The sequence below is a fragment of the Saimiri boliviensis genome, chromosome 9 (genome assembly GCF_048565385.1).
Source record: "Saimiri boliviensis isolate mSaiBol1 chromosome 9, mSaiBol1.pri, whole genome shotgun sequence".
NCBI classification, from domain to species: Eukaryota; Metazoa; Chordata; class Mammalia; order Primates; family Cebidae; genus Saimiri; species Saimiri boliviensis.
Window position 1 is genome coordinate 116934561 of NC_133457.1, and position 67500 is coordinate 117002060.

At 44.6% G+C, this 67500-nt stretch overlaps 1 protein-coding gene and 1 long non-coding RNA gene across 6 annotated transcripts; both read right to left on the reverse strand.

The window, feature by feature from the left end:
• Positions 1 to 11162: 11162 nt before the first annotated feature.
• ZNF217 (zinc finger protein 217) lies at positions 11163 to 41626 on the reverse strand. 5 transcript variants are annotated; one of them, XM_074406667.1, is made up of 6 exons: positions 41542 to 41626; positions 25409 to 27171; positions 21779 to 21895; positions 18537 to 20081; positions 14271 to 14403; positions 13290 to 13378 (listed from the first exon to the last, which is right to left on the reverse strand). In XM_074406667.1, exons 2-5 carry the CDS (start codon positions 26820 to 26822, stop codon positions 14294 to 14296), a joined length of 3186 nt encoding a protein of 1061 aa, XP_074262768.1. In that variant the 5' UTR covers positions 26823 to 27171; positions 41542 to 41626; the 3' UTR covers positions 13290 to 13378; positions 14271 to 14293. The 5 variants fall into 5 exon arrangements, with proteins under 5 accessions (XP_074262770.1, XP_074262768.1, XP_039335698.1 ...); XM_039479764.2 differs by lacking the exon at positions 41542 to 41626 and adding an exon at positions 38062 to 38197; XM_039479763.2 differs by lacking the exon at positions 41542 to 41626 and adding an exon at positions 37711 to 37777.
• An 11175-nt stretch (positions 41627 to 52801) lies between these two features.
• LOC141585713 (uncharacterized) lies at positions 52802 to 54199 on the reverse strand. The gene is made up of 3 exons (XR_012519375.1): positions 54062 to 54199; positions 53581 to 53676; positions 52802 to 53296 (listed from the first exon to the last, which is right to left on the reverse strand). It is a non-coding gene; the product is annotated as an uncharacterized LOC141585713 (long non-coding RNA).
• Positions 54200 to 67500: the final 13301 nt, after the last annotated feature.

Here is a 67500-nt window from a genome sequence, read left to right on the forward strand (position 1 = left end):
GATGACGCGGTCCACGTCACTGTTACTTCACTCTGCTCTTGCACCAGGAAAGCAGCCGCAGACCACAGGCAAGCCAACGAGAGAGACTATGTTCACATAAAACTTTCTTTATGGACACTGAGCTTTGAATTTTAGGTAACGTTCACATGTCATGAAGTATTCTTCTTTTCCTTTTTTTTTTTTTTTTTTTTTTGAGTCAGAGCCTTGCTCTGTTGCCCAAGATGAAGTGAAGTGGCGAAATCTCGGCCCACTGCTGCAGCCTCCACCTCCCAGGTTCTTCTGACTCAGCCTCCTGAGTATCTGGGATTACAGGCATGTGCCACCAAGCCCAGCTAATTTTTGTATTTTTAGTAGAGATGAGGTTGCACCGTCTTGGCCAGGCTGGTCTTGAACTCTTGACCTCAGGTGATCCACCACCTTGGCCTCCCAAAGTGCTGGGATTATAGGAATGAGCCACCAACCCTGGCCTTCTTTTACTATTTTTTTTTTTTAGCTCTTTAAAATGTGAAAATTATTCTTAGCTCCCTGGTCTTACTAAAACTGACAGCGGGCAAGGTTTGATTCATGGGCAGTACTTTCTGGAAACCCGTTTGAGAACAACATTCTCAGTGTTTCCTGAGACAAAATCCTTCCCAGAGATGGTAACTGATGTCTCTCAAAAATAAAGACATGGCCAGGCGTGATGGCTCATGCCTGTAATCCCAGCACTTTGGGAGGCCAAGGAAAGCAGATCACGAGGTCAAGAGATCGATACCAGCCTGGCCAACATAGTGAAACCACCTCTTCTAAGAATACAAAAATTAGCTGAGCATGGTGGAGCACACCTGTAGTCCCAGCTACTTGGGAGGCTGAGTCAGGATAATCGCTTGAGCCCGGGAGGTGGAGGTTTGAGGGTTTCAGTGAGTCAAGATCGTACCACTGCACTCCACCCTGGTGACAGAGTGAGACTTTGTCTCAAAAAAAAAAAAAAAAGGGAGGAGGGGGAAGAAAAACTTAGTCCTGGGACATGGTCTTAAAAACAATTGGTACTATTCATGGCTTATGGTGTAATGAACAAAACAAGTTTTGCTATCTCTGATAAATCATCATGTCTACTCCTTGTAACACTTTCTAAGAAATTCTAAAATATTCTAGCCTTTGACCCAGTAATTCCAGTTTTCTGAAAAATCTAACCATGAGGAAATCTGAAATGTGAACAAAGGTAAATGCACGAAAATGTGAACGTAATGTTTCTATAAATAATGAACACTCCAAAGAAACCAAGACTAAGTTTAGGATAGTGATGTCAAAATATATGTTTCGTTCATGAGTAGAAGGAGTTACAATGTTCAAAAATTATGACTACAATAAATATTAATAACTGGGGGAGACGTTTTCTCTTATACCATTCAGTAAGCAATAGATGATCCAATTTTGATTATAAAGTTTAATCTTGGCCGGGCACAGTGGCTCATGCCTGTAATCCCAGCAATTTGGGAAGCCAAGCCGTGTGGATCACCTAAGGCCAGAAGTTCAAGACCAGCCTGGCCAACATGGCAAAACCTCGTCTTTGCTAAAAGTACACAAATTAGCCAGGGGTGGTGGCAGGCACCTATAATCCCAGCTATTCAGAAGGCTGAAGCACTAGAATTGCTTGAACCTGGGAAGCAGAGGTTGCAGTGAGCCCAGATCGTGCCACTGCACTCCAGCCTAGGCAACAGAGCAAAATCCTGTCTCAAAAAAAAAAAAAAAAGCAATCTCAAAACAAAGTTGTTTTTGTTGTTGTTGTTGTTGTTTTTAGAGATGGGGTCTCGCTATGTTGTCCAGGCTGGAGTGCAGTGGCTGTTCACAGGCGCCATCCCACTACTGATCAGCAAGGGAGTTTTGACCCGCTCCGTTTCTGACCTGGGCCGGTTCACCCCTTCTTAGGCAACCTGGTGGTCCCCTGCTCCCTGGAGGTCACCATATTGAGGCCAAACTTAGTGCAGACACCCGATCAGCATAGCACACTATAGCCCAGAACTCCTGGGCTCAAGTGATCCTCCCACCTCAGCCTCCCGAGTAGCTGGGACCACAGGCATGAGCCACCACACCCGGCAAAACAAAGTTTTAATGTATGAAAATAACAGGGCTCAAATGTTAATACTTCAAAACTGGGAAATTATGAGTATTTCCTTCTTCTATAGCCAGCGAGGGGTAGTTGTTAATTTGCCAAGAAACTTCTCTCTTTTCTGGAGCAACTGGAGAAACCAGGAGCAGTAAAGGTCATTGGCTGTTCCTACAGTCTGGCTCCACTCCTCAGCACTATGTCCTCACTAGCTGTGTGCAGGTGCACAGCCTGGTGTCCTTCTCTGTAAGACAGGGGTGATAAAAGGTTCCTATCTCAAACGGTAGTTGTAAGATTTATTTTTGTGTGTGTATTTATTTATTTATTTATTTATTTTTTTTTTTTTTTTTTTTTTTTTTTGAGACGGAGTTTCGCTCTTGTTACCCAGGCTGGAGTGCAATGGCACGATCTCGGCTCACCGCAACCTCCGCCTCCTGGGTTCAGGCAATTCTCCTGCCTCAGCCTCCTGACTAGCTGGGATTACAGGCAAGCGCCACCATGCCCAGCTACTTTTTTGTGTTTTTAGTAGAGACGGGGTTTCACCATGTTGACCAGGATGGTCTCGATCGCTCGACCTCGTGATCCACCCGCCTCGGCCTCCCAAAGTGCTGGGATTACAGGCTTGAGCCACCGCGCCCGGCATGTGTATTTATTCATTTTTTGAGATGGAGTTTCACTCTTGTTGCTCAAGCTGGAGTGCACTGGCACAATCTCGGCTCACCACAACCTCCACCTCCCAGGTTCAAGTGATTCTCCTGCCTCAGTTTCCCAAGTAGCTGAAACTACAGGCGTGCACCACCACACTTGGCTCATTTTTTTGTTGTTTTTTTTTGTTTGTTTTTGAGACAGAGTCTCGCTCCATCTCCAGGCGCCAGGCTGGAGTGCAGTGGTGCAATCGCCGCTCACTACAACCTCCGCCTCCTGGGTTCAGGCAATTCTCCTCCCTCAGCCTCCCGAGTAGCTGGGACTACAGGCACGCACCACCATGCCCAGCTAATTTTTGTATTTTTAGCAGAGACGGGGTTTCACCATGTTGGCCAGCATTGTCTCGATCCCTTGACCTCATGATCCACCTGCCTCGGCCTCCCAAAGTGCTGGGATTACAGGCTTGAGCCACCGCGCCCAGCCAGTTGTGAGATTTAAATGAGACAAAGCATGAAAAACGCATGGCCCATCGGACATGCTCTGTAACAGTGAACTATTTCCCAGTCTGTGGAAATGTACAATATGCTTGAGGAAATTCAGATGAGTTATTCTTTCTTTGTTATCTTGACTTCCTTAAGAATTTTTCTCAAACCAAGAGAATTAACACCTTTAAAACAATGCCTTCCAACACTGATCTTTATGCAAGTCTCAATGAAGTTTTCACTGATTTGTTTTTCATGAGGGGTTTTTTCTTTCCGTTTAAAGGACAGTCCTTCAGTCTTCAATTATGTTTTTCCAACTGTCTTGCTTTCTCTTTTGTGAAACGATGGTGAGAGTGAATGCCAGTTGGATTTTTTGAATACCCTTTCTTACCTGGCAAAATCAAAACTTGGTATCCTTACAAGGACACCAGGTTTTTCGACACTACTGGGTAATGAATTCCAAAACTCTGGGAGCGCTGGCTGTCCACCAAAATTAAAGGCCTTCCTGCATGCTTTCTATCATCTGCTTTTTTGTTGATTTTGAGACAGGTTCTCAGTTTGTTGCCCAGGCTGGAGTGCAGTGGCGCCATCACAGCTCACTGCAGCCTCAACCTCCCAGGTTCTCGCAATCCTCCCGCCTCAGCTTCCCAAGTAGGTGCGACCACAGACGCATGCCACCACATCTGGCTAATTTTTCATTTTTTACAGAGATGGGGTCTTGCTGTGTCACCCAGGCTGGTCTTGAACTCCTTGCTTCAGGCCATCCTCCTGCCTTGGCCTGCCTGCCAAAGTGTTGGGATTACATGCGTGAGCCACCAAGCTTGGCTTCATCTGCTTTTGAAATAAGCATGTCATGCAATTGCCAGCCCTACCAAAAGAAAAAAAAAAAAAAAAAAAAAAAAAACAGAAACGTCTTTAGAGGCTAAGCAGTGCCCTTTCCTTTAGGTCACCATCTGTGTATCACAACATAAGTACTGGGGGGAATAAACCTGGGATATTATGGGGCAGCTCCAGACACATTTGTCCAGTAGACAGGAGAGTACGCTGGGAGCCCTTACTCTCCAGCTAAACAGGTCGGAGTCTTCACTGCGATGGTATGAGCTGATGGCCGGTCTGGTTTACATTTGTTTACCCAGAGTTCTACAGCTGCTGATTAATTTCCTAAAGTGGGCCTAGAAATCCAGTAGCTCGTTTCTTTCCGTTTCTCTTGCAGCCTTTGTTTCCAAGTTGCAACCAATTGCTATTCTTAGCGAATACTTCCCTCGTGTGGACAGAAGCTGCATTACCAGTGCCTGGGAGAAAAACCTTTTCCTCTGATCATTCGAAGTCGTCTCTCTAATGGGCTGCCTTTAATGAAACTAAAGGCTGTCCCTACCCAGGGTCTGGGTTCTGAGTGCTGTAGAGAGAGAAGGTAACTCAGCTGAGTAGAGACTGCTCTAGGCTGTGAGTATGAATCTGTGCTTCACTGCTGGGATGACACCCCCTCGGGCCTCAGTTTCCTAACAAATAAAATAGAGCAGTAGGCTTCACACAGTAGGTATGAGATAGAAAAGTTAAGCCGGGCGTGGTGGCTCACGCCTGTAATCCTAGCACTTTGGGAGGCTGAGGTGGATGGATCACCTGAGGTCAGCAGTTCAAGACCAGCCTGGCCAGCATGGTGAAACCCCATCTTAAAAAAAAAAAAGAAAAGAAAAGAAAAAGAAAAAAGAGATAGAAAAGTTAAAAGGAGGCCAGGCACGGTGGATCACGCCTGTAATCCTCTCACTTTGGGCAACCAAGGAGGATGGATCACTTGAGGTCAGGAGTTCAAAACCAGCCTGACCAACATGGAGAAACCCCATCTCTACTAAAAATACAGAAAGTAGCCACGCATGGAGGTCGTGGGCACCTGTAACCCCAGCTACCTGGGGGGCTGAGGCAAGAGAATCACTTGAACCCAGGAGGTGGAGGTTTCAGTGAGCCAAGATTGCACCACTGCACTCCAGCCTGGGCGATAGAGTGAGACACCATCTCAAAAAAGAAAAAGAAAAGTTAAAAGGAAAATATAGGCCGGGCGCGGTGGCTCACGCCTGTAATCCCAACACTTTGAGAGGCCGAGGTGGGTGGATCATGAGGTCAAGAGATCGAGATCATCCTGGTCAACATGGTGAAACCCCATCTCTACTAAAAATAAAAAAAATTAGCTGGGCATGGTGGCGCGTGCCTCTAATCCCAGCTACTCAGGAGGCTGAGGCAGGAGAATTGCCTGGACCCAGGAGGCGGAGGTGGCGGTCAGCAGAGATCACGCCATTGCACTCCAGCCTGGGTAACAAGGGTAAAACTCCGTCTCAAAAAAAAAAAAAAAAAAAGGAAAATATAGCATATTCTCCTAGGCATAAAGTTTGATAAACATTCACTTTAACTCAGTTCCTGTAGAAATTCAATTATATGCCCAGAATTTATATCACATGTATAATAAAGTTGTTTGTTGTTGTTGTTGTCGTTGTTGTTTGAGACAGAATTTTGCTCTTGTTGCCCAGGCTGGAGTGCAATGGCGCAATCTCAGCTCACCGCAACCTTTGCCTCTTGGGTTCAAGAAATTCTCCTGGCCGGGCGCGGTGGCTCAAGCCTGTAATCCCAGCACTTTGGGAGGCTGAGGCGGGTGGATCACGAGGTCGAGAGATCGAGACCATCCCGGTCAACGTGGTGAAACCCCGTCTCTACTAAAAATACAAAAAATTAGCTGGGCATGGTGGCGCGTGCCTGTAGTCCCAGCTACTCAGGAGGCTGAGGCAGGAGGATCACTTGAGCTCAGGAGTTCAAGGCCACAGTGAGCTATGATTGCACCACTGCACCCCAGCATCCCAGTGACAGAGTGAGACCCTCGCTTTAAAACAAACATAGGCCAGGAGCAGAGGCTCACGCCTATAATCCCAGCACTTTGGGAGGCCAAGGCGGGTGGATCACGGGGTCAAGAGATCAAGACCATCCTGGTCAATATGGTGAAACCCTGTCTCTACTAAACATACAAAAAAATTAGCCGAGCACGGTGGCATGCGCCTGTAGTCCCAGCTACTCGGGAGGCTGAGGCAGAATTGCTTGAACCCAGGAGGCGGAGGTTGCGGTGAGCCGAGATCGTGCCATTGCACTCCAGCCTAGGTAACAAGAATGAAACTTCGTCTAAAAAAAAAAATATATATATATATACATATATATTAAAATATATATAAATATATATAATATTTGTTTTAAAGCAAGGGTCTCACTTTGTGTGTGTGTGTATACACACACACACAAAAGCAAAAAGTGCCCAAATCGTAAGTGTAGACTTCAATTTATTTTCACAAAATAAACCATCACCCAGACCACAAAACGGAAGATCTAGCATCCCAGAAGCCCCCTGTCGCCCTTGGTCCCCCTTGCTGTCTGTCCACCACCAGCATCGCACACAGCACCCTGCCTTCCAGCAGCGTAGGCTACTGTCGCGTGAGTGGCGTTGTATGGAGCACACTCTTTCGTGTCTGGTGTCCTTTGCTCAGAAACCCGGTGCCACTCGCCTCTCCTCCCGGTTCTCTCACCTCTTCCTCCTGCCTGCTGTCTCCCTACTTCCCTTCCCTCCACCCTCATTTGCAGATAGATCCATCATCTGCACAACTTTTTGAGAGATTTCTCCATGTAACTCTACAATTCTAGATAATTCATTCTTGTCACTGTATACTGACCACTGCAACATTCCATTCTTGGCAGGCTTTTGCACTTTCGCTCGTTTTACTTTATTTGTTTCGTAGAAATGAGGTCTCACTATGTTGCCCGAGCTGTTCTTAAATTCCTGGTCTCAAGCAATCCTCCCACCTTGGCTTCCCAATATGCGGGGATTACAGGCAAGAACCACCATGCCCAGCCTATGTTATTTTAAAGTATCAAACTATTGGTATTATTGTTCATGTATGACCATCATTTCTGTACTTGACAATATCTGTAACCAGAATAATGGCATCACCTGGCACACCCAAGGGGGTATTTGCGGCATTAAAGTTGCATCCGGGCCGGGTGTGGTACATCTGGGCTGGGTATGGTGGCTCACGCCTGTAACCCCAGCATTTGGGAGGCTGAGGCAGGTGGTTCACTTGAGGCCAGGAGTTTGAGATCAACCTGGCCGTCATGGCAAAACCCCATCTCTACTAAAAATACAAAAATTAGCCAAGTGTGGTGGTGCACGCCTATAGTCCCAACTACTCGGGAGGTGGAGGTTGCAGTGAGCTGAGATTGTACCACTGCACTCCAGCCTGGGAGACAAAGTCAGACTGTCTCAAAAACCGCAAACAAAACACAAAACAAATAATCTTGCATCTGAATAGAAGTTCCAGAAGCCTTGCGATCACTGTCATCCTGAGTTTCATTCCCATTTCTGGGGAATGGTGAGTTGGATCAATTTTCCTCGCTAGTCATCCTTAGGTTCCACAAGTTGCACTAAGCCTGGTCCATTTCCAGAAGTTTTTTTTTTTTTTTTTTTTTTTTTTTTGAGACAAGAGTTTTGCTCTTGTTGCCTATGCTGGAATGCAATGGCACTATTTCAACTCACTGCAACCTCCGCTTCCTGGGGTCAAGCAATTCTCCTGCCTCTAGCTACCGGAGTAGCTGGGATTACAGGCATGTGCCACCACATCCAGCTAATTTTTTTTTTTTTTTTTTTTTTTTTTTTTTTTTTTTTTTTTTGAGACCGAGTCTCACTCTCTTGCTCAAGCTGGAGTGCAGTGGCACAATCTCGGCTCACTGCAATCTCCGCCTCCTGGGTTCAAGCAGTTCTGCCTCAGCCTCCTGAGTAGCTCGGACTACAGGCGTGCGCCACCGTGCCCAGCTAATTTTTGGTTATTTTAAGTAGAGATGGGGTTTCTCTATGTTCATCAGGCTGGTCTCAAACTCCCAACCTCTGGTGATCCACCCACCTCAGCCTCCCAAATTGCTGAGATTACAGGCATGAGCCAAGGTGCCTGGCCCAGAAGTTCTTGATGATCTATATGCAAATGAGGGGTAGAGGGAAGAGAAGTGGGGAGACAAGCAGGCAGGAGGAAGGGGTGAGAGAACCAGGAGAGGGGAACAGCTCCAGCCTCAGCTCCACCCCACCTGGAGCCTGAGCGACTCCTTCCCTTCCTTCAGGACTGGCTTTCCCCCTTCTCCCTCCAGGGCCAAATCCTGTCTCTCAGAACTTGACTCCTTCCCACGGTCATTTATTTTCCCCTGGGCTTTCTTGCCTTACATCCTCCCTGTAAAATACAAGCCCTGCCCCTGGCCTGCTCAGAGCCCCACACCTGGGGGCAAAGTGAAGAACACAATGGCAGTGAGAGTTTCTTTGTCTTCTTAAAGTGGGCTTTGGGGGCCAGGCGTGGTGGTTCACACCTGTAATCCCAGCACTTTGGGAGGCTGAGGCAGGCAGGTCACTTCAGGTCAGGAGCCAGAGAAGGGCCTGGCCAAGACACTTAAACCCTGTCTCTACTAAAAATACAATTAGCCAGGCATGATGGCACACACCTATAATACCTTGGGAGGCTGAAGCAGGAGAATCACTTGAACCCGGGGAGGCAGATGTTCCAGTGAGCCGAGATTACATCACTGCCCTCCAGCCTGGGCAACAGAACAGAGCAAGATTCTGTCCCCCAAAAAAAGGCCAGGCACAGTGGCTCACACCTGTAATCCCAGCACTTTGGGAGGCTGAGGTGGGCAGATCACAAGGTCAAGAGATGGAGACCAGCCTGGCCAACATGGTGAAACCCAGTCTCTACTAAAAATACAAAAATTAGCCAGGCATGGTGGCACCCACCGATAATACCAGCTACTCAGGAGGCTGAGGCAGGAGGATCGCTTGAACCCCAGGAGGCAGAGGTTTCAGTGAGCCAAGATTATCCCACTGCACTCCAGCCCGGGCAACAGAGCAGAGCAAGACCATCTCAAAAAAAAAAAAAAAAAAGAGGCAAGGCACAGTGGCTCATGCCTGTAATCCCAGCAGGCTGAGGCAGGCAGATCATGAGGTCAAGAGATCAAGACCAGCCTGGTCAACATGCTGAAACCCTGTCTCTACCAAAACACAGAATTTAGCAGGGCGTGGTGGCGTGTGCCTGTAATTCCAGCCTCTTGGGAGGCTGAAGCAGGAGAATCGCTTGAAACTGGGAGACGGAGGTTGAAGTGATCCAAGATTGCACCACTGCACTCCAGTCTGGGCAACAGAGCGAGATGCCACCTAAAAAAAAAAAAAAAAAAAAAAAAAAAAAAAAAAAAAAAAAAAAAAAAACTGGCTTTTGGCATCACTGGAAAGAAAAATCCAAATAACAGCGGTGTCCTTCAGCTCTGCTGTGACATCCTCCCTGTAAAATACAAGCCCTGCCCCTGGCACGCAAGTGTTAAGGACTACACTTGCAGAGTTTCTGATAGAGCAAGTCCAGGGCAAACTCAAGTTATCTGCATTCCTAACAATTTCTCCATGATTCTGCCAGTCAGGGACAACTTGAAAACTATAGACAAACAGAACTACAGAAAGAAATCTGAAAGCTTCACTGGGCAGTGCTGAGTAGTAACACTGGTGTTGTGTTTGTTACACGTGGTAGATTAGAGCCATTATGTTACTGTCATCAGGAACCCAGGTTTTCAGAAAATCGAAAATAAAATCGAAGAAGTAAGAACTCTAAAACATTAGTTGGAAATAGCAGTATAATTCACTGAGGATTCCTTTTTGATTGTATTTATTTCCTTTTTCCGTAAATTAAAAAGGCCAGGAGCCCAAGCGCCCAGGTAGGGTTAGTACCCCTCGTGGCCAAGTCGCCCTCATTACAGCTTCCCATGAAAGGAACCCAGGATCCTCGGATAAAGGCAGTTCCCAGGTGTGGGTCAGTAGAGGTGGGATCCGAAATGTCTTGCATTTTGGGTTTTTTGAGACGGAGTCTTGCCCTGTCACCCAGGAGGCAGAGGTTGTAGTGAGCTGAGATTGTGCCACTACACTCCAGTCTGGGCGACAGAGAGAGACTGTCTGAAAAACAAAAAAAAAAAAAAAAACTTAAAAAAAAAAAAAAAAGGTTGGCAGGTTGGCAGGAACTTCAGGACGGCCGGCCAGTGAACACACCTGAACCCACATACCAAGCCATCACCGCAGACTGGAAAACCAAATGCTGCATGTCTGAGAGGCCAAGCAAGAGAAAGGACATAGCCTCATCCCCCTCACAGTGAACCCAAATCTCCATTAGTCTAGATTTGCTAGAGGCCAGACTGGTAAAATGAAACGACAAATACTCAGTAAAATCAAACAAGAATGTGAGGACTTCTACCGGACAAACGATCCAGTTTCTTCAATACATAAAATGTGATAAAATATATGTTGGGGCTGAGGGTAGGGTCAGATTAGAAGAAACTTAAGAAGCCTGTCCACTCAAGGCAACGGGAAAGTCTTCCGTGGATCCTGAGGGCATCTGGCCACCTCTAAGACGTTTCTGAGGCAACCAGAAAACATGGGACATGGACTAGGAGATAATTATGAGAAATCCTTGTTCGAACAGTTTCGCGTGACAATGAAAAGTTCTTATCTGGTAGAGATACTTACTGAATAACTTCAGAGATAAAATTAGGCCCAGTGCAGTGGCTCATATCACCACACCTAGCTAATTTTTCTATTTTTAGTAGAGACGGGGTTTCACCATGTTGGCCAGGTTCGTCTCAAACTCTTGGTTTCAAGTGACCCACCTGCCTTAGCCTTCCAAAGTGCTAGGACTACAGCTACAGGCATGAGCCATGTGGCCTTAAAACTGTGTTTAGAATCCACATGTGACAGCTTGCTACTCGGGAGGCTGAGAGCTGGAGCTCACTTGAGCCCAGGGGTTTGAGGCTGCAGTGAGCTGTGACTGCACTCCAGCTTGGGTGACAGAGAGAGACCACAACTGAACAACAACAAAAGAAAACTAGTAAGCAATAAACACTGAAACCCAAGATTGCAAAACACCAAATCTATATTTACACTTCCACATATCATAACATAACTTTAAGCTGAAATATATCATAAATAAAACAAGTAATGTCTACTGTTCGACAACTTATCAACAATTAAAATAAATCAAACTGGAATGAAATAAATACATAAACAAAAATCCCACAAATTGTACCTCTATTATATGTACTGTTGTCTCAAAGAAAAAAAAACACATATAAAACCAGTAGTATACCAATAGTTAATACTGATGGACACAAAAACATATTTTGAAGTACAAAGGGCTGTAGGAAAATAAATTGGTATTTTTATACATTCAATAACGTTGTTAAAAAGACAAATTTGAAAGCCCAAAAAATTCCAGCATGACACAAACTGACTTGTTTTCAAATAGATTTGGTGATTCTTTTTTTTTTAAATGCAGGTTTAAATTCCAGCCCTCTATTATCAAATACCCCCTTTTAAGATTTACGTTTCTAGTCACAGCAAGCTCTCTGTAACACTCATTGGATTAGGCAAAGATTGAGTCAATCATCTTGCAAATGTGTTAATCTTCAAAAATAGGCTATAAAAGTGCAAAACTATGAAAACAAAATCTAGATTATGTACATATGGCTCAGCTTGTGAACAGGAAAAAAGGTCAATAGTGTACACTTTCCTGATACAAAGCACTTCATTGCAATGCCAGCAGACTGATCTCAAATTAGTTCTCCCTTGTAACACAGGAGCTAAGATTCCTATCAAGGACACCTTATGTTGCATAATTAAAAAAAAAAAAAAAAGAAAAAGATTCTTCTAGAACTTTACCCTTGCTCTATGGAGAAGAGGAAGGCCAGAAAAATGAACAGTGCAAACTTATTTTTGAAACAGTTTCTTAATAAAGTCTTCTGTGGTCGCTAAGCCCATGTGCTTAATTAACTCAGCCATGGCCAGCACATTAAAGAACAAAAATTTAAAATATCTAGGAAGCCAGCTGGTGGCCATCTTCTCTAAAACCCAAATTGCATGTGCACTAAGAAAAATGTTACTGCTTCCAAGCAACCAAAAATGGGAAGGTAACTGAGGTCCAGAAACAGATTTTCTCTTTCTCGACTCCCAGGAGGCTCAGCCAGCAGTTCCTTCTTCAGAATCAATGTGTCTATAATCAACTCTAGTGGGTCTGTCCACAGCTCACCCAAATGCCAGACACACTAAGACTACCACATACAAACCTAAAACATTCCCCAAAAACTTTCCCTTAAAACTGTTTCCAAAATCTGCAATCCACATGTATAATTTAGCATTTATGTTTTTATATGCTAATTTAGGCAAATACCCCCAAACACTGAACTTTCCAACAAAAATGATTTGATAGAAACAAATTTAAGTAACTGCACATACAGTTTATGTTTACACAATGTGTGGCTCTCCTCTACAAAGAAAACGCTTCTCTGTAGACACACTCACTTAAAAATCCTGTAAGCCATCCCAACCCCCTCAGTCAAGGATCCTGGAGGTTCCAGGACAATCTGAAGAGGCGAGGAAGAAGGTGCCTTCCCCAGCCACATGCTGAAACTTGCAATAAAATGCTGCCAAACTCTGAATGGCTGACCTCCTTCTGCAGCACACATTCACAGAGGGTCAATACTTCCATTAACAATTTTAAGACAACAACAGGTTTCAGAGGATTCAACATAATACAAAATCATTGAGAGTTTAAAAAAAAAAAAAAAAAAAAAAAAAAAACATACATTTTAAATGAAAGAGCACAATAGCAGAAACTGCTCCAAGTGATGAGCTGTATTAGAGAAAAGGAGTACACACAGTATTTGAACAAGCAGGTTTACAACTTAGATATTTACACATTTTTACCTGAGGTGCAAGCATTATATACTTTTCCCCCACCCCCACCCCACCCCAAATGATTTTTCAGCAGCGCTCAAGTATGCAAAAATTCCACTTCTTATTTGGTCGATTTTAGAAAAAATATTATTCAGGGACAAAATAGAGCTTTCCAGTCCCCATGTATGTAGGTTCCAACTGTTCCAACTAGTTTTTATTGCTATTTGGTACAAAAGTTAACAGAACAACTTTACAAAACTGTAGTGTTCCTAGCAGATTCCTTGTATGTTCTATGTACAGTACAATCACAGCTTATTTCAGTAGCTTTCACCATTCGCTTCTCAAAGGATGAACTACAATTCCGTTTCATGGAGAGTAAGCCCTGACATGCACCAAGACCTAAGGAAAAACACATTTTTAAAGTGATTAAGGTCGAAACTAAATAAAGTTTAGAAAATTCTTTACTTAAGAAAGCATAAGGCCGGGTGCGGTGGCTCAAGCCTGTAATCCCAGCACTTTGGGAGGCCGAGGCGGGTGGATCACGAGGTCAAAAGATCGAGACCATCCTCATCAACATGGTGGAAACCCCGTCTCTACTAAAAATACAAAAAATTAGCTGGGCATGGTGGCGCGTGCCTGTAATCCCAGCTACTCAGGAGGCTGAGAAAGGAGAATTGCCTGAACCCAGGAGGCGGAGGTTGCGGTGAGCCGAGATCGCACCATTGCACTCCAGCCTGGGTAACAAGAGCGAAACTTCATCTCAAAAAAAAAAAAAAAAAAAAAAAGTATAATAAATAGAACCAAATTGCCCTTCATTCAATGCCTACCACAAAGTCAATGCTCAGTAAGTTCCAGTGGCCATGACCGTTTTTCCTATTATCATCACTAACATCCAAAGATCCCAAGGACTCTAATTTTAAAACATCTAAAAATCCAAATCAAACTTAAAAGCAATTCTGTTATATTATGATAGGCAAGTTAACGGTTTATTTCCAATCAAGTAAAAACCAAACCTAATTTTTTCTTTTTCGTGGATGGAATGTCGCTCTGTCACCCAGGCTGGAGTGCAGTGGTGCAATCTGCAACCTGCTCACTGCAACCTCTGCCTCCCAGGTTCAAGTGATCTCCTGTCTCAACAGCCTCCTGAGTAGCTGGGACTACAGGCACCGGCCACCATGCCCGGCTGGCCTTAAATGCTCGACCTCAGGTGATCCGCTCACCTTGACCTCCCAAGGGGCTTGAGCCACCGTGCCCGGCCAATCTAGTGTTTTTAATTGAAACATATGCTCACCTTTTATCCCCCAAATTAGTGAATCAAGTTTTTTTGTCATTTGGACGGTAATGTGCGTTCCCAATAAAATTCTCATAGTTTCTCTTTTGTACCATGTTGTTAGATAAGTGTTGATATGACACAGGCCTTTTTCCTGATTGGGGAAAAAAAAAGAAAATGTATTAGAATTAAGGTCAAACAACTAGGTAAGAGGTGTTATAGGCTGTTAGAGGCTGATTTAAGACTCCTGACACTGATCATGTAACAACACAGTTACAGTCACCCGCACAGTCTGTTTGCATAGTTACAACTGAATTGTTTTTATGACAACATGTTAGCCCAGAATTTTGTTGATGTCACTCAAACTAAAATTGTCTGGGCTGTCACTAGAAAGAATTAAAGAGCCAGAAAAAGTATTGGCATCCAAAATACTTTAAAACCTATACGAAATCATGAAACAAACTATGTAGAAGTGACTTTTTTTTTTTTCCTTTTTTTTTTGAGACGGAGTTTCGCTCTTGTTACCCAGGCTGGAGTGCAATGGCGCCATCTCGGCTCACTGCAACCTCCGCCTCCTGGGTTCAGGCAATTCTCCTGCCTCAGCCTCCTGAGTAGCTGGAATTACAGGCACACGTCACCATGCCCAGCTATTTTTTGTATTTTTAGTAGAGACGGGGTTTCACCATATTGACCAGGATGGTCTCGATCTCTTGATCTTGTGATCCACCTGCCTCGGCCTCCCAAAGTGTTGGGTTTACAGGCGTGAGCCACCGCGCCGGCTTTTTTCCTCTCTCAAATCGCTTAGAAGAGGATTTACGAGCTTGGACAACATGGTGAGACCTAATCTCTATTAAAAATAAAAAATTAGCCAGACATGGTGGCATGCACCTTTAGTCCTAGCTACTCGGGAGGCTGAGACAGAAGGATTGTTTGAGCCCAGGAGGTTGAGGCTGCAGTGAGCCGTGATCGCACCACTGCACTCCAGCCTGGGCAACAGTGTGACTCTGTCTCAAAGAGGGGGAAAAAAAAGAGAGAATCTGACTTGTACCACACAGAGGCTTTTCCCCCTTTAAGTAAAGACAAAGTTTCGATTCATGTCCATTTTAAGCACCATGGGTGGAAAAAACGAACACTTTTAATCAAAAAGCTAGTAAAAATTACCATTTTATCACAATTTTTATAAAAGCCACTGGAGTGTGCAAAAGCAATTGTTTTTTAATTTGCTATCTCTACTGAACCAATCAGCATCAACAATTCTTGATAAGAGTGTTGTCACCACACAGAATCCTCAATTTGAAACTAACACAAACTGAAATGTGTAAAACTGATTTTGTCTCTTTGGGGAGCACAAACCAGCAGAGCTTCTATCTGATAAAGGAAGGCACTGTGGTTTCATCAAGCTTGCCAAGGGGAAGATGGCCCTGGGACATTGAGTTACTTTTTCACACATACAGGTATGTGCCAGACACCTGTACAAGGGACGCCATCAGGATACATTTCCATGGGGAGAATACCACAGAATCCCACAGTGAGAATACCACAGAATCCCATCTATGAGGTCAACGATTTACGTACGGGGGAAATAAGGTCATTTTTTAAATAAATACAATTATCCCTCAGTATCCAAAGAACACTGGCTCCAGGACCGCCCCCAACTCCCCAACAGACACCAAAATCCATGCACGCTCAGGCCCCTAATATAAAATAGTGTAGTATTTGCAGTATTCACAGTATTTGTAGCACCATTAATTTGTAGTAATTGTAGTGTAAACTACGCACTGCCTCCCTTATACTTTTTTTTTTTTTTTAAACACAGGTCTTACTCTTGCACCCAGGCTGGAATTCAGCCTCGTGATCTAGGTTCACTGCAACCTCTGCCTCCCCATTTTAAGTGAATCCCAACACTTTGGGAGGCTGAGGCATGCAGATCACCTGAGGTTAAGAGTTCTAGACCAGCCTGACCCACATGGCAAAACCTGTCTCTACTTAAAAAAAAAAAAACATAAAAATTAGTCGGGCATGGTGGTGAGCACCTGTAATCCCAAGTACTCCTGAGGCAGGAGAATCGCTTGAACCCGGGAGGCGGAAACTGCGGTGAGCAGAGATGGTGCCAGCATTCCAGCCTGGGTGACAAAGCAAAACTCTGTCTCAAAAAAACAAACTGTCTCAAAAAATAATAATAATAGTAATAGCCGGGCGCAGTGGCTCAAGCCTGTAATCCCAGCACTTTGGGAGGCCGAGGCGGGTGGATCACAAGGTCAAGAGATCGAGACCATCCTGGTCAACATGGTGAAACCCCGTCTCTACTAAAAAAAAAAAAAAATACAAAAAAATTAGCTGGGCATGGTGGTGCGTGCCTGTAATCCCAGCTACTCAGGAGGCTGAGGCAGGAGAATTGCCTGAACCCAGGAGGCGGAGGTTGTGGTGAGCCGAGATCGCGCCATTGCACTCCAGCCTGGGTAACAAGAGCGAAACTCCGTCTAAAAAATAATAATAATAATAATAATAATAATAATAGTAATAATCCCTACATTATTATAATACCTAATATGAAGTAAATGCTATGCAAATAGTTGTCATACTGTATTATCTAGGCAATGATGATAAGGAAAAAAAGTCTGCAGATGTTCAGTACAGATATAACCATCCATTTTTCTCCCCAAATATTTCAGTCCCACAGTTGGTTGAATCCACTGAGGCAGAACCCAAGGATATGGAGGGCTGACAGCATTTAACAGCAAAACCGTTCACAAGACCGTTTAGCCGGCAGTTCTCACGCTTTCTGCTCCTGCTAGGCCAAGGGTCTCGTGCGGTCCTTACTGGGCACCCTCCATACTGCTCTGTGTGGGAGGCATGTGACGACACACTATACATGTTAAGATATGGTTTCTGCTCTTAAGAAGTTTACAGGCCAGTAGGGGGTGGTAAGACAGGTAAGGAAGAACCCCCAAGATGGGTGCAGTGGCTCACACCTATAATCCCAGCAATTTGGGAGGCTGAGGCCAGCACATCACCTGAGGTCAGGAGTTCAAGACCAACCTGGCCAACAAGCTGATGCCCCGCTCTACTAAAAATACAAAAATTAGCCAGGCATGGTGGCACAGACGCCTATAATCCAAGCTACTCAGGAGGCTGAGGATGGAGAATCGCTTGAAGGAGGAGGAGGTTACAGTGAGCCAAGATCATGCCACTGTACTCCAGCCTGGGCAACAAAAGCAAAACTCTGTCTCAAAAAAAAAAAAAAAAAAATGGAACCCCTCAAAACCCCAGGTGGGTTGGCCCTGACTGCTGAGCACATCATGAATGTGCAAAGGAAGCAAAGGGCTGTGATGAAGTGAGGCAAGCTGGGGCCTCAGCTGGCAGCATCTGGAATTTCAACAGCAAAACAAGACTGGACTAGCCCAGTGTTCTCACCCACTGTTTTCATGATGACTCCCACAACAGAAAAACAACATCAACAAGAACAATTACTCAAGAATAAGGCTGGGCATGGTGGGTCATGCCTGTAATCCTGGCACTCTAGGAGGCCGAAGCAGGAGGAACACTTGAGGCCAGGGGTTCCAGACCAGCCTGGGCAACAAGGCAAATCCCCGTCTCTATAAAAAATAAATTTAAATTAGGCCAGGCACAGTGCCTCACGTCTGTAATCCCAGCACTTGGGAGGCAGAGGTGGGCGGATAACCTGGGGTCAGGAGTTTGAGACCAGCCAGAACAACATGGCGAAACCCCGTGTCTCTCTCTCTCCCCCTCACTCTCTCGCTCTCTCAAGTGCAAGACCCTGTCTCTAAAAATAAAACAAATTTTTAAAAAATACTCTGGGTAAGAGTTAAACCCACAGAGTTAGGCTTTGGAGGACCACAAACCACCGCCCTAAGAATGCTTCTCTCCATGACACCCAAGAACTTTTGGCCACCCCCCCACCGACCCTTGGGAGTGCTACCATCTCCACTCAGAATGCATGGATTAGATATTCGTCAGTGTTGCTGGGATGCAGTGGCTCACACCTGTAATCCCATCAGGCAGAGGCGGGCAGATCACCTGAGGTCTGGAGTTTGAGACCAGCCTGGCCAATATGGTGAAACCCCGTCTCTACTAAAAACACGAAACAGCTACCTGGGAGGCTGAAGCACGAGAATTGAACGCAGGAGGCGGAGGTTGCAGTGAGCCGAGATGGCGCCTCTGCACTCCAGCCTGCGCAACAGAGTGAGGCTCTGTCTCCCAAAAAAAAAAGATACTAGTCACTGTCAGCATCAGTGCCATTTAAACACGACACCCCTCACGCAATACCTTCTAACATCGAGCTGGAGGCTGGACTACCAGCAGGTCCGCAACTGTAGAGCGGCCCGGAGCCGCCGTAAGGCTTCTGAACAGTCAGCACATTTGTAGACTCAACCTCGCTGGAGCTCAGGAACCTGGGTTTGGGGGGCAGCGCCGGCGACGGGTACATGCAATCCTGCGGCAACAGCGACGTGATGCCCCTGACCAGGTGGTACTTGGGAAGGTCACAGCCTCTTCTGTAATTGGCCCCAGGCTGGTGGTCGACATCAAGGGCAACCATGGTGGACTTCAGTCTTTTCGGAAGGGGCTCGCTGAAGTCAGCGGCAGTGTTGCTGGCACTCCGATTACAGAAATAGTCTCTCCCTGGAGGTGCCCATGGGCTGTCGTTCTTGGGAGGGTAGTCAATGGAACCATTGATGCTGCCACCGCCAAGGGCAGGCTGAGAAGGAGCTACCGGGAGGGGTTTCAACTTTGTCTCGGGTCTTTTCGTCTTCTCCGGTGCAGGGGAAACACTGGTTTTAGGAAACAGCTCAGACTGCTGTTGTCTGGCGGCAGCTCCGGGGCCCCCAACGTTCTGCTGTGGCCTGTGCGACTTCAGGTTACTTGGGGCTAAAGTGCTAGAGTCTGTCCCTGAAGTCGGAGGGGCCTTGCCGGGCCCAGGGGGGCTCTGCTTCCCCTTGGCAGATGGCAGGGATTTGGACTGCGCTGGGAAAGCAGACTTGGGCTTGGGTTTACAGAAACTAGACAGGGGAGGCACGTCTTTCCCCAGCAGCGCCGGTGGGCATCCGGTGCGCCGACTTCTGAGCAAGGACTTGTTTCGACAGTTTTTATGAATGTCAGGATTGTATTTATGTTCCAGTCTCTGGTGCATCATTAAAACTTCTGGATAAAATGTCTTGAAGGTACAAAACGGACAGGTGATACTTGGAATTAAACTTTTACTCAAAGAAATTGCCGGGCAATTGTGAAGTGCCCCCAGGGATAAGTTTAAAGGTTTTTCGTGACAGTCCACACTTGGCCTGTGTCTGCCGTCAGCTGCGCCCTCCACTGGCTTCTCTTTGGGGCTAACGTCAAGGTTACGGGTGGCACTGCCATCCGGAGGAGGAAGCAGCTCCGCCTGGCTTCCGCAGAGGTTATCTGCCTGAGGTTCAACTGCTGATCTCTTTCTTAACAGGTCCAGGTAAGCAGGGGTCGGGTTTCTATTCACCTTATCAACACTGTCATCAGCTGCATTTTTATGGAAATCCTGAGTATCTGTGTGTGCTGGTGAGAGGACAGCGCTGCCCAGAAAGGCCGAAGGCGTCTCCTTCAGCTGCTTTGCAGGTGGACTGCCTGTCACATCTTTGGCACCATCGAAAAATCTTTTCATGTTTTTGGTTTGCGCACTGTCGCCAGTCAATAGTGCATCTTCAGGGTCCTGATTTTTCCCGTCGCTCTTGGCTTCGGCGGCCACGTCGGCTTGCTTCTCCTTGTGGTGTCTCTCCAAGTGATACCTCAGAGATGTCTTCTGGGCTGCGGCGTAGTCACAAAATTCACATTTGTATGGTTTTTCACCTAAAGCAAGAAACGGCACTATTATTACAGAGGTGTTCAAAAAGCATTAAAATAGACCGCGTATCTATTTATTGAGAAAACGGGGGCTTCTCTCTTCCTTTTGCCTTCTCTACCGTCACAGGATTTCTCTTGGCTTAAGTATTTGAAATTGTGAATACCTGTCTTCAATAGAAAAATCAACAGCAACACTTCTAACTTATTTAATCTTTCTAGGGAAATAAGTATTATTCTACTTTCACAGCTAAGAAAACTAAAAGCACAAAAAGGTTAAAGAACTTGCCTAAGGGTGCACAGCTAGTAAGTGGAAGAGACGAAATTTCAAATCTACACAGCCTCTGACACCATGATATCATAGCTCCTTTCACGGTCCAAAGACTACTAGTAGATTCTCATTTCATTCTAAATCATAAAGACCGCAGATGCAGCATTTTAAAATATTGTAGGTTTTAGGCTGGGCACAGTGGCTCATGCCTATAATCCCAACACTTTGGGAGGCCAAGGTGGGCAGATCATAAACTAAACAAATGAACTTTGGCCAGGCACAGTGGTTCACACCTGTAATCCCAGCACTTTGGGAGGCCAAGGTGGGCAGATCACTTGAGGTCAGGAGTTCAAACCCAGACTGGCCAACATGGTGAAAGCCCGTCTCTACTAAAAATACAGAAACTGGGCTGGATGTGGAGGCTCACACCTGTAATCCCAGCACTTTGGGAGGCCGAGGCGGGTGGATCATGAGGTCAAGAGATCGAGACCATTCTGGTCAACATGGTGAAACCCCGTCTCTACTAAAAATACAAAAAATTAGCTGGGCATGGTGGCACATGCCTGTAGTCCCAGCTACTCGGGAGGCTGAGGCAGGAGAATTGCCTGAACCCAGGAGGCAGAGGTTGCGGTGAGCTGAGATTGCGCCATTGCACTCCAGCCTGAGTAACAAGAGTGAAACTCCGTCTCAAAGAAAAAAAAAAAAAATACAGAAATTGGCAGCATGTGGTGGCAGGCGCCTGTAATCCCAGCTCCTGGGAAGGCTGAGGCAGGACTGCCTGAACTGGAAAGGCAGAGGTGGCAGTGAGTCGAGATTGCACCACTGCACTCTAGCCTGGATGACAGAGCAAGACTCAAAAAACAAAAAAAGAGGCCTTCAGCCTGGAAAGCTGTCAGCCCCTGAGGCTCTCTATAGGGCTACTGGCCCTAAAAAAAAAAAAAGGGGAAGAAAGAACTGAACTTCAAAACAAGAACAAGGGCTCAAGTCATGTTCAACGTAACAATGGCACTACAAGAATCAAAATCAGGGCTGGGTGCTGTGGCTCATGCCTGTAATCCCAGCACTTTGGGAGGCTCAGTCAGGAAGATCAAAGGTCGGGAGATCGAAACCATCCTGGCTAGCACAGTAAAACCCCATCTCTACTAGAATTACACAAAAATTAGCCAGTCGTGGTGGCACATGCCTATAATCCCAGCTACTCGGGAGGCTGAGGCCAAGGTTGCAGTGAGCCACACTGTGCCACTGCACTCCAGCCTGGGCAAGAGCGAGATTATTTAAAAAAGTAAAATAAAATAACTGCTGCAATCAACATGCTACGTATTTATTAAGCTATTCCAAGGATCTAGCAGAGTATCTGAACAAAAACAACAAAAAAAATCAGATAACATAATTTTTTTGACTAGTACATGGTTTGAAAAAAATAAAAGTTCTTTACCTGTATGCGTTCTGAGATGAATATTGAGGTAATAATTTGAACGGAAAAACTTTCCACAGTAACTACACTCTCTTGAAGATGTAAGATGCTTTATTTTTCCTCCATCATCATTTTTATCTTAAAGAAGAAACAAAAATATGTATATAAGCAGGTAGCTGAAGTACATAAATAAGGAATGCTGACTTCAATATTCTTGATATAAACATTTTTGGAAAGTATCAAAAGAATGTATATACTGTGGGGTAAAACAAAAAGGCTAGACACACACCAAACGCTATTTTGAAGTTGTTTGGTTTTAAAGTGTTATAAATGTGATTTTTTTCTTCTGGGTTAGCAGAGTATGCTATTAAAGATTCACTTCTTTGTTTGCCTTAATCATAAAAAGATCATTTAATAGACTGAATTGACCAGGCAGCTTCCGGTTCTCTCAGTTACCTCTGAGCAGGCAGGATCTGGTAAACTGAAGGCGGCTGTACGTACTGTCAGGAAAAACCTTCTTCTTCAGAACAGGTAAAATTTAGAAAAATGAGCCAATTACACATTGTCCATCCACTTCCCAACCACCAGGAGAAAAACAAGCTGTTTAAGGTAAGATTCAACAAGTGACCACTAGAGGGCAGCAAGCACAACTTAATCTCCAACAGAAAAAAAAAGTTTGGCATTGGGCAAACACCTAGGAAAGTTTGTCAAAATTTAGCAAAGTTTTGGAAAGCAGGCTGTGTTGTCCACAGACACTCATGTGGGCAAAATATATCTGACAAATCAAAATCTGTCCCCAAATGACACAGTGGCTTCAGTCTCTGTCAGGACAATGTGTCTCACGGGATCAGTAAGGTCCACTGGGGACTCTAATCAAAGGAGGATTGTGTGTTTGACATTTTAATCACACACACTGGCCCTCCAAAAGACAGAGGGGCTGCCGTGAAAATGCCACCGCCCAAAAACATAAGTTTTAAATAAATGTCCCCTTTATTAAATAGTAGACCATATCACTAACTACCTGTAAGACAGAGACAAGCTCTTGATCTAAAAAAGTATCTAAATAAAGACTTTTTAAACAAGAACTTACTTGATCTCCTTAAATCTTAAAAAAGCCAGGTTGATGGTACAATATGATAAATCTAGACTACCAGATAATAGAAGTTTAGGAAAATCAATTCCTCAAAAACAGAATGCCCAGCTTTTTTTTCTTACAATCATACTCAAACTCGCTGGGTTTATAACTGAGTTTGTATGATGTTGCAATTTCCACCTTCCAACTATGTGTCAGGATTTATGATATGTTGCATCATAGCCAAAAAGCTCTGAAATGCCTTTTCTTTAGAAGAAAGGACATGACATTTCCACATCTACCTGATTCCTGCTCTCTCAAGCATCACCTCTGACTTTAGTTATGTTTTTTATTCAAGGACTGTGATCTTTTTACAAATAAGCTGTTGAAATGATCCTTGGGAGGTGGAAATCAAGGGTCGATGAACCATTTTGCAAACCGGGAAATCATGGCAAAGAAAGGTTAAGCAACTCAAAACTGGTCACAAAACAATGCAGTGGTAGAACCAGAACTCAGTGCCAAGCTCTGGTGCTCCCACCCACAGCCATGAATTCTGTCCTGCCTCATGATCTAGCCCTGTTTTCCGTACCACCCACCAGTGACCAGCCTTTTCATTTATTTCAGGGCACTGGAGCATCTCATGGTGCCCTCAACAGTACTGACATGAGTGGAAACCACTTAGCTAACTGGAGTCTGTGTTTAAAAGCCTCTTTTCATGATGCCATTAAGACATGATAACGTATTTTCTAGACTGCTGAAAACTGAAGATTTGTATTTGTAGTATGGCCAAATGCCAGTTTCCTGTGCCCCAGGAAACTCAAAAACATTCTAAAGATCTGACATACAAACTACAGTTCTCATGTCAATCACATGATCAGAAGAAAAGGAACTGCCACTGGCTTAAGAGCGGGTGAAGGAAGCGTCCCATCAACTGTGTGGGCAAACTCCTCATGGGTCTCACACACACAGTTCTCCAACGGCTTCAAACACAGAGTCAAGGTACACTGAGAGGAGGAAAAGGAGGCGTGTGTTTTAACGGAGGACCACTTCAATAAATGCTTCCCTGGCTGGGCCTGGTGGCTCACGCCTGTAATCCCAGCACTTTGGGAGGCCGAGGCAGGTGAATCATGAGCTCAGGAGTTTGAGACCCAGCCTGACCAACGTGGTGAAACCCTGTCTCTACCAAAAACACAAAAATTAGCCAGGCCTGGTGTCAGGGGCCTGTAATCCCAGCTACTCAGGAGGCTGAAGCAAGAGAAATCACCTGAACCTGGGAGGCAGAGGTTGCAGTCAGCTAAGACTGCACCATGACACTCTAGCCTGGGTGACAGAGCAAGAGTCGGTAGAAAAAGAAAAAAGAAAAAGAAAAAGAAAAAGGGAGGGAGGGAGGGAGGGAGGGAGGGAGGGAGGGAAGGAAGGAAGGAAGGAAGGAAGGAAGGAAGGAAGGAAGGAAGGAAGGAAGGAAGGAAACCATACATACATACATAAATGCTTCCCTAAGACCAATTCAGGTTCTGACCATTCATCTATCAATTACGGCTGACCTATCAAGGATCTTTTTCAACTGCTTTAAGCAGTAGGATCCTCCATTCAAAGTATTAAACTCTTGAGAGGAGAAGCTCTGGCTATAGTGAGGATGGGCGTAACTCCTCTGACCCAGATAACGCCCACCTGGGCTCGGGAATATTACGTGAGCTTGCCTTCAGTGATCACCTTCTGTTTCTACAAATGCCACTGGTACAGTGAAAACTGTGCTGAGCAAATGAGCTTTCTTATAAGCGTCTTCGGTGTACTCACATTCCTTGTATTTTGTGACATCATTTGGGTTCCTAAGGTACCTATTAATGGACACTAGCTTGTCAGACAGAAAGGACAGGGTTCCAGACAGCACCAAATGGCTGCCCAAATAATATTCCTGCTCCAGCTGATCATCGCTCCCGGTGCATTTTATGACTACCAGATAGTCACCACAGGTTAAGATCAGGAATGCCAGGAAAACTTAAGTGAAGGCTAGAGTCTCTCAATGCTGCAACTACTGATATTTGGGACTAGATAATTCTTTGATGATGGGGCTGCCCTGTGCACTGTGGCACACTGAGCAGTGTCCCTGGCCTCTGCCCACTAGAGGCCAGCAGGCACCCATGCGCACGTGCACACACACACCAACACACACAGTAGGACAATCAAAATGCCTCCAGACGTCGCCAGATACTGACTGGGAGCAAAATCGCCCCACTTGAGAAGCACTACTTTGGGGCTGGATGCACAGGTTATTTAAAAAAATAAATAAATAAATAAGTGTGTTTTATTGTGAGCAAAACCTTAAAAAAAAAAAGGGGGGGGGCCGGGTTTGCAGAACAAGGAGACCTTTTAACTCAACGCTGTTATTACAGAAATGGGAAAATGAAGGCCCTGAGATGTGAAATGACTTACACAGAGTGATACCACAAAGAACCCGGACTTGGCTCTGACAGTCCAGACCCACTCTCGGTCAGCACTGTCTGGAGATGCGAACAGAGGGACAGACAGACAAGACAGACACAAGAGCAACAGCATGGGGCAGAGACAGCGCAGCTTACCCAGATGGATTCCTTCGGGAAGCCCATCCTCAGATCCATCTTCGGAACCACCTTCCCCTCGATCCACGGCTCCATTTTCATCCAGCGGGGTGGCGAGGTCAGGAGAGCACGTCCCGGGCTGCCGCCCGTCCACGGACATGGTGGGCGAGTCGGCCCCGGCCCTCCGGTCCTTCTTGTGGACCCTGGAGTGCAAGACCAGCTGGTGGTAGGTTCTGAAAGCTTTGCCACACTCGGAGCAGTGAGTGGGCTTCTCTTTGCTGCTGGGTATCTTGGACTCCGCATCCGCAGACGGCGCCTCCCCGCTGGAGGGTCTACACTTCTCTTTGTCTTGCGAGAGGCCCGGACAACCGCCCTTACTCGTTTTGGCCTTTCCAGAACCTTCCGCGTTGCTCTTATTCGCGCCCCAAATTTCTCCAAGCTCCTTTTCGGAACTCGAGTCGTCATTGTCGGTGCTTCCTTCCTGCCCCGATTCCTTCACTTCTCGGCAAACGGCCACTTTGCCCTTGGTGGCCAGCTGCCACGCCTGGAAGGTGGTGAACGGGTCGAGCTGAGGGACGCAGTTGACGAACTTCTTCCCGGGTACGGGGCGAGACTTTGGTCTTAAGTTTAAATACTGCATGAACTCTTCCCTCGAAGACGACATTCCCTCGGGCGGAGAGTCCGTCTGCGCACTGCTGGGACCGGAAGCAGGTTTTTTGCTGTGCATCTGGTTGTGCTCTATTAGAGTTGCTTTATTTGGAAACAGGAAGCCACAAACCATGCAGATTTTGTAAGGATAGGAGATGCTCTCGGCCGCGTGGACCTGGACCACCTCGTTGATGGTTGCCGGACTCTCCAAGCCTTGCTGCAGTTTGCTCCTGGCCCCGGATTTGCCGTTGTGTGTCCGCATGTGGTTTTTAAGAAACCAAGGCTCCTTGAATCTTCTGCCACACATGCTACACCCGTAAGTGAAATAATCCTTGTGTGTCCTCATGTGCATCTCAACATCAAAAGCGACTCTGAATGTCTGCCCGCACACATCGCAGCTGAATTCTTCATTTTCCTTGCAATTCTTTTCCTTGGGAGGTTCTGCCCGCACTTGACTTTTATCGAGAGGACTAAGATACTCTGCTTCAACCCGAAGAACGGCTGGTTCACAAAGGGTGGGCCGGTGCTGCATTAAGACATGTTTATTAAGGTCTTCCGAATGCGTGAAGGTCTGGCTGCAGAACATGCAATCCAAGGCCATGTACCCCTCTATCTGGATGACATTTTTTTCTTGCGTCGCTCTGAATGGAACAACAGCGGCCCCTTTCATCGACAAGGCATCATCCATCTCCATCTGGCTGCCAAGGGAGCTGCCAATCACTTCTGGCCCATCCATGTACATCAAGAGGGATTGAGTTGGCATGTTCCCTGTCACTTTCGATTGCATATAAGATAACCTCAAAGTTCCGTTGGGGGATCTCTGGAGTTGGAATAAGGCCACTTGTAAGACTTGTCACTCACCCTCTCTAACAGCCCTGGGCTTCAGAAGGAGAGCAAATATTTATTATAAAAGTTCAAAAGAAAGTGTGTAAGTCCTGTAACTTCTTCAGAACTTTTAGGAAGCTCGCTGGTGGTATCACTGGTTCTTTCCACAAACAAGGCATACAGACTCCCCAGTGCTTTGATTCAAATATGAATCAGCACAAAGCATTAGTTCTCTTTGTCTCCATTGAAGGAGTGTTTCAATTGAGCAAGAAGTCAATCCCAGCAACCTGGAGACAAGGGATTTCCAAACCCTAGAGGAAAAAAAAACAGAAACGGTTAGCTACACACAGAGCAAAGAGAAGCCTGGTGTGGATGAGTCATGTGGTCTTTTCCATGCAGCAGAGAAGGTACCTAATTCAATTGCTTCACTTTTAACTAATATATAGGGCATCCTGTTAAACATGCTTGTTAATTAAATCACTGGCATTTTATCCAGTCAGTACACTTATTAAGTCAGAATTTCATCCAGTTAAAATCCAGTTTAAAACAGTGCTTTACTGACTTAAATCTAAAATGTCAACTTTTAGGTCAGAAAGTGTTGCATTCAGCTAAATACATTTTAAAATGCCACGAAAATGCACATGTGGTTGCCATCAACAGCCAGCCTAAATCTAAAGACTGTAACAATTGTGAAAATTCAGATGAAAAAATTCGAATGCTTTAAACTAAAAAATTTTAAATCCAGTGTAAAACCACTTAAAATTTGTTTTATATAAAACCATTTAAAATTTGTCTTATATACAAGCAAATCTGCATCCAAGAAATCTTAGTGCCCAAACACACCCTCAGAGAGTGCGCATACAGAGATCAACAAAATAAGCACAAAAATACAGGAACTCTTCCTAAAACTTCCATTCGAAAAATACAAACCACCTCACAATGGCCACTCATCTTGGCCAGGGGAACCCTGATATATTTTGGTTCCCTGGATATTTGAAACCTCAATCTACTGTTCAAATCCCCGCTTGCTTTCAACAACTTTCTGCCTTCAACAAGCACTGGGTGGGGCTTCCTAGTCCAAACAACAAATAGGGAAAAGACATACACAAAACTCCTTTGTGAATGTATAGATTCAACATAAAATCCTCAACAGGGCTGTTTCAACATGGCTTAGTCTCTCATCAGCAAAGGGGTCCTCTTGTTTTTTTAATCTACCTTTCACATCATGCACTGGCCAGGTGGAAAATTAGCTCTGCTCCCTTCTGGTTTAGAAGCTGATTTTCACTCCTGTAGAAGAATTAACTTCTAAAGCCTCTACCTTTATGGCAAACACTGGATAGGCACTGTTTCTAAATAGTCCCAACTATTTCAAACTTAAGTCAGTTAATTCCACCAAAGAAAACCGAAAGGCATACAAACTACTCCCAGCAAAGTAACCCTAAAACAAAACCATACTTTCTTCCCTCCCTCTACTTCCTTAAAGAGCAAGGACTGCAGGCTCACAGAAGCCAAGGAAACATCTCCTCCTCCTTTACACTCTGAAACAGAAATTCTCGTCCTCCTTATCTTTTAAGTTTTGAATAAACTAGATCTTTAACATTAGGCTTTTCTAAGTAAGACTGCAAATCAAGGATTAGGGTAAAAGAAAGAATGCCCTCAAGTCTTTACTTTGCTGCAATCACAATGGAGGATCAACTGGTAAACAGCCTGGTGTGACAGAACACTCCAGACATCCGAGTTCTACTCTGGCTAAGTCACAACCTTAAAGTTGCCACTGCCACGTACCACATCTTTCTACCATTTAATGCAGTTGGTTAAACTACAGGATGGCCCTTACAGTTCCAACATTCTGTGGTTCTGGGGAGAGATTTACACACTGAAAAGAATATTCAATTACTCTGCTAATCAGAATGTTAAGTGATTATTTGGACATCAGTCTAACAACTTAGGTTTCTATAAAAAGAAATCTAAGTTTAATTTGCTTATTCAACAAGTATTTACTGAATGCCAGCATCCCAGGCAATGTTTTAACTGAGTAACAGTACATATCCTAGAAAAACAGTTATCACACTCTGACAACACTACTGTCCCTGGTCAAGAACAAAGACTCATTATTTGAGGTCCTTCCTACTTTTAGATGCTGAAATGCACTAATTTTTTTAAAAAGTGGCAATGGAAGTTTTTTTTTGTTTTGTTTTGTTTTGTTTTTTAATGTTCTCATTCTGCAAAATCAAAGTTAGTCCCTTCTCAGGTAAGAACTAAAAGAAAAATATCCAAGTTAGTCTTCTATGTCAGTTCTCAACATTATTACTGTATTTTAGACACTTGACTAATATGTAAAACTGTAATTTTGGGGAACTCCACTTCTCTATTGACATGCTTTCCAAAAAAGGACAACAGCTCTACACTCAGTCTCAGGATTAGAAATAAAATGTGGGGCGCGGCACGGGGCTCACGCCTGTCATCTGAATGCTTTGGAAGGCCCAGATGAATGGATCAGTTGAAGCCATGAGTTGGAGACCAGCCTGGCCAACATGGCGAAATCCCATACCTGCTAAAAATACAAAAATCAGCCAGGCATGGTGGTACACACCTGTAATCCCAGCTACTGAGGAATCACTTGAACCCAGGAGGTGGAGGTTACAGTGAGCCAAGATCACACCACTGCACTCCAGCCTAGGCAACAAAGCAAGATTTTGTCTCAAAAAAAAAGGGGGGGGGGGGAGAAGAAGGAAGAGAAGAAATATGATGTGAGGGTAACCCTCGTATTTTCCACGCAGGGAAACAGCATAACTTAGTTACTGAAAAGATGTATCAACAGAAGATGTTTTGATTCCAGTTCTCAATTATCTGGGTTAAAGCAGTTACCATCACTCTCCACATGAAACGTTCTAGGATTATTTCACTGCTGGGTTCAGTGGGAAGCGATCTTAGGAGAGAAGAAACTTCCACTCTGCCTGAGAGGGTGAACAGCATGAGGGCAGGCATTCTAGGCCAAGGGGCCTTCTTTTATAATCAGATGTGGAAGGATATCCTCCTGGCAAAACAACAGCAATTCTTTCTCCAGGGAAGCATCTGAGACTCTGAAAGTCAATTGTGCTCAACTGTCCTAGGCTCCCGAGGTCACAGCAATCCTTAGGCACCCCAAAGGTGCCACTGCCCAGCACACCCTACCCCTCAAAGCATTGTCACAGCTCAAGGATGACTTCCTCTGAAAACTTCTGACCAGATCTAAAACCATCCTGTTTGCCTGTCACTGTCTTTTTCTAAAAGTAACATCTCAGGACACAGAGACTGCTTTGTCCACTGCTGTCCCCAAGGCCTGGAACAAGGTGCCTGTCACAGGGTTAGGCACTCAACACAGCTGGTCTGAATAAATGCCATGGAATTAGCACACATGTAGAATCAGTATGCACATGTTTGGCCGGAATCACTAACCATAGCTGATCAGAAACTAAAATTAACTTTCATGTTCCTCAAAACTTCTACGAGGAGATCAGTGGCTGCCATCTAATTGCCAATCTACAACTTCAAGAGAGTAATTAAAAAATCATATTTAATCACACCATAAAGTTGGTCAGCACAAGCAAACAAAACCCTGCACATCTGGATTTATACTCACTCCCCTTTAACACTCCCCAAAACAAAAATACTGGGTATTCTAGGGGTATCTGACAGCAAATGCCTTCAGCTCTTGACTTAGAAACTGTAACATAAGTAGACAAAACACTTCCTTAAACTCTAAAACAATGAATAATACTTTAGGTCTACATCACTTAAAACCAATTTGCTAATCAGTAATCATTAAAGTGGTTTTAACAATAAAGACGTTAATAACAGAATACAGCAAAATAGAAATTCTAATCTACCAACAGCAAATCACCATTCCAATTGAATGGGGCGTGTGCACAAACACAACCCTTCCCAGGAGCCCCCATCTCTCCACACTCCTGCACACAGAAGTCAGCAGTAACCTGATGGCACAGCTGATAGAGGAAATTGTCTTTCTCGGCAGAGAACTGGAGGGGGAGAGAGGACATTATAACCCAACAGTATAATCTAAACGCTTTTAGTTTGCAAGAAAGTGAGCATTAGGAACACACTAAGCTCACTGAAAAGCACTTCACAAAATTTTTTCCCAATGTTTAAAAACATTTTAAAATCTGTACTCAGGCAAACGACAGAACTCAACCTTCACTCATATACCCCCAACCCCTAAGGCAAGTGGTTATTCAATGTAGCCATATTTTGAGAGAATACTAGGGTTTAATTTATACTGGAATTATTTAAGTAGATACGTTTAAAGTTTACCCCAACATAATATTTGAAATCCAGTAGGAACCATATTACTAGAAGGGCCTGAAATCTAAGTGTGGTGTTCTTTCTTTAGGTCACTAATTACACACTCATCTGTGACTAAAGCTACCATTACCTGCAGATTCTGAAACAGCAAATACGATACATTATATATACAGTGCTTAATAAAAAGCACAATAATCTGTGCTTAAGTACAACTAATTAGGTACAACAGCCCCTTTGCTGACAATCACTGTAGTTTGGGATTCTTTTCCTTTACATCCAGATGTACTCAAACTGTTAACTTTTAGAAACAGCACAGCCTCTTTGTTTCAGCTTCGCAGGTGTTCTTACATTGTTGACATGGAATATGTATCTACCATAATATGAAGCAATGAGGTATTCAAAGTCCTCCAAAACACAAATATTTATATACAAGTAATTTGTCTACTCCTAACAAAGCTACTTTTTTCTAGTTACTAAAGTGTCCAAATAAGTAGTTATTAAAACATTCAACTTAAATTGCTATTCTCTGGCCAACGCATCTGTACCCTGAAAACTACAAAATTATCTCCAAGATCTGGTTAGAAGTTTACACTTTTTCTAAAGGTTTTTCCTCTGAATTTTACACATATTTTTTCTTAATCTGACACGTGGAGAAAACTCTGCATAGCAATCAAAAAGCTACAGGGTTTTTGGTTTTTTTTTTTTTAATTTTTATTTTATTTTTAATCCTCTAAATCCTTCAATACCATTTCAAGGAAATTACTACGGTCATACCCATGAGACTAAATGGTCAACCCCACTTTCCTAATATAGCTGTGGAAAGATGCTTACAAATTAAGCAAAAGAAAAAGATTGGAATATTCAAAGTTTATATTTAAGGTTACAACCTGAACTCTTCAACCTGGGAAGCTCTTAAAGGAAATAATTTCATTTTGCTGCAATTGTTCAGAAATTACCTATTTTAAATAGGACTAGAGACCAAAGCACAATAAAAATATAATCATACAGCGTATTTGAGTGTCATTAACTAGAAACTGCCTGATTCATCCTAAATCAGTTAAGGGCAGTTAAAGGATCTTAATAAGAACTTAAAGTATTAACACACTAGTTTTAGTTTCAATATTAACAAATACTGTAATCTGCAAAGTAGTTTTTAAAAACATCCTGATCTGAAAAAAAGTTATAAGAAAAGTTTTTAAAATGTTAATTAAGCAGGATTAAGCATTGCTATCAGTTTCTCTTATCACTACTACTTAACGAGCACAACCTTAAATATTTGTAAAAATTTGACAGCCTAATTGCACAAAAGAGAGATTTCAGCAAATAAGTTTATTAATAACCTGTTCTATCTTTACCTGCACTCTTTAACTCTCTGCAATGAAAGCACTGAACATGTATGTGTGTGTATACGTGTATACACACATCTGTATACACAAATAACTATGCCTATTACTAAACCACTACAATACACACTATACCACTTTTTCCAATGAGCGCTCTGAATCAAACCCAATTCAAACTAACCTAGTTAAATACAAACGTAGGCAATGCCTTTTAAGGCATAAGGTCTTTCTTGTGTAAGATTTAAATATTCCCCTTCGTTTATTTTGTTGACTACATACTAAAGTTGTCTATCTGGCTCTTGGTACCACCTGTTTGCTTTCAAAATCAAGGAGAAAAGTCTCCTTTTAACTAATAATACAATCACTGTTCAGTAGATTTATAAACTGAAAAAAAAAAAAACACCCTATATTGATGACACAGAAAGAACACTTCTGGTTTAACTGAGTTGCTTTAAGTTATCCTTATTTGATATGGGTAGGAAAAGTAAAAGTATCATTCCTAATGCTCATTCAAGAAATTATTCTAAAGTCTACATTTCCAGTCCATTTCACTACATTTTAAATTCCAAAGGTTTCCAGACACACCAGAAAATTATGGAATTCCAATATAAAAACACTACACGAACCCGTTAAAAACCTAGCTTCTGGGTCTACAGCAGCTTTTCTATAGGAAGTACAGGCATGTAAAGGTCAGAAACAGCTTTTGTGAAGCTTAATAAGAACAAAGGCTAAGTAAGGAATCAAACTAACCCTCATAAAACTTATTCAGTTGTCTTTTCAGGTTTAGTAATTTTATTTCTCAACTTTATCTTAAAATTACCAAACTGTCCCCAAATTTCCAGTAACTCAGTTATGCTGATACCCTGGGCAGGAAGTAATGGAGATGTTCAGAACAGTCAGTCAACAAATGTTCAAATGGAAAGCATTCCAATGTTAAATATAAAAGGGTAATATGTGGCGGCAGCTGGCTAGTGGGGGCTTCCCCCCTATTTATCTGTAAGATAGATATGTACAAGAATTGACCATGTCATCGTGAGCTGCAGATTTTAGGAAAGAATGGTCCCTGTTCTTCCACTTCCTTAAAGTCAGATTTCTATCTGCCCTCGTGGTCTAAATTCAAAAACCTTTGCCCTAGATACCACTGCAAATTTGTCTAACTGTATTACTGGCTGGAGAAAAATAATTCAGTTCACCTTACTCTAAAAACATGAACATTTCAGAAAAGTTTTTATACTGCCCCTAAAATGAGGCCATTAAGTGATATTCAATAATCAGGCTTCCTTCACCCGAATTTAAGAAAATTTCCTGCCGTCTGTGTGGAAAACATTCTTTCTTCCACATGCATTTAAACTAGCTAACACCCCTCCCCCCCAAAATCTGGAGATGAGGTGTTCGGATCAAGACACCCTCCATTGTCTCAAGTGTAATTTACATGCTGTAACCAAATCCTTCACTCTTTAGAATATTTAACAAGATTGGGATTCCTTTAATTCCATTTTGGTAGCTGTTCTGTAAATACCTTTCAGGTTTTTACTTTTTAATATCCCAGTAATCTGAAAACTATTCTCTGTATTTCAACTGTAGTAACCGGATTTAAAATCTTATTACATTTATTTTACTAGTGGAATGCTCAGTTTACGTAACTGTCTCACCTTTTTCATTCCTACTTTCTAATTCTAAAGCTTGAAAATAGCCATTGCTCAGCACTTCAGCTTTACTTTCCCAATTTATTCATTAAACATTCTGCTCAGCGATTAAACTGAAATGGGAAATTAGGAATGAACCATTTAAAACAAATCACACCCAGCAACCTCAAAATCTATAACACACAGCCCATATGGCCATAAAGGAGACGGAACCATTTGAATTTTTTTTTAAGCAAATGGAAACTAAGCTTCATATAAAACATAAAAAGGGTCCAGTCATTTACTTTCAAGTAAGAGGCAGATAAAAGTAGCTCCTTTTTAAAAGTGGCATCTTTTAGGCAGTCAAGAGTCATTAAAACTACTCCAAAGTTCTTATCCACCAATATCATGTTTGTGACAACTGTGAGAAAGAATGTCATTTTATAAAGTGGGAAAACAGCACATCTTTTGGGACCCCTGAGGCTCTAATCAGGCATCTCAGAATTAAGAGTGCTCCAGGGTTGGGAAATGGCTACCCTGCTGTGGCGAAAACATGCCATTTCATAATAAATGTTGTTAAGAGAGAAGAAAGTGATTAGCATTTATCTGCAATGAGGAGACAGAAGGGCTTGGTCATTGCCAGGCCATTATATTCCTTAATTATTTCATCAGTTTATAAGTGACTTGATGATTAAGTCTTATTTTCAGATTTCCTCCAAAACAAGTCCACTGGAAGGGGATTAGGGGCTCTATTCCTCCCTGAAGTTTTCCTGCCAAAAATGGAGGCTTACAAAGAAAATGCAAATCTACCCCCACCTTAAAAGTAAAGGCAGTCAAAGTCAAAACCTTCACTGCTCCTCCTTCCTCCCCTACTACCTGGAAAAAAATGTTGAGCTGTTACCAAAATAGATTCCTCAGGGTAAAGGGGAGAAAAGTTTTCTACAAATTTTTTCTAAGTGGTGTATTAGTTCCTTTTTTGGGGTAAGAAGTGAAAGGGAACATGAACCCAACACACAATTGCTAAACTTCGATCTCACAAGTTATTAAAAAACAGCAAAGGTCAAACTGCAAAGCGTTAGGAAGGTGTTGTGAAGACAAAAGGAGTGAAAGAATTGGGTCACTAAAGCAAAGTATGTGTCCTTCACCAAGAAAGTCATAATCTTGTCCTCTACTTCCTCCTTCTGTAGGCAAATAAAGACACAATTCTAAAAGACTAGCTTTCCTCATCACACCAAGTAATTAAAAATCCCAGATTATTAATCCCATTCTAACAATTAAAATAAACTATAAATCTGAGTTGTAACTGACAACTGAATTTTAAGTCATTGCCTCCTGAATTTAATCCTTATATAACCGATTAAAAATGGCAGCAACATCAGGATTAAGAAAAACAAAACAAAATGAAACACTATTAGTCTCTAGAACACTGAACAAAATAATATCTAAAATAAATATGACTTCTCAGAAGGAAAAAAGTTATCTACCATTAAGGACACACCTTAAAAGTTCTTAGCACTCATTAACTAAGCAAGCACAAACTAGTGGCTTGCCTGTTATATTCTCAAGACAAAAAGCAATGAGGTTATTCCTCTGCACTTGTCACGTAAAGGCTTTTAGAAACTGCATCTATTACTCACTCTCTAAGTATCATAAAACTTAGCATTTTTAAGTCTCGCTTGGTATCAAGCAAGAAAGAACATCCACTTCACAGGAAAGCAGCACAGTCAAATAAGTACATTGCAAACGTCCTTCTTGATATATACAAAAGAGAAGGTAAAAGGCCTCCTAAGACCCCTACCTAGTGGCCAGGCCTGGACGGCAGCTGTTGCTACCTCTCTTTTTCTTTTGTTGAGCTTAATCTCATGTCAAGTCATTCAACCAACTCAAAAGCGATGAAGACGTAATTGAATCAACCTGAACTAAATCAGACCTAGGCTTCTTAAAACATACAGCTTAATGCTTCCAAACGATCTAGAAAACTAGGAAACCTAGCTACGCTGTGGGACACACAGTGGCCAGTAATACAGGACCCCCAAACTGACCAATGGACCACTGCAACCGCCATTTACTTCCTCCGTGTTTAGGAATGTTCAACGCTTCGGGCCCCTAGGCTAATTCAGGAAGAGAAACTGAGGCTCAAGGAATTTCGAAGTGGAATAATATCCCAAAGCCTTAAACCCTGAAATAACTATCCTTTTCTTGGGAGGAAAAAAAGAAAAAGAGAAAGTTGTTTCTGGGGCTCCCAGTGTGGCCAGGATGCCAGGATCCCAGAAGTGTCCTTCTCTTGCTCCTGTAACTAAACCTGGCGGAAAACTCCCCGCCTGCTCACCCCACCCCCACCCCACCCGCCCAAGAATGTGTCTTCCCGTCGTCGGTGGCCCTACCCAGAATCCTAAAATGTGGGTTTCAACCCGGGCCGTGAACGTCTTCCCAAAACTCCGGGACCCAGGTTCCAGCTGCGCGCCCCGCGTGCCGGGTCTTGCCCCTCGGTCAGGACCGCCCAGGCAGCCCCAAATCCAGCCTCCCGGGCCCCCAGCAGCGCCCTCCTCCCCTCCACCATCCCGTCCCGCTCGCAATCGGGGCCAAATCAAGAGAGAAGAGGGCTGTGCATCTGAAACTGAGCGGTTTCACCACTCGGCACCTCCTGGCAGAAACTTCCCTTTAAAAAAAAAAAAAAAAAGCAAGCAGCACTTTTGGGCTAGCATTTCAATCCTTCCTGCCCTTTAGAGTTCCCACTTCAGCTTCTAGCTGGCTTTGGGTGTTCCACTAGAATTGAGTTGTAAAGAGATTGTTTAAGAGTTTGGAGAACATTAAGACTTTAAAATAAAAATCTTCAAAATTAAAGGAGAAAAAAAAAAAAAAAAACCTTATCGCAAACATCCAGGAAACGCAGCCCTGTGCTCAGGGATGAGCAAGAACCCCGGAACTCTTGGGGACGGATTTTTGGGCACCCAAGGGGGGTCACCCGGGCGCGCGTCGGGGGTCCGCGGCCAGGCCCAGCCCCTCCCGCGGCCCTTCAGACGCGCCCTCCGCCCGGCCCTTGTGGACCGTCCCTGCCATTGTTTGCGGGGGATGCCCGTCCGGACGCATTGTTTTGGCCGTTTCCAAATTGCCGCGGCCCCTCCCTGCCCATCGCGGGGGACCCCGCGCGGGCGTCCACCTTCCACTCGCGCCCCGAGGCCGAGCGGGCAAACTAGGAGACCTGCCCCGCGAGGCGACCCAACTTTTCGGAGCAGCCCCCCACCGCCCGCCCCCGCGGCGCCCGGGTTCCCGGACCCCCGCTCGGGGCGGAGATCCAGGGGACCCCGCACCCCGAGCCCCTCTGAGTCGTGCGGCGTGAGTGTGACGGCCAGGCGCGGAGACAGCCCGGGTCGCCCGCACCTTCCCGCGGGCGGAAGCGCCGGAGCCGGCTGGGGAGGGGGCGCCCTAGAGGAGCGGAGAGAAAGCGCAGACGGGGGACTGGGGTCATCCTGAGGGGGACGAGACAACGGGAGCCGGGCGCCTCGGGGGCGGCGCGGGAGCCTCCGCAGGGCCGGGCGGGCGCCGCGGCGGGCGCGGGCGGGGGGCGCGCCCCCTTTACCTGCGGCTCCGGCTCCTCGGCCATTTCCTCGCGCGGCGGCAGCCGGGACTGAGCTGACACCGCCGGGGCCGGCCGGGTTTGAATGAGGAGGAGCGGGCGCGAGGGGAGGGGGCGGGGAGGGCGGAGGGCGGGCGGGGGAGGCGCCGCGGAGTTTCTATCGGCCTTTTGTGCGGACACCTCCCGGATTCCGCGCCCGCACCCGGCCCCCCAAAAGACACGGGGAGCTCCGAGCGAGGGGCGCAGCCATCCCCCAGAGCGCCTCGGGGCTTCGCGCCTCCAAGACCCCCAAAAAGGGGAGCGTCCCCACCCCCACCCCCGCCCCCGCCCGGAGGATTTGGGGGCCGGGCTCACCTCGGGCGCGGGACTAAGGTGAGCGGGGCGGGGGTGCGCACGGGGGGCAAAGGCGCGGGCGCCCCCTACTCGTCCGCGCGGGAACAGTGCAGGCGCGGGGGGTCCCTAGAGCCGCCGGGGCGCGGCGCGTCCGGCGCTGGGGGACTGTTGGGTCAGAAAGTGTTGAGGGAGCAGCTGTTGCGCCCTCCCTCGGCCCCGCCGCCCGGAGACGCCCCGCCCCCTGCCTTCGCCGGCCGCGCGGCCCCGCCCCGGCCCCGCCCCGGGGCCCACGTGACCAGCGCAAGCGCGCCCCCGCTCCGCCCACCGCCGCAGACTCCGCCTCCTGGACGCGAGCGAGGGGCGAGCACGCGCACTCCCAGTTCTCGCCCGGCGACTCCCGCGCACGCGCGCGCCGCGCCCCCTCCCCGCACCCCCCGACCCGCACCCCTCCTCCCGCCATCCGGCTGAACGTGGCGGGTGCGCGCCGCGGCCGCAGCAGTGACAGGTACTCCGGGAGGGGGGCCGCGAGCGTGTGCGCAGGCGCAGACCCGGGCCCCCGTCCCCGCCGCCCCCTCTGCAAGGTGTGCCCGGGCGAGGGGAGGGGCCCGCGGCCCGAACTCCTGGGTCACCCCGAATGACAAACAAAAACCTTCCGCTATTGCGAGCGGGTTTCAAGGCAGCTGTGAGCCAGAAACACCTCAGATTTTCTTAAAGCGTAAGGAAGGTCGAGAAGATAAACAGTTTTTTTTAAATGAGTATCTTCAGAAAGCCATTTAATTGTTCTGGTTTTTTGGGGTTTTTTTTTTTCCTGAAAGGGCTGGGCTTGCGCTATTCTAACTTGAGATTTCTAAACTTAGCCCAGGTTCCAAGAATCTACTTGGTTTTGATAGAAATCCATTTGGAGGAAACCGAGGACAGAAAAAAAAAAAAAAAAAAAAAAGAGCTGCTACCCTTTCCCCTTCCCCCCACGCCCAACTCATTTAAAGCGTTTCCCAGCCGTTTTTTTTTTTTTTCCTTGATGAAAAAAAGGACAAAAAAAAGGTTCTGATTCCTAAGGCGTGTGATACTCCCCCATTTTAAGGAAGCCTCAAGGAGGAACCATACATAAAACAAGCACATCCCCAATTTTTCTGCCCCAAAACGCCAATGTGAAATGGATCTATGCAAGTCGCTACCAACAAAATAGCCAAGTATTTATTTTTGGACTGGCCTTCGGCACATCCAAAGTGAAAGAACTTTAAAACACATCAAGAAAAGCCTTTAAAATATATTATTTCCTAAATCAAAAGAAAGAAAGCACTACAGAAACCATCCGGAGCTGGTGAGCAATACAGTCCTTAATAAATAGGAAAAGGAATTTGAGAAGACAGCTCAGCAAAGGGGAAAAATTTGCCAAGTGTCATGTTTTGCTGTCATTTTATATATAACTACTAACCTCACATATGGTCTGGTTAGTCTTTTTTAAAAAGGAAGTGAATCAATTACTTACTCACACTTAATTAGCAGTGCCAGAAGTAGATTCTTAGGCCAGCACTAAAAAACTAAATTGGGTGATTTTTTTTTCACTCAAATCCACCGATACTGATCACTTAGTAGTAGGATTCCTTTCCTCACAAAAGATGAACACCTTTCTTTAAAATGTATTTTTTGATCTTACTGTCACATTTTGAAACACAGCCAGAAACACTCTTCATAAACAAGAAACTTCATTTAACTTTATGAAAACAAATGACTATGCGCCTTGCTACACAACAAAGAAACTATGAACAAGTAGAACCAGGTTGAGCCTTAAATGTAGCCTTATTCTACATGTTAATGGATAACCTTTGAACTCTGAGACCTTGAATGCTGTAAACACAATAGCGCTGATAGTTAAAAATTCTAGTGTCAAAATCGAAGAAAAAGAAAAGTCCAAACTTTTCAGGAGGAAGAAGGAAACAATCAAATATTTTGACAAATAATCGTTTCAGTAAGAACAGGGAGATTCCTGGCTCTCAGACCTTGTTGCTACTGAATTATTTTCTGAGCATAAAAGGTTGTGCTTTTCTTTTTCCCCTGTGCCCTCCAAAGCTACCACTTTGTTCACATTATGGCATCATGATTTGTAACTGTTTCGCCTCCCTTAAAAAAGAAAAAAAAAAAAGCACCTTATTATGTCGTAGCTTTTAAAAATTGAAAGATGATTGTATTCACTGATCTATCTGCTAAGAGTTTTATTTATATGTGATCCTCCTTATGTTTGAGCAAAGAATTACAAAGAACCTCGTCCTGGAGACGTGCCAACAAAACTGGGAAATCGTTGCAAAATTCTGCCAGTGACTGACTGCTGGGTTGCAAATACATACCGTGTTTTCAGAAGCACAGAGAAGGATCTGAATTCGCCCGGGAGGGCTTCCCTGAGACGCACTCTTCCCTTAGAATGTGAGACTCACACTTAACGTTTATTTAGAAAGCATGTAGAGTTCAAACAATTAAAATATGAAAACTCCAAAAGGAACAGGAAAACGCTGGAAACATTTGGTTTTGTAATAAAAGCTAAGAACTCATATTGCACAAAGTGAAAACTGAAAATCGAACGTTGGTCTTCCTACGCTTAGCTCCACCCACAAGAAATCCAGCTTCGCCATCACTCCCTGGCTAGACCATCTCTAAAGGAGTCAGGTGCTACTAGACGCCAGCAACAAAAACAAAGAATGGAACCAAAAGAAAAGCTCTGCACATGTTACTTGGAGAAAGGGCGGAAAAGCTCCACTTCACCTTTCACACAGCAGACATCAGCTACACCTCATTTTTCACAATTATCCAAACAGGCCCTCCTCCTTAAGACATACTTCCTAGTATGCGCTTATAAAATCACACCATTATCTCTGATTTAATCCTAGTAATATCAGGCCTCTCTGTTTAGCTAACATCTGATTTTCTATCGAGATCCTGCCAGTCACAGCATGCTCAGCTCTAGTAACATAACAAAACCAAAAAAAAGAAAGAAAGAAAGAAAAATAAACTTCTGATTCGCTGTGTTTAACACTTAATGGAATCATCTTTTGAGACTTAGCCTTAATTAGAAGAACAGAATGCGGTATGATCTTGCTGTTTCACAAGTATTTATTTTACTGTGGAACTATGATAGAAAAACTATTTGGAAACTGTATGTAAATCCCTGGAGCTGAAACAGAGCCAACATAGATACGGGACGTAAAAGAATTCAGTGTTCAGAGCAGGAAAACCTGAAAAACTGCAGTGAGGAGTTAGCAGGAAAAGAACATGAAAAAGTTAAGCAAACCTGCCAGCATCTGCAAACTACAAAGGACATTTGAGAAGGAAACAGGGACAGCCCTCTGAACAAGTCTGAATTCACTACAGTAGGAATAACAAACGACTCTTTTCTATTAAGTTTCTTTAGCCCATGCAAGTCACTGCTCTGTAAAGTATCACAATAATATACAATCAAAATATATATTACATATATATATATGTATATATATATATATGAGAAATTACCTTTCAGAAGAGAAGGCAGGGTCTGGAACCTGAAAACTCTCTAGGTCTTCACTCTACCTGGCTCCGAAGAACACTGGAAGAGATGTGATTGCTGGTTTTTATAAGTAAACTGAAAAGGGAGGGGTCAAGAATAAGACAATTTAAATAAAGGTTTCAGAACCCTCCCATCTTGATTGCATTAGTCAATTTTGATAAGGTTAACAACATTTTTTAACTGGATTTATCCCACTGGTGCATTCGATGAGTGCCCTCCCCCACTGCAAGCACAACTCATGACTCCACTAATATTCTGGATAGTTTTCTGAAATTACCTTCACTCAAAACGTTAATGTAAACTGCCTTAAAAACTGCACACAAGGCCAGGCGAGGTGGCTCACGCCTATAATCCCAGCACTTTGGGAGGCCGAGGTGGGTGGATCACGAGGTCAAGATGGTCAACATGGTGAAACCCCGTCTCTACTAAAAATACAAAAATCAGCTGGGCGTGGTGGCGCGTGCCTGTAATCCCAGCTACTCGGGAGGCTGAGGCAGGAGAATTGCCTGAACCCAGGAGGCGGAGGTTGCGGTGAGCTGAGATCGCGCCATTGCACTCCAGCCTGGGTAACAAGAGCAAAACTCCGTCTCAAAAAAAAAAAAAACTGCACACAAAACGCAACACTGGGAACACCTCTTTAACGTTTTCTGCCTTCATCAGATATTCCAAACCGGAAGCTTTGGAATGAGGGGCGGAGGGGAAAGAAGCTGGTTAACTAACATGGTTAACTAACATTAATTGAAATCCAGTTATTATTATCTCCAGCCAAAATCTCACAATCAAATCAGGATATTTCATCTCCGTCTGCCCCACCCTACACAGACCTTGAATCCGCCAGCAAACCCTCATATGTCTCCATTTTGTCCATTTATCTTTATCGCTAATAAAAGGCTACACCAAGGTACCAATGGCAGGTGCCTTGCCAGTGAACATGGACCCTGCTGTTGAAAACATGTGGGGAAGGGAGAGTTCCCGATGAGAATTATGTACATTTAGGAGCTTTCCAAATGCGGATGCCATGTTGAGCCATCAGCCTGGATAAAATCGCCCAAAAGAGGTGCCAGTATTGGGCCCTGAGGTGGTTAAGCGCCTGGGCATAAAGGAAAAGACAAAGAGAGCAAAGGGGACTGAGAGGGAGCAGGCAGTGACGTCTGAGGGACATCAGGAGAGCAAGGGGTCCCAAATGCAAGGAAGGAAAGGATGTCAGCTCTGTCACATGTTCTTCTCCAGACAAAGACAGAACTGTATGTACAGGTTTCCCAAAACTTCTTCCTTTCTGGGTTTGCCTTAATGTTTTCTCTACCTATAACCCAAGATGTGTCTTACAATGGGTATCAGATGAGTTCAACACCCCTCCATGGCTTCCTACGCCCTTGAGGGAAAAAACTCCATAGCCTTGCCCCGTCAGCCCTGCGGATCTGGCCCCTGCCTACCTCCAGCCTCAAGTCCTGGCATGTCCTTCACTGAGGCTCCTACATTCCAGCCTTCTCTCTGACCCAGAGCCTTCAGCCCTGGGGTTACCCTTGCCTAGCACCCTCTCATTCTCTTCAGGAACTTGGTTTCGATTCTTTCTGAGAACGGTTTAAACCCCCTGGTTCTGTGGGAGGGGGAGGTGAGGGGAGGCTCTGATGTGGTGTCCTCATTATCAACATTTCTTCACTAACTCAGGCTCAGATAATCAGATTCTACCTCTGGAGAGCTGCATAACCCTAGAATTTTTTATTTTGGTTTTTTTTGTTTGTTTGTTTTTGTTTTTTTTTCCTGAGATGGAGTTTTGCTCGTTACCCAGGCTGGAGTCCAATGGCGAGATCTTGGTTCACTGCAACCTCCACCTCCCGGGTTCAAGTGATTCTCCTTTCTCAGCCTCCTGAGTAAATGGGACCACAGGTGCATGCCACCATGCCCAGCTAATTTTTGTGTTTTTAGTAGAGATGGGGTTTCATCATCTTATTGGTCAGACTGGCCTGGAAATCCTGACTCAAGTGATCTGCCCCCCACCTTGGCCTCCCAAAGTGCTGGGATTACAGGCATGAGCTACCGCACTTGACCCTAGAATATTATTTAATCTCTCTTGGGTCCAGCATAGTGGCTCACGCCTGTAATCCAAGCACATTGGAGGCCAAAGTGGGCGGATCACCTGAGGTCGCGAGTTCAAGACCAGCCTGACCAAAATGGTGAAACCTTGTCTTTAAAAAAAAAGAAAGGGACAGTGGGTGGTGGGGAGTTGGGGAGAGATAACATGGGGAGAAATGCCAGATATAGGTGAAGGGGAGGAAGGCAGCAAATCACGCTGCCATGTGTGTACCTATGCAACAATCTTGCATGTTCTTCACATGTACCCCAAAACCTAAAATGCAATTAAAAAAAAAAAAATCTCTCTTGTGTTTCAGTTTCCTTATCTATAAAAGGGAAGGGATGATGAAGACGACAATTATAATAATTGCTTGTATTATTTATATAAGTAACAGTCACTCACATTTCTTCAGGAGTCTGGAGAATGAAATGAGACACACTACAAAGCTTGTGAGCCTCGCGTTTTCGGGGCCCTGGCACTGTTCTAGGCATGGGAGATGGAGCAGTAAGCAAAACAGATGAAGTCCTTGTCCCGTTGGGGCTTATCTTCTTGAGGGAAACAGACAACACCCCAGTAGTTGTATTTGCAACTGGGTAACAAGAGAGGGGAAATGCCTGCTGTTTTAGACTGAGGCTCCCTGAGGAGCAGAGACCCCCAGAAAGTCAGGTGGCAAATCATACCAAGATGGGGAGGAGTGTTCCCTTCATTCAGAGGGAACAGAAGGTGAGAAGGTCCAGAGAGGAAGACAGCCAGGCTTGGAGAAAGAACCAGAAAGCGGCCAGTGTGTCTGGGGACCATGAAATGAAGACAGGTTAGGGACAGAGGAGTAAGAAATCAAGGCAGGCCAGCGTGAAGCCAGGAGATTCAACTCTAGTTACAGCAGAATTTCAGTGGTCAATTCTCTGTTCCCTCGTATTGGCCACATCTGCAAAACTTGATAGAGTTGACTGACACTCTTTCCTGCCTTGAACTCGGGTCCTCAGGCTCTCCTGATCTCCCTCAGTCCTCACTGGCTGCTCCCTCCTGGTCCCCGTGGCTCCTTCTTTAGACTCTTCTTGACTTCTAGGCGCTGACATGCCCCAGGGCCCAATGCTAGCAACGCTTTCTTATTCATGTGATTTCACCCGGTCCGAAGGTTCAGCATGCCATCAATATTTGGAAAGCTCCTAAATGTATATATTTCCCACCCAGAACTCTCCCATCCACTCCCAAAAGACATTTCCAACTGCTGATTTCGTCTCTACGTGCAAGGTCTCTGTGTTTACAAGGCAGAAATGCAGACCGTCCCATCTCTAAGCCACCACAATTGACCTTTTCAAAAGTCGTCGCCGGATTATGTCATGGCCCTCATGTGTCCTAGAATAAAAACAAAATTCCCGGTAACACAGCCCTCATGCGTCTTAGAATAAAAACAAAGTTCCCGACTGGGCGAGGTGGCTCACGCGATGGCTCACGTCTGTAATTCGTAATTCCAGCACTTCGGAGTGCAAAGTGGGAGGACTGCTTGAGTCCAGGTGTTTGACAGCCTGGGCAACATAGCGAGACCCTATGTCTATAAAAAATTTAAAATTAGCCATTGTGTGCCTATAGAACCATCTACTCAGGAGGATGAGACGGGAGGATTCACTTGAGCCAGGGAGGTCAAGGCTGTAATAAGCTCAGACTGTGCCACTGCACTCAGCCTGGGCAACAGAGTAAGACCCTGTCTCAAAGAGCATCAACAAAACAAAAGTCCTGATAATATGGCTGGCAAGATCCAGTGGGACATGCTAAGACTCTGGGTTTTATTTCAAGAGTACTGGGAAGCCACTAAAAGGAAATGGAAATAAAACGGAAAGAACCATCAAACTTCCACTGAGTGTTTCTTTCTCAAGAGATATTAACATCTCCCAGAAAACCCCATCTTGGTTTAACAGAAAGGACGAGACAAACCGTAAGAACTTGGGAGTTCTTTTACTTCAAGCTGACATTTTCCTCTTCCTATGCAAAGGGTATGATCAGAGAATCAGAGCGACCTATCCTTCATAAATCGGCCCCCTGCTATAATCTTACCAATCTCACTCATTTAGTCATACTGCCTTTTCTTTAAAAACAGAAAACTAGGCATGGCGTGATGGCTCACACCTGTAATCCCAGCACTCTGGGAGGCAAGGCAGGAAGATCACCTGAGGTCAGGAGTACGAGACCAGCCTGACCAACATGGTGAGACTCCCCGGCAACCTCCCCACCCCCGTCTCTGCTCAAATACAAAAATTAGCCAAGCATGGAGGCAGATGCCTGTAATCCCAATTGCTTGAACCCGGGAGACGGACGTTGCAGTTAGCTGAGATCGCGCCACTGCACTCCAGCCTGGATAACAAAGTGACACCCAATCTCAAAAAAGAAAAAGAAAAAAAGAGAAAACTAATGCTCAGGATTATTACAATTTGTTTCCTACTTTCCCGACTACAATGAAGCCAAGGCACCAATTGAACCCAAGGTCAGACTCCCCCTTTATCACCAACCTACATTTCCTCAGTTCTAAAAATTGACACCTATGCCTATTTCTCGACCCCAGGTTTCCAGGATGTTTACCAGTCAGTCCTGTGTGGCTCTGGGGCAAGGTTGAAACATCCTCGCCCACTATCCTCCCCTCCCCACCTTCTGGAACAGCAATAAAGTATTTTGCTTGGTTGCCTGAGGGCTAGCTTCCTCCCACCTGTGTCATCCCTAGAGTTCTTGGTATACCTGTGTACAGAATCCTCTTCCTCACCAGACTGTAATAGTCTGTAAATCTTTTTTTTTTTTTTTTCTGGAGACGGAGTTTCGCTGCCTCTGCCTTCTGGGTTCCAGCTATTATTCTCCTGCCTCAGCCTCCCAAGTAGCTGGGATTACAAGCGCCTGCCACCACACCAAGCTACTTTTTTGTATTTTCAGTAGAGACAGGGTTTCACCATGTTGGCCAGGCTGGTCTCAAACTCCTGACCTCAGGTGATCCACCTGCCTAGGCCTGCCAAAACGCTGAGATTACATGCATGAGCCATCACACCAAGCTGAAATCTCTTTTGAAAGGGAAGCCAGGAACGGTGGCTCACACCTATAATCCCAGCACTTTCGGAGGCCAAGGTGCTCACCTGAAGCCAGGGGTTCAAGACCAGCCTGGGCAATATGGCAAAACCCTGTCTCTATGAAAAATACAAAAATTACCTGGGCATGGTGGCTTCTACTTGTGGTCCCACCTACTTGGGAGGCTGAGGCAGGAGAATCACTTAACCCGGGAGGTAGAGGTTGTTGTGAGCCAAGATCACACCATTGCATTCCAGACTAGACAAGAAGAGCAAAACTCCATCTTGGAAAAAAAAAAGAAGTAAGGCTGGGTGTGGTGGCTCATGCCTGTAATCCCAGCACTTTGGGAGGACAAGGCAGGTGGATCACGAGGTCAAGAGATCGAGACCATCCTGGTCAACATGGTGAAACCCTGTCTCTACTAAAAATACAAAAAATTAGCTGGGCATGGTGGTGCGTGCCTATAATCCCAGCTACTCAGGAGGCTGAAGCAGGAGAATTGCCTGAACCCAGGAGGCGGAGGTTGCAGTGAGCCGAGATTGCGCCATTGCACTCCAGCCTGGGTAACAAGAGCGAAACTCCGTCTCAAAAAAAAAAAAAAATCAAAAAAAGAAGACAACGATAAGTAGGGAAGAAAAGGTAATACAAATTAATATACCAATAGCAATTACTGTTTTTTCCATGGAGCTGGGATAGAAAGAATGTTTGTAAAATTAAAATGTTCCACGCTAGATGTCACCTTTCCTTCTGTGCCTCACCCCTCATATCGAGTCAGTAAATCTCACAAATCCTATCCTTCTCATCTCTCTGGAAATGTACCCTTTCCTTTCTATTCCCACCAACTACATTTCTTTGTTTCCTTCTGACCTGTTAATCTCATAATCAGTTCTCCTGTACCTGCCTTCTTTCTAGTCCAAAATACTTTTTCCTCAGTTCCACTAATAACCATCCTGCTACTGTTTTGTGTGAAATGATCCAAAATGTATTTTACTTTTCCAAAAAAAGCCAAGCTCCCTCTCTTAGTATGCAAAACCACACCATGGTTCCAGCCAATCTTTTTTTTTTTTTTTTTTTTGAGACGGAGTTTCGCTCTTGTTACCCAGGCTGGAGTGCAATGGCGAGATCTCGGCTCACCGCAACCTCCGCCTCCTGGGCTCAGGCCATTCTCCTGCCTCAGGCTCCTGAGTATCTGGGATTATAGGCACGCGCCACCATGCCCAGCTAATTTTTTATATTTTTAGTAGAGACGGGGTTTCACCATGTTGACCAGGATAGTCTCGATCTCTCGACCTCGTGATCCACCCGCCTCGGCCTCCCAAAGTGCTGGGATTACAGGCTTGAGCCACCGTGCCCGGCCGGTTCCAGCCAATCTTTTGGCCTCATTCAAAAAATATTTATTGACTACTCCTTTCTCCCTAGCACTTGGCTAGGTAGTAATTAAAGAATGAGGCACAAAATAAATTGGATTCCTGCCCTAATGGAGCTTCTATTTTAACAGGAAACATAGACATTAAATAAATCAGCACACAAATAAATAGACAAGCATAGAATTACAGAAAGCACACACAAGGATGCAGCACTGTCAACAATAGTGAGAAGCCAGAAACTACTGCATGTTCATTAAAAGAAAATGGCCACATAAGCTCTACCACAACCACGTTTTAGAATACAGACAACTGCCTGGCGCTGTGGCTCATGCCTGTAATCCCAGAGCTACACCCTCTCTCAAAAAAATAAATAATAAAAATACACACTGTGCTAATCACTGTGCAGAACAAAACATTAGGAATAAAAATTTTAAAAAAAGGAATAAAAATGTTGACTAGTTTCACATCCTGCTTTTGGGTAAACATTTGATACAACATTCTATCCTTACTGGTCTCTTTGCTCTATTCCAACTGCCTGCACACCTCCCCCATCACCCAGCCCCCCAACATGAATGCCATATATATAAACATCAACCTGTAACCACCCTAATCAGCTCCCAAGATCCACTCCAAACGCCAGCTCCTTCAGTTTCTCAGTCCTTTGCTCAATGCCTCCTTTACGACATCGACTGCATTCTGCCTAGCTCTGGGTATGTGTATTTCTCTTAACCACCTGAACAGGCTGCAGGATTTTCAAAGGGAAGACCAGTTTCCTTATGTTGTCCAATGGTCAACACACAGGAAGTTCTCCAGGCTGGGTGCGGTGGCTCACGCCTGTAATCCCAGCACTTCGGGAGGCCGAGGTGGGTGGATCACGAGGTCAGGAGTTCAAGACCACACTGGCCAAGATGGCAAAACCCCCGTCTCTACTAAAAATCCAAAAATATGGCCGGGCGCGGTGGCTCAAGCCTGTAATCCCAGCACTATGGGAGGCCGAGGCGGGTGGATCACGAGGTCGAGAGATCGAGACCATCCTGGTCAACATGGTGAAACCCCGTCTCTACTAAAAATACAAAAAATTAGCTGGGCATGGTGGTGCGTGCCTGTAATCCCAGCTACTCAGGAGGCCGAGGCAGGAGAATTGCCTGAACCCAGGAGGCGGAGGTTGCGGTGAGCCGAGATCGTGCCATTGCACTCCAGCCTGGGTAACAAGAGCGAAACTCCGTCTCAAAAAAAATAAATAAATAAAAATAAAAATAAAAATAAAAAAATAAGTGCTCTAATATTTAGCTGTTCCAATATTTAGCTATTCTGTGCTCCTTTCTTTTTTTTTTTTTTTTTTTTTCTTCTTTTTTTACAGGCGTGAGCCACCGCGCCTGGCGCTCCTTTATTTTTTTGAGATAAAGTCTTGCAGGAGAATCACTTGAACTCGGGAGGCGAAGGTTGCAGTGAGCCGAGATCACACAACTGCACTCCAGCCTGGACAAGAAGAGCTAAACTCTGCCGGGCACGGTGGCTCAAGCCTGTAATCCCAGCACTTTGGGAGGCCGAGGCAGGTGGATCACGAGGTCAAGAGATTGAGACCATCCTGGTCAACATGGTGAAACCCCGTCTCTACTAAAAATACAAAAAATTAGCTGGGCATGGTGGCGCATGCCTGTAATCCCAGCTACTCAGGAGGCTGAGGCAGGAGAATTGCCTGAACCCAGGAGGCGGAGGTTGCGATGAGCCGAGATCGCACCATTGCACTCCAGCCTGGGTAACAAGAGCGAAACTCCGTCTCAAAAAAAAAAAAAAAAAAAAAAAAGAAGAGCTAAACTCCAACTCAAAATAAAATACAAAAATCAGCCAGGCGTGGTGACACGCACCTACAGTCCCAGCTACTCAGGAGGCTGAGACAGAAAGATAATTTGAGCTCAAGAGGTCGAGGCTGCAATGAGCAGTGTTTATGCCACTGCAGTCCAGCCTGGGCGACAGTCTCAAAATATTAATTAAATAAGTAAGAAAAAGTGGGAGGAGAAGATGAGGGATAAGAAGGGGAAAAACATGGCCGGGCGCGGTGGCTCAAGCCTGTAATCCCAGCACTTTGGGAGGCCGAGGCGGGTGGATCACGAGGTCAAGAGATCGAGACCATTCTGGTCAACATGGTGAAACCCCGTCTCTACTAAAAGTACAAAAAACTAGCTGGGCATGGTGGCACGTGACTGTAGTCCCAGCTACTCAGGAGGCTGAGGCAGGAGAATTGCTTGAACCCAGGAGGCGGAGGTTGCGGTGAGCCGAGATCGCGCCACTGCACTCCAGCCTGGGTAACAAGAGCGAAACTCCGTCTCAAAAAAAAAAAAAGAAGGGGAAAAACAGCCCAGGTGCAGTGGCTTATACCTGTAATCCCAGCACTTTGGGAGGCTGAGGCAGAAGGATCACTTGAGTTCAGGAATTCCAGACCAGTCTGGCCAACATGGGGAAACCCTGCCTCTACTAAAAATACAAAAATTAGCCAGGTGTGGTGGTACACGTCTATAATCCCAGCTACTTGGGAGGCAGAAGCACAGGAATCGCTTGAATCCTGGAGGTGCAAGTTGCAGTCAGCAGAGATTGAGCCACTGCACTCCAGCCTGGGCAACAGAGCGAGACTCTGCCTCATAATAATAATAATAATAATAAAAGAGGAAAAACAAAATAATTTACTGTACCCCGCTTTGTGCCACTCTTGGCTTTAAAGCTAATTTATATTATGGTGTTACTTAGTTCTCCTGGTAACTTTCATGCTTAAATCCATTTGCAGATGAGGAAACTGAGGCCTGGGGTTAGCTAACTTTCTGACAACTTCTGTTACTGGAAGGTCTACAACTAGAAGAAAGTGGGATTGTAGCCCAGATCTAAGGCCAAAAGCATGATGACTCATACCATTCTTCTCTGTCCTAAGTGGTTGACCCTGGCCTTAGGAAAATAAAAAAATAGTGACAATCACTGGTTGGGCATTGACTCTGCAGCAAGCACGCCATACTCCGTTTCGGGATCCCCCGGCGGACTCAGAATCCGGGTCTCCCAGAGCAGAAAGTGGCACCTTGGAGCGGTGACCCCCGCAGCAGGTCAGGGCTCAGCGTTTGAAAATGGCTCTCGGCCAGGCGTGGTGGCTTACGCCTGTAATCCAATCACTTCGGAGAACAAGGCGGGCGGATCACCTGAGGTCGGGAGTTCAAAACCAACCTGACCAACACGGTGAAACACCGTCTTAAAAAAAAAAAAAAAAGAAGAAGAAGAAGAAGGCCGGGCGCGGTGGCTCAAGCCTGTAATCCCAGCACTTTGGGAGGCCGAGGCGGGTGGATCACGAGGTCGAGAGATCGAGACCATCCTGGTCAACATGGTGAAACCCCGTCTCTACTAAAAGCGCAAAAAATTAGCTGGGCATGGTGGCGCGTGCCTGTAATCCCAGCTACTCAGGAGGCTGAGGCAGGAGAATTGCCTGAGCCCAGGAGGCGGAGGTTGCGGTGAGCCGAGATCGCGCCATTGCACTCCAGCCTGGGTAACAAGGGCGAAACTCCGTATCAAAAAAAAAAAAAAAAAAGAAAGAAAGAAAGAAAGAAGAAAGGAAAGAAGAAAGGAAAGAAAAGGAAAGAAAAGGAAGGAAAGAAAGAAAGAAAGAAAGAAAGAAAGAAAGAAAAAAAATGGCTCTCTGGGCTCAAACCAAAACTGGATTCCCGGGCTGTGCCGGTTTGCGACTTCTGTTGAACTGTCTTTGACTCCATTTCCCCCATTTTACAGATGGGGGTAACAGAACTCCCGAAGGGCCCAAAATACAAAAGTTAGCGAGGCATGGTGGCTGAAGTCTGTAATCCTAGTACTTTGGGAGCCCGAGGCAGGAGGACTGCTTGAGTCCAGGAGTTCAAGACAAGCCCTGGCAACAATGCAAGACCCCCATTTCAATTTATTATTTTAAAAAGTAGAATAAAAATTAAGGGCCGGGCGAGGTGGATCACGCCTGTAATCCCAGGCTGAGGCAGGCGGATCACCTGAGGTCGGCAGTTCCAGATCAACCTGACCAACATGGAGAAACCCGTCTCTACTAAAAATACAAAAGTAGCCAGGCCTGGTGGCACATGCCTATAATCCCAGCTGCTTGGGAGGCTAAGGCAGGAGAATCGCTTGAAACCGGGAGGCAGAGGTTGCAAAAAGCCAAAATCGTGCCACTGCCCTCCAGCCTGGGTAACAAGATCGAAACGCCATCTAAAAAAAATTTTTTTTAATTAGACGAGCCTGGTGGCACCCGCCTGTAGTGGGAGGCTGAGGCAGAAGAAGCACTTGAACCCGGGAAATGCAGGTTGCAGTGAGCTGAGATGGTGCCACTGCACTCCAGCCTGGGCGACAGAGCGATACTCCGTCTTATTAATTAAATACAAAAATATAAAAATAAAATTTAAAAATAGCACTCGCTGACAAGTGAATTTGGGAGGAATACGCAAGACCTCCCTCGTGGTAACGGGGTGGGAGAGGTGGGGGTTGGCATACAGTAGGCGCTCAATTAAGGCACACCTTTATGATCCCGACCATGGCCCGCGGCCGCAGAACCTGCCGGCTCTGCACAGCAGGGAGGACATCCAAAGACGCTCCTTCACCCGCGCGCGGCCCTGCCAGGGCGCAATACGGGAGGGTGTTCAGAGCAGGGAAGGGAGAGATCAGATCTGAACCCGGATCCAGCTCCTCCGAAACCTGAGTCGCTCAATCCTCAGCTACATCGCCTAGTGTAGACAAAGCAAGTGGAATTCTTTGCAGAGTATACCTTGAGCCGGGAATCCTCACAGAAGGTTGGAGCTGGAGCATCTTCTCCAAACTGGAGGTCGAGCCAGGCCTAGGAGACGAGGGGGAGGTGCGGACGACCCACCGCAGGGAAGAAGGTGAAACTGGCGAGCTCCGGGGAAGGAGTGTCCTCCCCAACCACACCCTCCCACAGGACCCTGAGCCTGGGAAAGGCCGGGGATGAGATTAGGGTCGCAGCCACACCCCTGAGCGGCGCCCAGGACACTCTGTAGCCACGTGTCTACACTGGCGCTCCGAACTGAGTTGACCCAAAGCCTCTTCACCACTTCCCGCGGGGGGCTTTTCCCCAGCGGTCCCCCAGCACTCACACAGCCGGTTTTCTCAGAACCCGGTCTCCAAGACCGCCTGGATTCAAATCCTGCCGCCGCCCTCAACCGCTGGGAGCCCCGGGCCGGGGCCTCACCGTCTTCCCAGCCTCACCTGCAGAATGGCAGGTCCCGAGGGTTACATGCTCTCATCACCATGAAGCCTTAAAACGGTGCCTGGCACATGGCAATCACGCAATAAACGTCCGCCAAAATGACGTCAACCAGGATTCTCCCTGGAAGGCAACCTGTTCTGATACCGCCCTTCAACGTGGGCTAATCCCTTTGGCTCCTTTTTTTAATGTGGTTAGCACATTTTATTGACATTTTTTTTTCCCATAAAGACCAAGTCCGCATGTCCTCTTAAAAATATTTTAAGAGATTATGTTTTGCTCCCACCTGCTTTGAGGAATGACTTCGTCCTTCCTGGTCGAGTGGGGTGAAAACATTGAAATGCGAACCAGGATAATAAGAACGTCTTTCCTCTTCTGTTTCCTAAAAAAGGAGGAGAGGGAATTAAAAATTCAGAGGCTGGATTTTAAAGACCTTCATGCTAAGTGTTTCTTATCAACTTCCTTTTTTTTTTTTTTTTTTTGGTCCTCATATAAACAACAGTAATGAGTTTTTCTTTCTCCTTGACTCAAGAAAAAGAAAACAAAATGACACATAGACTTCTCCAAAGCAAGGCAGCTGAATTTCCTACAAAGACTTGTAACTGATAGGATACATTCCTTAAAGAAAATGAGAATGTTTTGAACAGAAAAAAAAGTTTCTGCAGTACTTTTATTTGAAGCCCACAAATAAAAACAGCATGTCCCCAAGGAAACAAAGTAGAATTTGGAGTCGCAGCTAAAATGGCTCTACCCTAATCCTCTCTTACCCAGTACTCTGGGGCTTGTTTACAGGAAGCCCCTGCCCACCAGAAGTTTTCTGCTCGTTTTCAACCGTGTTTTTTGCATCATCAACTCGGGCATATGGAAACAAATTAAGCATTCGGCTTAAAAAAAATTACAAAGTAAACGAAGAGAACGCTGCTGACCTGTTCCTTTCTACCTTCTTCAGGATGGGTAGAGGCATGAAGAAATGCAGGCTCCCCTCCCCCTCCGGGCCGCGCTTCCCGGCTGGGTGGAAACTGTCTCATTACCACATTTTCAACAAGCAGACCAGTTTCCTCCTTTAATCAAAGTTACTTTGTGGTTGTTTGGCAATCTGCGCATGCCATGTTTTTATAGCTATAGAAAATGCCTATTTATTTATTTTGAGATGACTATGACCATATGAGAAACCTAAGTCAGCCTCTTACAGCCAGAGATTTCTAAGAGCTCTGAAAAGCCCGGCCTTTAAACATTTTAATAGAGGCTCTCTGATCCTTTGTAAGTGGAAGTGTAAATTGGTACAGTCCTTTTGTAAACAACTCAATGAGACAAGTCAAGGACCTTACAAATGTTCATACGTTTGGATGCAGCAATAACACTCCTGGAATCAATCCTAAGGAAACAACCCTCACGTAGGAAAAGGTGTTAGGAATAAAAATCTTCGTGGTAACAAGATTTACTGCGAAGTTACCAGAGGGGAAGAGAAATACACACTCACTCTCCATACATGTGTGGAGGCACACAAATAAAGGGATGGTTAGTCATCCAAGTTATGTATCCCCACACGATTGCACACAGCCATTTTAAAATTAGAAAGTTTTGAAAAATAGGCCATTGGGAAATAAGCAAATAAAAAAACCCGAGATACAAAGTTGTATTTTTAATGAACTCTAATTTCTTCTATTAGTAAGAGAAAAAAGATTGTAATATACATACAAATATTAAAATTGGTTTTCTTATCAGAAAAAAATTTTAGTATGGACAATATTATATGAAACCAAAAAAACTTAATTTCATTAACTTCAATAATGACATTATGGATTATTACAGAATATGTATACATATAAAGATGTATACTGAAGCGTGGAGAAGAGTGACAGACGAGAATTTATAATACTTGAGTAAATTTTAAAAAGAAAACAGGAGAATTGAAGCAAAAGTTATTAACATCTTGAAACTAGAACCAGGCACCATGTATGGGTGTTGCTCATTGTATTATTTTTACTGTTCTCTCTGCTTTCACATACATTTCAAAACTTTTATTTAAATTGTTTTCTTTTTTTACCCTTAATCCCATGACACATTATATTTTTTTAAATTTTTAATGGTTGTTTTTCAATAATGGAATATGCATGACTTTTCCTACTTTCTATTTTTCTCTAATTATTTTTCATAATATACTTGTATTACCTTTGAAACAAATTAACATTTATCTTACCAAAAAGAAATTAAAAATAAGAAGAGTAAACAGTCCCACAGAAAAGTTTTTCTTGCCGTGTAATTCTCGTGAATCCTCAGAATGCTGTGATAAGCCTGTGTACCTTAATATATGAGCTCCTAAATGGTCCAGATCTTTTGGGACAGCGCCATGCCATCTGAGACTGTGCTGTAAATATGATCAGCTGATAAAAATGCCAGCTGCAACTAACCATTTTAAAGATAGGAACCATTTAAACACACACACACACACACACACACACACACACACACATATAAACACACACCACCTCTTGCCTTTTAAGTGTTAAGTGGTAAGATACCCTGGTTTATTTCTAAAGTTTCATGCAATCATCATGTAAGCACTGAGCAGGACAGAATTCTACATCCCGCCAAGCTGACTCAGAAAGAAGGCTTCCACATTCCTTAATTAGCAGCATCAGAAAAGCACCACTTCCTACAGTGCAGTTCCCATTCCATCCAGCCACTCCACGGCCTCGGCACATCCTCAAGTTCAAGTAAAAGATTTTCATAAAGTCTGGAGACATAGTGTTATTTAATTTATTTCATTTTACTTTGTTCTGTTTTATTCTACTTTATTCTATTATACTCTATTCTATTGTATGTATTCTAATTTTTACAAATGGAAAATGTGTGTAATGACGTAGATTCTTTGTTTCCAGACTTCATGGATGCCTGTATATACTGAAAACACAGTTGGAGGTAGAATAGGTGAACACTTGTCCATTTTGAAAATATAGCTTTCAGGCCAGGCTCGGTGTCTCACCCCTGTAATCTCAGCACTTTGGAAGGCCAAGGTGAACGGATCACCTGAGGTCAGAAGTTCGAGACCAACCTGGCCAACATGGAGAAACCCCATCTCTACAAAAGTACAAAAATTAGCCAGGTGTGGTGGCAGGTGCCTGTAATCCCAGCTGCTGGGGAGGCTGAGGCAGGAGAATCGCTCGAACCTAGGAGGTGGAGGTTGCAGTGAGCCAAGATTGTGCCACTGCTCTCCAGCCTGGGCAACAAGAGTGAGAATCAGTCTAAATAAATAAATAAATAAATAAATAAAAGAAAATACGGCTTTCATTTTGGGAGACTAAGGTGGGAGCATCATTTGAGCCCAGGAGTTTGAGACCAACCTGAGCAATATTGTGAGACCCCAGTCTCTATTTTTCATTTTTCTTTGTTTATTTTTTGAGACAGAATCTCACTCTGTGAGACAGGGTTTCACCATATTAGTCAGGCTGTTCTCAAACTCCTGACCACAAGTGATCCGCCCACCTCAAACTCCCAAAGTGCTGGGATTACGGGCATGAGCCACCATGCCCGGCCAGTCGTCTCTACTTTTTAAACAAAAGAAAAATACAGCTGTCTTGATTATTAAAAGTCAAAAGATTCAAAGTCCTGGACCGTAAGTTTCTTTTTTAGTACTTATTACTTATGTTTATGATTTGGATTAAAGTTCTCTGGCAGAATTCCTACAGGATGCCGGAGCCTGAGGAAGATTTCCAAACAAGATTACACAGCTTTCCAATGGGATATATTTGATCACGTGTGAAAACGTGGTGGCCGTACTACTGCAGCCTTAAATGACATGTCAAATTTTTGTGAAACACATTCTGCTTGTAAATGTTGGATGTAACCGTTGTAACAGTTATTTACTTTGAACTTCAGAGGTTTTAAAGAAATGTAAAATAGCCTTAGGCCTGTGATTGACAAATTCGATAGACTTTTTAAAAAACTATGTGGAGAAACATCATTTTTTATTTTTGAGGAATCTCAAATCTGTTCTCCTTTATATCATTTCATTTTCCCCTTCTAGTCCTCTCTTCCTTAAACTATATACTTTCCAAAGAATTCTTTTTTTTTTTTTCTTAGCTGGGGGCAATTGTGTAATTATATTCTTTGACCACCAGTTTGATAGATTTAAATTTGGGTTTTGCTGGGCACGGTAGCTCATACCTGTAATCCCAGCAATTTGGAAGACTGAGGCAGGAAGACCACTTGAGCCCAGGAGGTTGAGGGTGCAGTGAGCTATAATTGTACCCCTGCACTCCACTCCAGCCTGGGTGATAGCAAAACCCCATCTCAAAATATTATATTTATATATATATATATAATATTTAAAACTGAAACCAAACTGTTCTTGATATTTCGGGGATGTTACTTGTATCTAGGAGAGAATTTTGCTCATGAAAAAAGATGATCTCTGAATTCATTCTCAAGTTTCGTCTCTTTCCATTCCTGTACATTAGAAAACAATGTCTAGGCCTGGTGCTTTGGCTCATGCCTGTAATCCCAGCACTTTGGGAGGCCGAGGCGGGTGGATCACCTGAGGTCAGGAGTTGGAGACCAGCCTGGCCAACATGATGAACCCCTGACTCAACTAAAAATGCAAAAGTTAGCCATGTGTGGTAACACACATCAGTAATTCCAGCTACTCGGGAGGCTAAGGTGGGAGAATCACTTGAACCCATTAGGCAGAAGTTGGAGGGAGACAAGATCATGCCACTGCACTCCAGCCTGGGTGACAGAGCAACACCAAAAAAAAAAAAAAAAAAAAAAAAATTCTAGCCATTTTTCCTTTTCCCTTTTCTAAGCTTTTGAAGAATTTATGTCTGTCTTGGTTTTCAAGGTATACAGCAGAACATCATACATCCATTACAGAAACACTAAAATTTTAGGGTATAATAATTCAGATCTTCTATTGTCTAGAACACAAGGGCACCCCTCATTGCTAGTGTATTCTATTGCGTTCAGTGTGCATAGAATACAGCTAAAATGCTGCCCACTTGGAGCGTATTGTGGATGGACTAAAATAATCCTAACAAACTTGTAATGGCTTGGGCTCAACCACTGCTCCTTTGCCATCTAGCTGGTGCTGCTGCTGTTACCACGTCTGTTAGATAGCGACCGATGAGGCCTCCTGGCCTAGTTGATATTTCTTTGCTTATCAGTGGATCGTTAGTTGGAGTATTTCCTTAGTCACAGACCAGCCAATTATTGGGATGTTCTCAGTAGGAACATTTGCAGATAACAAATGGTTATTTAAATAGGAATGTGAAATATATATATACTCTTTCTCTTTGGGGTCCCAAGGTAGTTTTTGCTGGTTCTAAAACTTTTAGCTGTTTCTAAAATCTCTCTTATGACATTTAAATCTTTAAGTTGTTTGAAAACATCTACATTTTCTGAGCAGCCAGCAACACTTAAAATCTTCTATAGTTCCTAAGATTAAGAAAATAAGAGAAAGCTAGAGAGATTTGGCAATGTATGTAATAACCCAGCAAGGAAATGCTTGAGCAAGAGTATATGGGTTTGAATTTATTGGAACATTTGAAAGCAATTCAAATGGTGTTTTTTCCCCCAAAACTTATTTTTGTCCTTTTTAAAGCACACAAAGACACACAACTGAAAAATATCATTGCCAGTAAAATGAATCATTAAGCTGATCAAGCCTAGAAACCACCACCAGAGGTATTTATAGCATTTTTAGGGTGGAGTATCTATAATCCATTCTCAGGCTTATTATAAATCTCAAAACCAACCCTTTGAAAAGCTAATCCTATCCTCAGTCTTCAAATTTAATTAGTATTTATTGATCTTATACAGAACTTCCAGCACAGTGTTAAGAGTACCACCTTCGGCCGGGCGCAGTGGCTCAAGCCTGTAATCCCAGCACTTTGGGAGGCCGAGGCGGGTGGATCACGAGGTCAAGAGATCGAGACCATCCTGGTCAATATGGTGAAACCCCGTCTCTACTAAAAATACAAAAAATTAGCTGGGCATGGTGGCACATGCCTGTAATCCGAGCTACTCAGGAGGCTGAGGCAGGAGAATTGCCTGAACCCAGGAGGTGGAGGTTTCGGTGAGCCATTGCACTCCAGCCTGGGTAGCAAGCGAAACTCCGTCTCAAAATAAAAATAAAAATAAAATAAAATGTATTTCTTAAGAATTATGTATTTCGGGGTCGGGCGCGGTGGCTGACGCCTATAATCCCAGCACTTTGGGAGGCCACGACGGGCAGATCATGAGGTCAAGAGATCAGACCATCCTGGTCAACATGATGAAACCCTGTCTCTACTAAAAATACAAAAAAAATTAGGTGGGCGTGGTGGCGCATGCCTGTAGTCCCAGCTACTGGGGAGGCTGAGGCAGGAGAATTGCTTGAACCCTGGAGGTGGAGGTTGCGGTGAGCCGAGATCACGCCACTGCACTCCAGCCTGGGTAACAAGAGCAAAACTCTGTCTCAAAAACAAAACAAAACAACATTGTTCCTCTACTTTACTGTAAAGTTAACCTGAATAATTCTGATTCATTTACAGTGGCTTCTACTATACTCTACTTATATTTGTTCAACATGTATGTGCGGTTTAACCATAGATATTATTTCAGCACCTATTCTCACACTTGGAAGATGGTACTTTGGTTTTCTTTTTAATTATTTAAAATTTCTTTTTCTTTTTCCTTTTTTTTTTTTTTTTTTTTTTTTAAATGAAGGTGGTACTCTTTTTTTTTTTTTTTTCTGAGACGGAGTTTCGCTCTTGTTACCCAGGCTGGAGTGCAATGGCGCGATCTCGGCTCACCACAATTTTTTGTATTTTAGTAGAGACGGGGTTTCACCATGTTGATCAGGATGGTCTTGATCTCTTGACCTCATGATCCACCCTCCTCGGCCTCCCAAAGTGCTGGGATTACAGGCGTGAGCCACCTCGCCCGGCCACATTTTATTTTTATGATTAGAAAGCCTTACTTGGCTGGGTGTGGTGGCTCATGTCTGTAATCCCAGTGCTTTGGAAGCTGAGGCAGGAGAATTGCCTGAGGCCAGTATTTCGAGTCTGCAATGAGCCATGACTGTGCCAGCCTGGGCAGCAGAGCAACACCCTATCTCAAAAGTAATAATGAGCCGGGGGCCGGGCGCGGTGGCGCAAAAAATTAACTGGGCATGGTGGCATGTGCCTGTAATCCCAGCTACTCAGGAGGCTGAGGCAGAAGAATTGCCTGAACCCAGGAGGCGGAGGTTGCGGATGAGCCAAGATCTGTCTCAAAAAACAAAGAAGTAAACTGGGCGCAGTCGCTCATTCCTGTAATCCCAGCATTTTGGGAGGTTGAGGTGGACGGATCACGAGGTCAGGAGTTCGAGACCAGTCTGACCATCATGGTGAAACTCCATCTCTACTAAAAATACAAAAATTAGCCAGGCATGGTGACAGACACCTGTAATCCCAGCTACTCAGTGGGCTGAGGCAGGAGAATCACTTGAGCCTGGGAGGCAGAGGTTGCAGTGAGCCGAGATGGTGTCACTGCATTCCAGCCTGGCAACAGAGCAAGACTCCATGTCAAAAATAATAATTAATAAAGGAAAGAAAGCCCTACTTATCATTATAGAAAATCTGAAAATTGCACCCATAAACCCAACACATGACATGCAGAAATAACCATTTTCCAAATTTTCGTGCCTTCTTGCAGCTTTAAAAAAAAATGGCCATATCTGACATTTGGGGCTGGATGATAAAAAAGAAGAAAAATATGGCCGTACGTATCTCCAAAATATATACAACTCTTACGTGTTAATAAAAAATTTAAATGGCATAGTATTTAATTGAACCCTGCTTTTCTTTATCTGATACATTACAATGATCATTTTTCTTAAGTGTCAAAAATAATGTAAGACTGGGCATGGTGGCACACACCTGCAATCTCAGCACATTGGGAAGCCAAGGCTGAAAGAGCACTTGAGCCTAGCATTTTGAGACTAGCATTTTGAGACCAGTCTGGGCAACAGGGCAGAACCCGGTCTCTACTAAAATCACAAAACATTATCCGGGCGTGGTGGCATGTGCCTGTAGTCCCAGCTACCTGGGAGACTGAGATGGGAGGATCACCTGAGCCCAAGAGTTAGAGGCTGCAGTGAGCCATGCCACTGCACTCCAGCCTGGGAAACAGAGCCAGACTCTGTCTCTGATGATTAATAATAATAATAATGTAAAGCGCTTTTTTTGCAGACAGGGTCTTGCTTTGCTCTGTCGCCCAGCATGCAATACAATGGAGGGATCATGGCTGAGATTAAAAATGCATGGCACCATGCCCAGCTGATTTTTGCTTTTTTTTCTTTTGAGATGAGCCTCACTCTGTCACCCAGAGTGAGACAGAGTTTCGCTCTTTTGCCCAGGCAGGAGAATCACCTGAACCCAGGAGGCAAGGTTGCAGGGAGCTGAGATCACGCCATTGCACTCTAGCCTGGGCCACAAGAGCGAAACTCTCTCTCATACATAAATAAATAAACAAACAAATAAATAAATAAATAATCTTTACTCGGGTCCTAGGGAGGACTCTGCAGGGGAAAGAGGAACCACAAGTCAGGGGAGTCACCGTGGCGGGAGAGAGACTGGCTTTTCTCTTGTGCACCTTTTGATATCAGAATTATGTTTTACTGGATTTTCTCTGTGTATATTTTGATTTCAGAATTTTTATTTTTTTAAAATGGAGTCTCACTCTTTTTCCCAGGCTGGAGTCCGGTGGCATGACCTTGACTCACTGCAACCTCTGCCCCCTGGGTTCAACCGATTCTCCTTCCTCAGTCTCCTGAGTAGCTGGGATTACAGGCACCCACCACCACGCTCGGCTAATATTTGTGTTTTTAGTAGAGACAGAGTTTCACCATGTTGATCAAGCTGGTCTTGAACTCCTGACCCTGTGATCCGCCCCTGTCAACCTCCCAAAGTGCTGAGATTACAGGCATGAGCCACTGTGCTGGGACCAGAATGATGCTTTAACTTCATAAATGATACATGTGTCTTTTTTTTTTTTTTTTTTTTTTTTTGAGACAGAGTTTTGCTCTTGTTACCCAGGCTGGAGTGCAATGGCGCGATCTCGGCTCATCGCAACCTCCGCCTCCTGGGTTCAGGCAATTCTCCTGCCTCAGCCTCCTGAGTAGCTCGGATTACAGGCACGTGCCACCATGCCCAGCTAATTTTTTGTGTTTTTAGTAGAGACGGGGTTTCACTATGTTGACCGGGATGGTTTCGATCTCTTGACCTCGTGATCCACCCGCCTCGGCCTCCCAAAGTGCTGGGATTACAGGCTTGAGCCACCGCGCCCGGCACATGTGTCATTTTTTTTTTTTTTTTTTTTTTTTTTTGAGATGGAGTTTCGCTCTTGTTACCCAGGCTGGAGTGCAATGGCACGATCTCGGCTCACCGCAACCTCCGCCTCCTGGGTTCAGGCAATTCTCCTGTCTCAGCCTCCTGAGTAGCTGGGATTACAGGCATGTGCCACCATGCCCAGCTAATTTTTTTGTATCTTTAGCAGAGACGGGGTTTCACCATGTTGACCAGGATGGTCTCGATCTCTCGACCTTGTGATCCACCCGCCTCGGCCTCCCAAAGTGCTGGGATTACAGGCTTGAGCCACCGTGCCCGGCCTATGTGTCATTTTTTAAAGTACAGTAACACATACTTCTGTATAACAATCTTAGGGAACCAACCTCCTGTTAGAAACATAGCACCTCTCTTTCCACGTACATATGGTTCTTATCACTTCTCCGTTTTCTTATTTTTTATTTTAAAATCAGTTTTTTTGAGGGGTAGGTCAGGGGTAGGGACAAAGGGCACAGTAACTGACTAATCATAGGACACTTGCTCTATTTTGTCCTTGAGTAAATTCTCAGAAAAGCCTTGACAACGCCTCCAGAACTAGACGGCCTAACCGAATAAAACGGCAACACCTGAAGATATTTATAAAATAACTCTTAGGCCAGGCGCGGTGGCTCACGCCTATAATCCCAGCCCTTTGGGAGGCGGAGGCAGAGGCGGAGGCGGGTGGATCACCTGAGGTCAGGAGTTCAAGACCAGCCTGACCAACATGCAGAAACCCTGTCTCTACTAAAGAATACAAAAAGTAGCCGGGCATTGTGCCAGATGCCTGTGATCCCAGCTACTCAGGAGGCTGAGGCAGAGAGAATTGCTTGAACCTGGGAGGCAGAGGTTGCAGTAAGCCAAGATCATGCCATTGCACTCCAGTTTGGGCAACAGAGCAAAACTCCTCCAAAAAAAAAAAAAAAAAAAAAAATTACACTATTTGTGATTTATCTTAGTTTTTTCACTCATTCTCTAGGCATATGGGACCTTGAGGATGGCAAATCAGCTACCAGGATGTGGCTTGAGTGTAGGATTTGCTGTGAGCTAAAGTGTGAGATGCTATTACGTGTGCAAGGCAAGGCTTTCTTCACTAGCGTCATCTTCTGAAACAGCCCGGGTATATCTCTCCAGAATTAAACTGGGCTGCTGATGGGCTCTTCCTCATACTCGACCAATCATGTGATTAATTTAGATCTGTTCTCAAGTATTTATTTAAATCTATTCTCTCCCTGAGAGGGTGTGGACTTTCCTCATCCTACTATTTCCTTGAAATATTTCCACCTTACATGAATGAGCAATTGCAGTGAAGCAATCTTTCTTCCAAAAAATAGATCAAAGGAGGTCACACAGATGTAAAAATGATGTGCAATTTGAGCTTTCCTTCAAAGAAGGTAACGGTGATTCTGTTTTTTGTTTTTTGTGTTTTTTTTTTAAGACAGAGTTTCACCATATTGGTCAGGCTGGTCTCGAACTTCTGACCTCAGGTGATCCACCCGCCTCAGCCTCCCAAAGTGCTGGGATTATAGGCATGAGCCACCACACCCGGCAACAGTGATTCTGGTTTTAATTCCCGGTGTTAAACGTTGCAAGATTGGTAATTTGATATCCAGCATGAACTTTGCCCATCTCTATTCTATTTTCTTCTTTATGTTTTTATTTATTTGTTTATTTATTTTGAGCTGGAGTCTCGCTCTTGTAGCCCAGGCTGGAGTGCAATGGTGCAATCTCAGCTCACTGCAACCTCTGCCTCCCAGGTTCAAGCCATTCTCCTGCCTCAGCCTTCCGATTATCTGGGATTACAGGTGCCTGCCATCATGCCCAGCTAATTTTTGTATTTTTAGTAGAGAAAGGGTTTTTCCATATTGGCCAGGCTGGTCTTGAACTCTTGACCTCAGGTGATCCACCTGCCTCGGCCTCCCAAAGTGCTGGGATTACAGGTCTAAGCCGCTGTGCTCAACCCTCTGTTCTATTTCAATTCGACAATATGTCTGACTTGAGAAATAGGGACTCACGTTGTGATTAGACCAACAACCGAAGCAGGGTTGACTCCTGAAGTCAGACTAGTAACAGAATCAGTCCTGACCTGGCTGGGCATGTAATCCTAGCACTCATGCCTGTGATCCCAGCACTTTGGCAGACTGAGGCGGGCGGATCACTTAAAGTCAGGAGTTTGAGACCAGCCTGGCCATCATGGCAAAACCCATCTCTACAAAAAATGCACAAAAAATTAGCAGGGCGCTGTGGCGCACACCTATAATCCCAGCTACTCAAGAGACTGAGAGAAGAGAATTGCTTGAACCCAGGAAGCGGAGGTTGCAGTGAGCAGAGATCATGCCACTGCACTCCATCTTGGGTGACAGAGTGAGACTCTGTCTCAAAAAAAAAAAATCAGTCCTGACCTAACACAACAAACATGAGTGACAAAAATTTTCATTGCGCAATTTTCTCCATCAGAGGACCTTGCTGTCTATATTCTAGAAATTAATTTCATTGCATTTTGGCTTCATCCATTCTTTATTTCTATTTTTTTTTTCTTTTTTTTAAAGACAGGTTTCATCATGTTGGTCAGGCTGGTCTTGAACTCCCAACCTCAGGTGATCCACCCACCTTGGCCTCCAAAGTGCTTGGATTACAGGCGTGAGCCACCACGCCTGGCCTGGATTCATCCATTCTAAGCAGTTTTTGCTTTGTTAACTGTTTCACCTTAGGAGATTTTTATTTTGAGAACATGTGGTGAACCTTGGAATTTTTTTTCTTCCTCCTCTTTTCTTCTGCTTTAAAAGCAAGCTAAACCTGTATGTAAATAGAGTTCAGGGTGACCACAGTAACATTCTCAGCTTTGTTTATTCAATTACAGTCTTCCTTCACTTGATTAAGTCCGTTTGCATACCTTCAACATGAGAAACATTTTATTCCATTAATGAGTCATTTGAGACATCTTCAGAGTTTATAGCTCTGAAGCTGGATTCAACCATTCTAATGGTGAAAAAATGGATGTCTTCTGTATTAAAACTTAGGGATTGTTTGGGGAGGGGCCTCCTGCTGAGGGCCCCACCCCTTGCCAATAAAAAAAAAAAAAGAAAATCTTAGGGATTGTTTATGTTCAGAGAAAGAGAGACAAATAGAGGTTAGTTTTTTTTTTTTTTTTTTTTTTTTTTTGAGACGGAGTTTCGCTCTTGTTACCCAGGCTGGAGTGCGATGGCGCGATCTCGGCTCACCGCAACCTCCGCCTCCTGGGTTCAGGCAATTCTCCTGCCTCAGCCTCCTGAGTAGCTGGGATTACAGGCACACGCCACCATGCCCAGCTAATGTTTTGTATTTTTAGTAGAGACGGGGTTTCACCATGTTGACCAGGTTGGTCTCGATCTCTCGACCTTGTAATCCACCCGACTCGGCCTCCCAAAGTGCTGGGATTACAGGCTTGAGCCACCGCGCCCGGCCAGAGGTTAGTTTTTTTTAATTCTAAAAGTGAAATGTGCTCAAATGAATTCAAGATAATATTTGAAATATATTTATTTACGTATTTCTAACTAAAGAAATATACAGTATAACATTTTTATTCTATGAAGAAATAGGCTATTTCCTTTTGTGCTGCATATAATTAATTTTCAAAGAAGAATAACTCTATATGTTTAATATTTTTGTTTATTTAATTTTAATTTTTTTTTTTTTGAGACAAGTCTTGGTCTGTTGCCCAGGCTGGAATGCAGTGGTATGATCTCAGCTCACAACAACCTCCACCTCCCAGATGCAAGCGATTCTCCTGCCTCAGCCTCCCTAGTAGCTGGGATTATAGGCACTCCCCACCACACCAGACTAATTTTTGTATTTTTAGTAGAAATGGGGTTTCGCCATGTTGGCCAGTCTGGTCTCAAACAGCTGACCTTGTGATCTGCCCGCCTTGGCCTCCCAAAATGCTGGGATTACAGATGTGAGCCACCGTGCCCAGCGTATTCTATTATTTTATTATTTTTTATTTCATTTTTGGAGTACAGTGGTGCAATCTCAGCTCACTGCAACCTCCAACTCCCACATTCAAGTGATTGCCTTGCCTCAGCCTCCCGTGTAGCTGGGACTACAGGAAGCTACTACCATACCCAGCTAATTTTTAAATATTTTTGGTAGAGACAGTTTCACCATGTTGGCCAGGCTGGACTCGAACTCCTGACCGCAAGTGATCCGGTTGCATAGGCCTCTCAACCTGCTGGGATTACAGGCATGAGCCACCGCACCTGGCTGAATATTTTTAAATAGGAAAAAAAAAAAAAGAGAGAGAGAAAAAGAAAGACAATCTCAATGCTTTTCTCAGAAAGAACAGGAAGCCTCAGGAGGAAGTAGGTGACAGTTTATTTTTCAACAAGCACACGTTATCAAGTGAATGAAATTCCTCTGGAAGCTATCAAATTGAAGATTGGAGGATGACCATGTCCAGAGAGCATGAAGGGCTAGGGCTCCTGGCTATTTAGGAATTTTTTTTTCAAAGCTGAGTTATTAATGAAAGCCAATTATTTGCAGTTTTCCAGAAGGAAACACTGAGTCATTCATGAAATGATCTAAGATTTCGAAACTTGCTTACACCATTTTTTTCCCCTCCTCCTTTCTTACCTGTGCCAAAAACCAAAAAGCCAATTACTCGCTGGGGCCTAAATCCAGGGAAACTGCACCAAATTAACTCACGACTGGAGTAATTTCACAGACTTGTGATGCCCCGAAGGCTTATTCCTACCAGGATGGTAAACTCTCAAGTGCCTCTCCTGCCCCCACAGGGTGCCGATCACAGGGGCCTCGTCCCCACCTCGGAGGGCCTGTGATTAACTGGTTCTGGCTCAGTAATTATTTGGCCATATCCCTGGCCTGCCTCC

Coding starts and splice junctions, on each gene's coding strand:
- ZNF217 (XM_074406669.1), bottom strand. CDS start 26,822: ATGCAATCGAAAGTGACAGGGAACATGCCAACTCAATCCCTCTTGATG. Junction 20,082..21,778: donor TCATCTCAGAACGCATACAG/GTAAAGAACTTT, acceptor TTCTTGCTTTAG/GTGAAAAACCATACAAATGT. Junction 13,379..18,536: donor CTCCAGCTCGATGTTAGAAG/GTATTGCGTGAG, acceptor GTTTTTCCTTAG/GTCTTGGTGCATGTCAGGGC.